A 72,089-nucleotide genomic window follows, 5' to 3' on the forward strand; every position below is an offset into this window, starting at 1 on the left:
CTTGATAACTATTAGTGCTGGAGACCGTAATCACATCTAGCCACGTGAAATCTATCTATCCATTTATCTATCTGGTGTGTGTATGTGTGTGTGTGTGTGTGTGTGTGTGTGTGTGTGTGTGTGTGTGTGTGTGTGTGCTAAATTCCGATATGGCCTAAACTCTAAATCTGGAGCTGAGGCCTTGACGAAGGTTAACCCATATGTAGTTGAATGATAGACAAACTGACTGTGGCATTAGGTATCTTAAGGTATTCCGTTGTACGTGGAACTTGACGCACATCAACGTATGAGCAACTGTGGTGTTCTCTACCTTTGCCCTGTACACTGGCCAGCCTTAGCTTCTGTTCACCGTCTACTCCCACTACTGTCTGAAGTCCTAGCCAAGGTTTTCCACAGAATAAAAACCACTGTTGTGTAGTTCGAAGCTTTGTTAGACCACACCATGAAAAAATCATGGCACTATTACTCGTACTGTCTAGAAAACATCAAACGACCAACAATAGTTTTCGTTGGTTTTGAACCCGCGGCCACCACTTGCTTTCTGGGATGAACTGTGACGCACGGCTGTACGTACACCCTCCCGCATCATCCAGTTTAATCTGCAGTAACTTGCCAAGCACCAGCCTCCCACGCCAGGAATACATCGGCTGAATTTAAGGCAACCCTCTCGTGACACAGTTTTCTTCAGTATTTCTACTCTTACCTCACCACATTCCTCTTACCAGCCGCTCTCCGTCCTAAGTCCATGCTAGCCTGATCCCGCCTAGCCAGCTGTTTCATTAAACCTAGTGCAGAGTAACATGATTTAGCCACTATTGTTCTGTCGCAGTTTTAGTGCATTCCAGTCACAGTAATTGGGTGAAGGGTTACACGAATATAAATCTATAGCCTATATATAAAAGACCCGTGTTGCTTGTCTGTTTCTTTGTCCTGCACCCAAACCAAGGGTCGCACACCCCAAACTCATATATATTCTGAATCAGGGTGACCCAAAGATGGTTTTAGACGGAGTAAAATTCAGGTCTGGGTCATTTGAGGTCACCGGTAGTGTTCTCCTTTTTGGCCCGGGCAATACCGGGTACTCCTGCAGCCCAATTTTTGGGATGGAGACTCACATGACCTCCAGTTCGGACATAGGCTATGTGAGGTTGACCTCCGAGGTCATTTGAGGTCACCAGTCGGAGGTCATTTGAGGTCACCAGTCGGAGGTCATTTGAGGTCACAAGTAATGGTAAACAAGTGAGCACAAATACTTGTTAGTTTGCGAAAACTGAAATAGAAAGTTCCGGGACCTCTTATAATCCCTCTTGCTGGCGTAGAAAATAAGATTGAACTAGAACAAATAGGATTAGAGTGTTCGCCATTTTGGCCCGGGCAGCGCCTGGTACTCCTGCTATAACATATATGTGGGGAGAGCCAAAATATGGTAGACAATGGCTACAGTACCATTGAAAAGTTCACTGATTCATTTTTGTAGCAACATCATCTACAGGTATATTAAATAATTTTAAGCAAACATACTTTGTCATAACCACTTTTAGCTCCAGTCTAAGCCATCCAAACCTTTCCCAACAAACCGACTTTAACTAAGTGTATCTTAACTAGATCTTTCTAGGGCTTAAAGAATCAGCATTGACATCATCTAATTTTTACACAATCAAACCCCTCTACCGTGATCAAACCCCCACCTAACTTAAACAAGTCTAATCTTTCTACATCAGATACTTGAAGTGTAGATGGTTAATGTATGAGACGTAATTTAGCCACGTAGCCTAATCACTCTAACCAAAACTTATTAACCATGCTAACTTAAACTTACCTGTTCCTGGTCCATCAGGTGTGAGAAGTGTGGGTGGCCAATGTGTGGACCGGAGTGCTGCACCGCGCCGGACCACCAGCCCGAGTGTGTGGTGGGCCAGGAGATCGGCTCGCCCATAGAGATCGTAAACTTCGACGAGACGAACCACTTCTACGAGGTCATCTTCACCATGAGGTGCGGAGGCGGGCAAGCGGCTTCTCTTGGCGTGTCTTCTTTCGTGTTTTGTCTGTGTTCTGTCGGCCTGTGTTCTGCTGATGAGTGCTGCTTTATTATATTGTCGGTGTTTTATTATACTGTCTGTGCCCTGTTGTGTTGTTTTGTCTGCATTCTGTTTTATTATTGCTTTATGCGTGTTCTGTTTTATTGTTACTTTATCCGTGTTCTGTTTTATTATTGTTTTATGCATGTTCTGTTTTATTGTTACTTTATCCGTGTTCTGTTTTATTGTTACTTTATCCGTGTTCTGTTTTATTATTGCTTTATGCGTGTTCTGTTTTATTATTGCTTTATGCATGTTCTGTTTTATTATCGCTTTATCCGTGTTCTGTTTTATTGTTGCTTTATCCGTGTTCTGTTTTATTATTGCTTTATGCGTGTTCTGTTTTATTATTGCTTTATGCGTGTTCTGTTTTATTATTGCTTTATGCGTGTTCTGTTTTATTATTGCTTTATGCGTGTTCTGTTTTATTATTGCTTTATGCGTGTTCTGTTTTATTATTGCTTTATCAGTTTTCTGTTGTGTTACCACCTCCGCCAACGAAGCTGCAGGAGGTTATGTATTCACCTATGTTTGTCTGTTTGTCCACACGATATCGCCAAGAGTTCTCAATGAATTTTAATGACATTTTGTGAAAGGGTGGGCCATGGGCCAAGAAAGAAATGACTAAATTTCGGGGCGGGTTCGGATCCTGATCCTACATATAATGTCTCCGAAAGTTCTCAATGAATTGCGATAAAGTTTTGTGTGGTCGAATGGGCCATGGGTTGGGGAACAATTAATTAGATTTGGGGGCGGATCCGGATCCTCTGTATTTCACACAATATCTCCACCGATCCTGATCCGGATCCTTTTCAATGGCAATGGCATTGGCAGAGGTATGCGCTCTCTGAGTGTTTTCTAGTTACCTATTTGTGCTCCGTTGGCTTATAACGCAATGCTGATGATGGTCGTGAGGGCGTATTGTTTTACTCAGCATGTGCGTTCCCGACCGTCAAAATAATTCAAACAGTTATGATCCAGTTTTAACCAGACTTGCTGGAAGGGTTGAGAACAATTGGTTAAAGGTCAAGGTCACATGGAAAGGCAAACTTAAACTGTTTTGATCCGATTTAAGTCACCGCTTGGAGGGGGGTTAGTGGTAGCGCAAGAACGGAGAGGTTCAGTTCTGAGAACAGTCAAAGCTTTAGGACACAGAGCAAGGTAAAAGTTAGATACAAGTGTGTGAATAAACAAAGCAACTAAGGCAGTTTTGATCTGATCTGAACCACACCTGGTGGAAGTGTCACGGGTCAGACGGGGTTTACGTCTTTGAGAATAAAAGGCCAAAATTAGTGTCAAGATACATGGTAGGGTTAACATGTTAACATAAATTGTCTTCAGCAGATTTAGACCAACCTTTGTGGAAGGGTTTAGGTAGACAAAGAATGAAGGGATATGACTTTGAAAACAATCAAATGTCAAGATCTGATTTTGAAAACACTCAATTGCCAAGATCTGATTTGGAAAACAGTCAATTGCCAAGGTCACATACAATGTAAGTTTATATAGTTATCTCCCACCTTTAGAAGGCGGAGCGATAATGTTTTTGCCTGCCTCTGTGTGTGTGTGTGTGTGTGTGTGTGTGTGTGTGTGTGTGTGTGTGTGTGTGTGTGTGTGTGTGTGTGTATCTGTTCCCATTATATCTCAAGAATGGCTTAAGCTATCAACGTGAAACCTTCAGAGTATCAAGATATGGCTAAAATCTTGGCCGAGTTCGAAAATGGGCGCTCGGGGCCAAGGTCAAGGTCACCAAAATGGCTGCCAAAGGTCAATTAGTTTTTATCGCCCGCTTTTAGCACCATTATATCTCATGAACGGCTTGAGCTATGAACATGAAACCTTCAGGGTATCAAGATGTAGCCTAGATCTTGGGCTTGGCCAACATCATATTCTGGCAGGCGATTAACATTCGGTTCCCGAATACTTTTCTTTCATTTTGATTTTATTTAGACCAAACTTGGTGGAATGGGTAAAGGCAACGCAAGGACGAAGGAATTCAATTTTGAGAACAATCATCGGTCAAGTTGACAGGACAAAGTCAAAATTCGACCCGTGTGTGTCTGTCTGTGAATAAAATAAATAAACCAATATTAATCTGATTTAAACCAAACTTGGTGGAAGGGTTGGGGGTTTGGTAAGTGACTGACTTATTGATCTTTATAACGATGGGGCAAAGGCCAGGGTCATATGGCAGGGTCAGATTGCACACTTTTTATTAGATTTAGACCAAACTTTGTAGAGAGGCTCATGGTAAAGCAAAGACAAAGCATTTGAGAAAAATCCATCAATGATCAGGGTCACAAGACAAGGTCAAAGTTTGGACCATATAACTCAGACAGTTTTGACTAAATCTGAATCAAGCTTGGCAGAAGGACTGAGGGTCAGTCAAGGATCAAGTGGTTGTTCAAAGCAATAGGTTAAAGGTCAAGGTCACAGGCCATGATCAGTTCAGTCAAACTTCTTGGTAGGGTTGAGGGCCAGGCAGGAAAGATGGAAGTCGATTTTGAGAACAATCGGTCATAAGTCAAGATCACGGGACACAGTCAAATGCCTGTCCCTTAGATCATTTGTAGGGCACTGGTGTTACACGCTGTGTTCTTTTTTATTCTGAATGTATTCTGTTGGCTTGTGTTCTGTATCATATTTTCTCTGTGCTCTGCAAAAAAACCTTTGTTTATCCACGCTTGTTCTAATGCTGTCCTCAACAAGGAGAAGGCTTACAAAAGATACCAAAGCCAACCCATTCCTGAATCTCATCTCTTTAATGTTTCTGCCCATAAGAACATAAGAACATAAGAAGAGAGGTTAACTGCAGTAGGCCTGTTGGCCCATGCTAGGCAGCTCCTAGAAGAGTAACTGAACTACTAGAATGAGATAAGGATAGCAAAGAAGAAGGCTCTCCCCCGCCCTCCAAACCCTCCAGTCGAAGCCGGCAGGAAAAAGTCAGAAAGAACACCACGCCGTATAGAAAAACTGGCGTGGACATTTTACAGGAAAGTGTGAAAGGAGAATAGAGACTATCATAGTGTAACCTGAAAAGAAATTTTTTTTTGAATTAGTATTGGTTATAAGATTTTCTTTATTCTATATCCACCCCTTATTTGTCATATGCTTATCTAGCCTATGCTTGAAACTCTCAATGGAAGAGGCAGCAACTACTTTACTAGGTAGCTTATTCCATTCGTCTACAACTCTATTACCAAACCAATTTCTACCAATTTCCTTTCTGAAACGGAATTTTTCTAGTTTGAAACCATTATTTCTAGTTCTATCCTGTATGCTCACTTTAAGTACCTTGCTAATATCTCCCTTATTTATACCATTCATCCACTTAAACACCTCAATTAAGTCTCCCCTTACTCTACGCCTCTCTAGCGAATGCAGACTTAGTCTCTTCAGTCTGTCTTCATATGACAGGTTCCGGACGTCGTGTATCATTTTAGTCATTCTTCTCTGTACATTTTCTAACGAATTAATATCCATTCTATAGTAAGGACACCAAAATTGTACTGCGTAGTCTAAATGTGGCCTTACTAATGCTAGATAAAGTTTCAGTATTACTTTAGATGATCTATTGCTCACGCTTCTCGAAATAAATCCTAGGACCCTATTTGCTTTATTTCTCGCATTAATACACTGTTGCCTTGGTTTAAGGTCGTTACTAATCATAACTCCTAGATCTCTCTCGCATTCCGATTTGCTAATTTCTTTGTTATCTAAGCTGTATTTAGTATCTCCACTGGTCTTGCCTACGTTAAGTACTTTACATTTTTCAACGTTAAATTCCATTTGCCAAGTTTTAGACCATTTGGACAATGTATCGAGGTCTTTTTGTAAGTTATGGCAATCGTCAGTCGAGTTAATGATACGCCCTATTTCTGTATCGTCGGCAAATTTGCTGATGCAGCTATTGACTCCTAGGTCTAGATCATTTATATATATATAATAAATAATAAGGGACCGAGTACTGAACCCTGTGGTACACCGCTAGTTACTAATCCCCAGTCCGACTTAGTTCCATTTATTAATACTCTCTGCTTTCGTCCTTTCAGCCAGGATTCTATCCATTTTAAGATATCGCCGTCTATACCGTGTGCTCGAACCTTTCTAACTAACCTTTCGTGTGGGACCCTATCAAAAGCTTTACTAAAGTCCAGATAAATAACATCGTAAGCTTTATCTCTATCTACTGCCTCATAGACCTCCGAGTAGAATGACAACAAGTTTGTGAGGCAGGATCGTCCTTGCCTGAATCCGTGCTGACTTTCGTTTATAAGATTAAATCTTTCTAAGTGTTCTCTAATCTTATTTGCCAAAATTGACTCTAACATTTTTCCTACTATTGACGTTAGACTGATCGGACGATAATTCGACGCAGCTGATTTATCACCCTTTTTAAAGATGGGCACTACGTTTGCGGTCTTCCACGCCTCTGGAACTTCTCCTGAACTTAAAGAGTCATTAAATAACGTTAAAAGTGGCTGACATAATTCTTCTTTGGTTTCTTTTATAATTTTTGCATATATATCGTCCGGACCTGGCGATTTTTGAGGTTTTAACTTATTAATTTCTTTCAATACGTCCTCCTTTTTTTTTTTTTTTCATTCATTGCCAGACGCCATGTATCCCAAACGGGGTGGCCAAGGGCTTAGAGTTAATTGTTTTACAGGAAGGGGCACTAATCCTCCACCAACCCCACTTGAGACATAGGGAGAAGTACCTCCTTACTAATGGTTATTTTACTAAGAATATTTTCCGTATTCTCATGGTAAATATTTGCTGCTTGAGAGACCAGGCTTAGATTTTCCTTGGTGAATACTGATATGAAATAATTATTTAGGATGGAGCACATTTCTTTATCTTCACTGGTAATGTCACCTGATTCTGTTCTGAGTGGTCCTATCGTGCGAAGTCTGCTCTTTGCTCTGCTAAAAGTAATTTCATTCATACTAAATGCTCTGAACTCTCCAACTCGAATTCTTCCTGCTCCTTCTGGCATCTTGCCAAAAACCTTTCTAACAACTTTATCTAATCATCCTTCCCTCCTTTTTTCTACCCTGATGGCTCTGTAGCTATTTTTCTCTGCTGATAAAGCAGAAATCTTTGCTCAGACTTTCTCCTCCAATTCCACCTTAGGTGATTCCGGTGCTGTTCCTACATCACTTCCCCTATATGACTTCCTCGTGGCTGACATTAAAATTTCTTCAATTGATGTATTTTCTGCCATGACTGACCTCAGTACTAAAAAGGCATATGGGCCTGATGGAGTCCCTCCTATTGTCCTCAAGAACTGTGCTTCTGTGCATACACCCTGCCTAGGTAAACTCTTTAGCCTTTGTCTGTCAACTTGCACCTTCCCATCTTGCTGGAACTTTGCTCTCATTCAACCTGTCCCAAAGAAGGGTGACCATTTCCAGCCCTCTAACTATCGCCCAATTGCTTTACCATCCTGTGCTTCAAAAGTTTTCCAGTCTATTCTTCACATGAAAATTCTAAAGCATCTTTCCTACCACAATCTTCTTTCTGTTCGTCTGTATGGGTTCCGTCAGGGACGCTCCACTGGCGATCGTCTAACCTTTCAGACTCCTGGTCCTCCTCCTTTCGGGACTTTGGCGAAATCTTTGCCATTACATTTGACATCTCAAAGGCTTTCTGTCGAGTCTGGCATATATCTTTAATTTCCAAATGCCCTCTTACGATTTCTTTCCTTCTATATGTGCCTTCATCTATAGCTTCCTATCTGGTCGTTCTACAGCTGTTGTAGACGGCCACTGTTATTCTAGAACAATCAACAGTGGTGTTCCTCAAAGCTGTATCCTATCACCAACTCTCTTCCTTTTATACATCAATGACATTCTAAGCTGTACATCTAACCCTATCCACTGATACACTGATGACTCAGCCTTTCACTTTTCCATTCGCTTTCTGCAGCGTCCATCTCAGCAGTTACTTCAATAAACAAGGGATGAGGCTATGGCACACCTAATGTCTGACTTGGCTCATATCTCTGATTGGGGAGAAAATAATCTTTTTGTTTTTAATGCATCAAAAACTCAGTTCTTACGTCTATCGACCCGACAAAATCTTCCACAGGAGCTCCCTCTAATTCTTAACAATATCCAGCTCAATCCTACATCATCGTTAAATATACTTGGGGTTTCATTCTCTCGGGATTTATCTTGGATAAAACATATTACCTCTCTTGTAAAAAATGCTTCTAAGAGATTAGGTGTGCTAAGCCGACTCTGCACCTTCTTTACCCCTGCATTCTAATATGTGGGGAAGCTCCCCACATACAGCTCTTCTCAACAAGGTGGAGTCAAAGGCTTTTCGTCTCATTAACTCTCCTTCTCTTACTGACTCCCTTCAACCTCTGTCTCTTCGCTGCACTGTTGCATCTTTCTGTCTTTTCTCTTACGACTTCAGTGGTCATTGCTTCTCTGAACTGTCTGCTTGCATCCCCCCACTACTACGGCGGTCACGTAGCAACCGTCTAGCAACAAATTCTCATCCCTTTTCTGTCCAGCTTTCTACTGCAAGAATTAGCATTTACTCCCAGTCCTTCATGCATGCAACAAGTCAACCCTGGAACTGTCTCTCTCTACCTGTATTTCCTACTTCCTATGATCTTCAGTCTTTCAAACGCAGTGTGTCCAGGTATCTTGAACGGATCTTGAATTTGGCTCTCTGTTATCTTGTTTTTTTTTTCTTGGCTGAAATAATCTGCAGGCCCCTTGCCTTTGTTTCCTTTTTCCTTGCATTTAAAAAAAAAAAATGCTCTGTTTTACTGTTTTATCTGTGTTATGTTTTCGGTGCTTTGTTAGTATTTTATCTGTTCTGTTGTCTTGTGTTCTGTGTCATTATAATTACTCTTACGTTCTGTTGACACTAAGTCTGCTGATATTATGTTTTCTGTGTTCTGATGACGTGTGCTGCGTTTTTATTATTTTATCTCTTTGGCTTTGATTTTAGTATGATTTCTGTTGGATTACTCTCTTATCTGAATTCTGTTGTCTTGTGATCAATTGTATTATTATATGTCTGTGGTTTGTTGGGACACTGTCATGTCTGCATTCTGTTAGTCTTACTTCTTGTGTTCTGAATTTGTTGTTTGTGTTCTTATTACACTTACTCCCGCAGCACAAAGGGGTTATGCGTTTGATTTAGTTTGTTTGTCTGTCTGTCTATTAGTAACCTGATGGAAATATTATTGCCTGGAATTACGCCAAATTTGGAATAATGACTGAGGATCGTATGCAGAACTCGTAATTAAATTTTGACAAAAAAAAAAAAAAAAGTTGTAGGTCAAGGGCAAGACCAGTTCATAGTTTTTCTTTGAGTTTGAGAATACTTGGTGGAAGGGTTAGGGGTCATGAAAGGATAAAGCGCTTAAATACTGGGAAGAGTCGATCATGGATAATCATATAGCAAGGTCAAATGTTCGGCCTTTTAAGTCATAATTTTATTTTCGATTTGGACCAATTTAGGGGAAGGATGTATGATCTGCGAAGGGTGAAATGATTCTGTTTTGAGAGCAATGGATCAAGGTCATGAGGCAAGGTTAACTTAAGCACTTTCGATCCAACTTGAACCATACTTGGCGGAAGGTTAAGATCAGGTACTGGTGTAGTATTTCGATTTTAAGGAGTCGGTCTATGGTAAAAAATCACACGGCAAAGGCAAGGAGTTGATACATGACCGATTGTAAGGCGTAGGTATTCACTCTTGTTATGTTGTATATATTCTGCTGTGTCACTAGTTTGTCTGTATTCTCTTGGAGTTTGATCTGCTTTGCTGCTTTTTTGTCCGTCTTCCGCAGAGTCAGTATTTTCTCGATGGTCTGCTGGCTTGATATTTTGTTTGTGTTTCGTTGTGTTGTTAGTTTGTCTGTGTTCCTTTGTGCTGTTATTTGGTCAGTATTTTGCTGTGTTGTTATTTTGCCAGTGTTCTCTTGTATTATTATTTTGTCTGTGCTTTGCTATGATGTTATTTTGTATGTGATCTGTTACATTATTATTTTTTGGGTGTTTTCTGTTGCCATGTGATCTGTTGTGTTAATATCAGGCTGTGTTCTGTTGGCTGGTGTGTCATGGTTTTGCATTTGCCTTCTGTTGTATAGATTTTTCTTTTCCCTCTTTTCTTTTTTGCTGATTTTAATATGCCTATAGATGTTCTTTGGCGTGTTCTGTGGCATCCTTTGTTCGTTTGCATTAATTATATTCTCTTAGGCAGGTGGGGACGCCTACCATCCACTCACTCGATACGGTGCCATCTTTATGTGACTGTACATCGAGTAATAAGCCAAACGATTTCCTGTAACCCATGAAACTAAATTTTAATAAGTTCGGTGATAACCATATGACTACGAAATGAGTCAGGTGGTCTAGGGGATTAGGGCCTTTTAACAGGGCCTCGCTCATATAAGTTTAAATCCGAAGGTTGGCTGGGGTTTGTTGTTTACATGATGTCACTCGGGGTGTCGACTGGACACTCTAATCTTAAACTCCTTGGTCTGGTGACGTCTTTTTTTAAATTTTATTATTGCCGTCTCCAGATGATTTAATTTACCTTACAATAAACCTTTCGAGCTGGGATGTCTAAATGTACGCCTTTTATCATAAGCTGAATAATAATTGTCTGGTGGTGGCACGATTAATATAGGAAATACTTCCTCTTCGTGAAAGGGTTAAATATCTTGAGCCAGGCCCTTAGGCTCCCGATGGAGTATAAAGGAATGAAACAATAGAATAGATCAGTTACTGTTGGTCTCTGTGTTCTGTTGCCTTATTTTGCCTGTGTTGTGGTGAGTCACTGGCTGTCGTGCATGTATTGTTGCTTGCTGTATTGCATGATTTTTCAGTTCGCTTTATTGCCTCAGTGTTGCCTCTCCTCTTTCATGATTTTTGGGTGTTCGGTTGTACTATTATTGCACCCGCGTTTCGTGGAGCGAAAGCGGGTATTAAGTTTCTGGCGGTGTGTGTGTGTGTGTGTGTGTGTGTTTTAACAATATATCTCTGACAGTTTTTAACCGATTTTAAACAAACTTGGAGGTGGAAGGATGCCTCATATACAAATAATTTTTTTTTAGAACAATTTTTTCAAAGATCAAGACCATTCGGCTAGGTCAAACACTGACCCAAGAAAATAAACTTAAACAGTTTTTATCCATTTTCTACCAAACTTTTGGAAATAAATGATTCGATTTTCAGAGCACTCAGTCAAAGGTTCAGGTCACAGGACAAGGTCAAAGCTCGACCCTTGGTTTAGCAAATATAAAGTTTTAATCCGATTTTAACCAAACTTTGTGGAAGGATTGAGGGTCGGACAATGATTGTTTTTAAAACAATAGATCAATGGTCAATTTCAATGGTCGTTAACTTAAAGTTTATAACCAATTGCACCAAAATTAAAGAAAGGGTTAAGGATCATGCAGGAAAAGAGATTAAGTTTTCAGAATAATCAGTCAAAGGTCAAGGACACACGCCTCGGTAAAATTTTGACCAGTGTGATCGTGTGTGAAGAAAATAATCAAAAGATGGACACGGGTGTTGCACCTTCTAAGTGGCTTTCCTTTTTTCTTCTTCTTCTTCTTCTTTTTGTTCATTTGGTTCTGTTTTCTGATGGCATTTTTGTAGTGCATGTGGCAGATCACATTCTTTAAGTCTTTGTGATGATTCATTATTTTCAGCCTCTTCTGGTACTGTACTTCCTTTAAGTTTGAGCTCTGTTATAATATATTCAGCTGCATTCCATGCATCAGTTAAGTATTTGCTTCATACATAATTTTCCTTTTGTGTTCTATAGTTGTTTTTACACTGATTATTAATGTAAAATATAATAAAACCACTAACGAACTTTGGCCCTTGTTCTCTCTGCTTTGCTGTTATACTCTACATATTGTCTGTAAGTAGTCTGTAAAATTATGTGCCTATTTATCTGATCGTTCCACATTCTCAAGAATATACTGCTGCATTTTTTTGCAGCCTTATGTATAACCTACCGTTGTGTGTGTGTGTGTGTGTGTGTGTGTGTGTGTGTGTGTGTGTGTGTGTGTTTTAAGCTCTTCCGGAACAACATGCCACTCGAGTATTTTGTTCTGCAGAATGCTAGACGACGATATTCAGTTTATGAATGGCTTTTCGGTCTCAAAGGGTCTTGAAGGCATGGTAGGGTACTGTTAATATAGAATATTCTATGATCATCGTACAGTAGGTCGACTCGACGAATCGTCCAATATAGTGATGTTACTTAACTGGTATAGCCTACACGTAACTTTGCTGTGATAAATATTGTTCCGGCACTGCAACACTTGCCTCTCACCTCCCCCTTCCCTGCCACAGGTGCCTGGCGTTAAAGAAGAAGTCAGCGAGGCGGTACGAGCAGCTCATGGCGCTAGAAAGTCACTATGAGGACCGCAAGGGCACCCATCTTTACCAGGAGAACCAGAAGCGAGTGGTCAACTTTCTGCGCAACTATTTCTTCCTGCAGGAGTTCCCCAGAGAGGACATCGACAGTTCTGAGAAGACCATCCATACAGTGACAGGCATCATCGACGTCAATGCAGTGGAGGTGCGGCTGGAGGCAGGTGAGGTGCTGGGGCTGTACCCAAACTTTGCCATGCTGGAGCACTCTTGCACACCCAACACCAAGCACACCTACACCAAGGATCGTCAGGTGGTGCTGCGAGCTGCTGTTGACATTCGCCGCGGTGAACATCTAAGCACCATGTACACACACGTGCTGTGGGGCACGGCGGCTCGGCGTGATCACCTCAAGCACAGCAAGTACTTTATGTGTACCTGTCCCCGCTGTTCAGATCCAACTGAGTTGGGCACACACTTCTCCGCCCTGAGGTGCGGCCGATGCACCTCGGGTTTCATGCTGTCTGCTGCGCCCCTGGACCAGCTGGCATCCTGGATCTGCACCTCCTGCAACGCGACACTGACGGCGGAGGAGGTAACTGAGGTCAACTTGAGACTGGGGGAGGAGGTAGAAGTGGCGTTAGCGTCACCAAGCGTGGCCGGGCTGGAGGAGCTGGTGCAACGCCGCGCCCGCACAACCGTCCATCCCAACCACTACCACTTGTTTGCGGCCAGACACACACTACTTCAGCTGTATGGCCGCGACCCCTCTGCCACTGGTCAGGACGCCATGAAGAAGAAAGAAAAGCTATGTCAGGACTTCCTGAAGGTGTGCACTGCCTTGGACCCTGGCATGGCCCGCCTGGCGCCATACGCTGGCGTGGCGCTGTATGAGTACCACCTAGCCGTGCTGGCACGAGCCCGACAGGATCCAGACGCTCCACATGTAGAAACAGCCGCCTTAAAGAAGGACGTGGAAACTGCGAAGGCGCTGCTACAGCAGTGCATCAGGGTGCTGCAGGACGAGCCAGACCACCAGCCTGAGGGGCAGCTGTGCAAAATGGCACAGCAGAACCTGGCTGAGTTGCGGCAGTGGGAGGCCACTCTTGCCTCACCCTAGCTCACTCTTTCACCCTGTTTCGTCCCTACAGTCCTCTACCCACCCTCACCTGCTCATACCACTGTTACTTGTCTTTCCTTCGCAGTTATTTTGCTAATGAAATTCTATACGTACATTTCAAGTTGTCACATCCAGTTGAATTACTTCATTGCTTGTTTCCTCACTGAAAAAGTCTTCACTGTATTGTATGCTCAGCCAAGTCTTTATCCCTCACCCCCTCTTGCCCCTTCCCTCGGCCTCTTCCTAGTGAACTACTGAAATGTAAATAAGTAACATAACATTAAATAAAGGTGTACTATGTGATAACAGTTTTTCTCTGTAATGTTAAGGACTATTATTCTCTCTTTAATTTCTCACAACTTTTGGCTGAGGTGCGTAAGTTTAAGTTAGTCTTGTGATTGTGTTGCTCAAGAACTCGTGTTGAGGGTTGTTTACGATTTGTTGAAGATTATTAATAAAATGAAATTGATATGACGCTTGGCTTTATGTATCCCCCCAAATAAAATTTATATTTTTTCATCAGTTTCATTACCATCATCATTCGTAATTACCATTCATGAAATCTTTCCATATGATGAAATTTTACTTGAGTTAATATTTTACCACACGGGCGCCTGTCTTCAAAATATTTATTGGAAGGGGCCTTCCACGGGATATATCTTGCTTCATAGGCTATCAAAGACACTGGACGTTTTAAAACTTTACTTGTGAAATACTGTACGTAAAGACTTGATCCTCACACACACCATCACTCACACGAAATTACCACCAAGAGCAAAACTTCTGCTCAACTCTCCTACCGCACATCTTGCTTTTGGTGTAATTTCAGACTCCTTACCGATATGTTAGGTTTGAATAATTTCGGTTAATTAAGTTAGGGCAGGTTGAGTTAGGTTAGAATAGGATAGATTGCATTAGGATAGGTTAGATTAGGTTTAGTAAGTTAGAACTGAGATAAGGATTTGGATTGACAGGCACTGAGGGACTTTGAAGTTTAGGCTCAGTGACAATCGTAGGTGGTTAAACTCTTGGGGGTCTGGGGCGTGAAACCCCCCAGTGTATGATAAACTAGGTTAAGTTAGGCTGAATTTAAGTTTCCTATACCTTTGAATGTCTGATGCACTAATGCGTCCCGTCGGCTAGATCGTCGGTAAAGAGGTGTCCAGCCGGTGAGATGGTAGGTAAATACGGTGCCGAGGGAGAACTGGCGGTTTCCTTAAATATCTCAAATAGGTATATTTTGTGGTATAAACCGAATATGTGTTGCATACTGTACTAGTGACTCCACTGAAGATCGTGAGACTGTATGAAGACAATTGGAATCGCTGCGCCCATGTGGTGAATATTTACGAATTACCTTATTTATTAAGCTAAGGAAAGATATCTTGTTCTCAAGGGGTTAATAAATGCTGTATATAATCCGCCTATTTCGAGAAATCCCAAGGTTAATACAATAATCTGAAGTTAGCAAGAGAGAAATAAAGAATGCGTCATGGGAGTGAAGTGGTCAGTAGCAACTTCAGGACAGAATATCAAGGAATGCAGGGCAACAGGTTACCCCACCACCACCAGGCCTCAGCCATGGGAATGTTGCGGCACAGCCAACCATGGGCACAGCCTGGGGGGTGTCCCGAGGGGCTCAGGTACCCCCCCCCCTCCTTTCTATAAAGATAAGCTGCACGGGAAAGCAGTTATTTTCTTATTTGTTTACATTCTGTTTAGTCATTCACGATTATTATTTGCGGGTCTGTGTTCCTCACTGCTTAGCACTAGATACATTTTTAATAAATGTACATACTTTTGCAAAATTTTACAAGCAGCTGTATCTCAAAAACAATGGCAAAAAAAAGAAAGAAAAATCCCTCCCCCCATAAGATCCTGGTTGCGCCCCTGCAGCCAACACACTGATAGGATTACATTGCTTAAAGTCAGCCATTGGATGGCTAAATACAGTTTGCAGTCAGGAGTCACATTGCCATAATTCTCTGAGGTCCGTATACTCGTCAGTTTCGAAGGCTTGCTGACACAACTTCTGTAGCGATATTCTTGTATATGCTACTTATATTCTTTACTGTAAAAATGGTTTTCAGATGTAATATGTAAGTGAATATTCATGTACCACAATGAGAATTACAAATGCACTGGTATGAAAAGGTGTCAGGGAGCTTCCTAAACCGGTGAGATAATAACCTTAGGTCTTCCAGTGAAACATCACATTACAACGTCTAGTGGTACGGTGGTCTAAGGACACCAGTTGGGGCCACGGTTAATCAATTATATTTGATGACACGAGGGGTGTAGGCCAGTCACCTAACACACGCCCTAAATGTTCTGAAATAGTGTAGCCTGTGTCTGAGTCCCTATGCCTGATGGGAAAGAGGGTAATATGGGGTTGGCTGTCACCAAAGTTATACAGCTCCCAGACCAACTTGGTTGTTTCGGAGAAATTTTTTTACATTGTTCTGTTGATGGTAATGCTATTTTTATGTTTCCATTTTCTTGTTTCTGGATCTTACCCATCTTACCCATCTTATGATGATGATGGCGATGATGATGATGTAACTGAAAATGATGATGACGGTAATGATTATGATGATAGGTCTGTAAGACTGAAACCCCGGCTGTACACGTAGCCGAGATGGGCTATGGCCATATAAACTGTAACTGATACTTTGTATGCAGCAAATCAAAACTGTCCTTTCGGTAAACGAATAAGAGAAATAGTTGCTTAGACCTGATGTATTGAAAGCCACTCTTGCTAATTATTCACCATCATCACTATCATCATTCCAACATTTACCCAGCCTAAGATTTAGGACGGGGTGAGGTTTGACACACACACACACACACACACACACACTTATATATATATATATATATATATATATATATATATATATATATATATATATATATATATATATATATATATATATATATATATATATATATATATATATATATATATATATATATATATATATATATATATATATATATATATATATATGACAGGGTGGATAAGCAAGGCTTATGGAAAGTATTAAGAATATATGGAGTAGACGAGAAGTTGCTGAATGCTGTGAAGAGTATGTATGAGGGTGCTAGGGCTGCAGTGCGCGTGAATAGTGAACTGAGTGAGTTTTTCTATTTGAAGGTTGGATTGAAGCAAGGATGTGTCATGTCTCCATGGTTGTTCAATCTGTATATGGATGGGGTTATAGAAGAGATACAAGGTAAGGCAGTGGATGTTGGAGAGGCCCTAGTGAGAGAGGGCAGTGTTTGGAAACTCCCTGTACTGTTGTTTGCAGATGATACTGTGTTGCTAAGTGAAGACGAAGGATAGCTGCAAGGCTTGGTGGATGAGTCTGGGAGAGTACGTAAGAAATGGAATCTAAAGATGAATGTAGAGAAGGGTAAAGTTATGGTTTTTGAGAGAGGTGAAGTCAGTGAATGTACAGTGAGGTTGGATGATGAGGAAATGGAAAATATGAGTGCTTTTAAGTACTTGGGGAGTGTGATGAGTAAGGATGGAAGTTTAGAGGGTGAAGTACTTGAAAGGGTACAACAAGGAAGAAAGGTTGCTGGTTCCTTGAAAGCAGTGATAAGAAACAGGGAAGTGAGCATGGAAGTGAAAAAGTTACTACATGACAGTATTGTGATACCATCTCTAACGTATGGAAGTGAAGCTTGGACGTTGTTGGAAGGACACAAGTCAAGAGTGAGAGCAGTGGAAATGAGTTATTTGGGAGGAACCTGTGGAGTCACATGGAGAGACAGGCTGACGAATGAGGATGTGAGGGATCGTTGTGGTTTGGATGTGAATGTGATAGGAAGAGCTGGGAGAAACACATTGAACTGGTTTGGCCATGTGGAGAGGATTGAGAGTGAGAGACTAACGAGGAGAGTGTATGTGAGTGAGGTGAAGGGGGGTGGAGGGAGGGAAAGGCCAAGGATGAGATGGAGGGATGGAATGGAGAGGTATATGAGAGAGGTGGGGGGGGGGTTAGCTGGGAGCAGGGCAGTGAAATGGCAGAGGACAGGGCGACATGGAGGTGATTTGTTTGTGGGCACCCGTTACGGGATTAAGGCGTCTGGCAAAATATATATATATATATATATATATATATATATATATATATATATATATATATATATATATAGCTATATATATATCTATATATATCTATATCTATCTATATATATATATATATATATATATATATATATATATATATATATATATATATATATATATATATATATATAAAACACATTCTTCCTACTTTTAGACGATTCTTTTCAGTTTAGGATAAACATTTTGAATTGGACGGGTTCGATATATTCTTCATTAAACCTTTAGCTCCCAAATATTTCCGCCAAAGTTGAGTAACATTGTCTGATAATAGCAGGAATGAAATATAAGTGAAATCCTCGGGCTGATGCTGTAACAACGATAAGAACGGTTACAGCTTCTGTAGTTCAGTACATTTAAAGGTAAATGATTAGTGAACTTCCCATGACTGCAGTACATGACTGAAAAACTTCCAGTCACCTTTTGGGTATTGAATGTAAGCAAGGCCGTCACGCTGAGTGGGACGTTGTAACCAGTACATCACCAGGCAGGTATATTCCAGGTAAGGAGAGAACACGACTCAGTCTTCTAACTGTTAACTCCTTCACTGCAAGAGGTATTCGCTGACATAAATAAAATTATCTGCAGATGTCAAACATAAAGAAATAAGACGTCATGATATTTTCTTTTTTATGCAAGGAAGAAGGAACCAAAGGCAAGAAGCCAGCATTATTGGTACCCTAAGGAAAAAAAAAAAAAAAAAGCGCCAAATTCAAGACAGTTAATTTCGAGATGCCTGAACACATTGCGTTTAAAATACTGGAGGTCATAATGTTGAAGGAAATACAGACAAAGGAAGACAGTTCCGGACCTAACCTGTTGCATACAAAAAGGACTGGGAGTATCGGTTTACTTTTGCATTATAGAGTTGGAGAGACAAGGGGTGAAAGTTTTTTTTATGCAAGGAAGAAGAAACCAAAGACCAGAGCCAGCAAGACTGTCTCCTCCAAGAAAAAACATAAGCAAGACAACAGAGAGCCGAAGCAGGAAAAAACGGCCCCAGTTGAAAACGGCCCTCACCAAAACGGTCCCACTCAACCCCACCCTATGACCAAAACGGCCCCACCCTATGGCCAAAACAGCCCCACTCTATGGCCTAAATTTACACTGGCATACTGTACAGTATTGTGAGCAAAAATACAATTTTATCTCACAGATATGATTTGGTATTTTTTTTCTTATAACATTATTGCCAACATGTTAGGTTAGTTTAGGTTAGGATAGGTTTTGGTTTAAGTGGCAACACTACAGTATGCACAAAATACTAATACAAGGAGAGGTCATAGGGTGGGGCCGTTTTGGTGAAGGCCGTTTTCAACTGGGGCCGTTTTCTCTCGAAACCCAGAGAGCCAAATTCAAGATCCGTTCACTTTGAGATGCCTGGACACACTGCGTTTGAAAAACTGGAGGTCATAGGCAGCAGGAAATACAGACAGAGGGAGACAGTTCCAGAGGTGACAGGTTGCATACATGAAGGACTGGAATTAACGATTAACTGTTGCAACTGAGGGCTGGGCAGAAAAAGGATGAGAGTTTGCAACCAGACGGGTGCTATGCACGCACCGTAATGAAAGGGGAATGCAAGAAAACAATTCTGAAGAGCAATGACCATTGAAGTAAGAATAGAAAAGAGGCAGAGATGCAACAGTGTGGCGATGAGACAGAGGCTGAAGAGGATCATTGAGAGAAGATTTAGTCAGACGAAGAACCTTTGATTCCATCTTGTTGAGAAGAGCTGTATGTGGGAAGACAACCCCCCCCCCCGACACACGTGAGGGCTGTTCTTTACACAGGGGCGAATAAAACCCGTGTGTAAAGTCAACAGTTGTGCAGCGGGCAAAGAAAGCACGAAACCGGCTAACCACACCTAAAGTCTTGGATGCAGGTTTTGCAAGAGAGGTAATGAGATTTTTCCATGATAAATCCCAAGGGAATGAATCCCATGTATGGTCAGCGATGAAACAGGCTTGAGTTGGATGTTGTTAAATGTTATAGGGTACTCCTGTGGAAGAGTTTTTGATGCATTAAAAACAACAAGGCTACTTTTACCACAATCAGAATCACGTGACAGATCGGAAATCATGTGTGTCGTAGCTTCATCCCGTTTGTTGACGTAATTGTTGTGATGTACACTATGACAGGATGGAAAGGCGGAGGGAGGAGTCATCAACGGATGAGTGGACACAGTTAGGTGTACTGCTTAAAAGATCATTGGTAAATAGAAGGAAGAGAGTTGGTGATAGGACAGAGCCCTGAGGAGAAGAACGGTGGCCGTCCACAGCAGCAGCTACAGAACGACCAAAAAGGAGGCTGGAGATGAAGGCACAGATAGAAGGATAGAAACCGTACAAGGGGGGATTTGGAGATTAATGGTTTGTGACAGACTCAATTGAAAGCCCTTGTGATGTCAAGTGCAATGGAAAACTTTTCGCTAAAAGTCTCGGAAGGAGGATGACCAGAAGTCGGCAAGAAAGTGAGGATCGCCAGTGGAGCGTCGCTGGCGGAACATATACTGGATATCGGTAAGAAAGTTATGATAGGAAAGATTTTTTTTTGTTAAGAATATATATAAAAACTTCAGAAATACAGGATGTTAAAGCAATTGGGCGGCAGTTAGAAGGCCGGGAATGGTCATCCTTTTTCGAGATAGGCTGAATGATAGCTAACTTTCAAGAAGGAAAAATACAAGTTCACGGATAAAGGCAAAAGGGTTAACCTAGGCAGGGTGTAAGCACTGAAGCACAGTTCCTGAGAACAACAGGAGGGACTCCATCAGGTTTATACATCTTGTTAGCTGAAGGAGTTGATCCCTAGACTTGGGAAGTGTCTTTTATATTTTCTTGCCACCACCACACAATTTTCTTCAGCCTGGAGGACTAAATGAAAGTTGTATGTAATCGAACAAATGTATCCTAAGACTCAAGAAAGTTGTCTGGGATAGCAAGAAAAAATAAACACCACAACGTCTTCGGGATGAAGGTATTAGCTGGGATTATCTTTTAACCCCCCCCCCACCACCACCACAGGCTTTCCAAAAGTCTGTGAATCCATTGACGTTTTTTTACATTTTATTCAAGAAACCTCAAGACGATTATAGTGAGTTTAAGACAGAATTTTCGAACTGGAAGGGTTAGCTTAGCCTTGACAACCCTCAACAGCAAGAGAAACCTTTCCTAAGATCAATAAATTCATATGGCAGCAGCAGGAGTAAGTATCAAATCACGTCAGCCGCAGCCAAGGGGTTAAGCCCAATATAACAGCCTGGCGGTGGCAAGATTAAAATAACACAAACGTCATCGCGCTAAACCGGATCATTATTCTCTCTTCCTATTCTTGAGTCTCAGGCGGCCGTGTCTTGTCTTCAGTTGTTATCTGTTTTAAGCTTTGCCCTATATACTCAGTTTCCATACCCAATTTTTGCTGTCACAATCGTCCCCTGGAGAAAGACTACTGGGGGTCTTGTTGTAGGGGAAGATTCAGCAAAAAATGATCTCCTGCCATATTGAGCCTCGTGTATACAGTATATTTTAGTTTTCTTGTGCCTTTCTCTTAATTTCCCCTGACACCATTTACATCGTTCTTTCTCTTCCATTCCTTCCCACTCTTCTCTTATTTTTCTCCTCTCTCTCTCTCTCAAATATTCCCTCCCCTCCTATCTCCTGTACCCTCCTGCCTGGCCTCCCTCCCTGCTTTCATGCCCTCGCCCCTCACCCTCTCACATACCACTGTCTATTAATACCCAAACTAGCGTGGCTTGATTCTCTCTCTCTCTCTCTCTCCTTCTTCTTTTTCTTCTTCCTCTTCTTCTTTTTCTTCCTCTTCTATTTCTTATTTTTTCTTTTTGTTACTCATTTTCCTTCCATCACCTTCCCCCTTGACGAATCACCTTCAGATTCATTATTATTATCGATGAAAAATATAATATTCCAGAGTATTAACGAGAATTAAAAAGTAATAATTAGGTTGGAAATCAAAATATTACACCGTCGTCGTAATCCAACAATCCACCTATTGAACACTACGTAAGAGCCACGTCACGTACAGCCAGGCCGGTATGACAACTACATCAAGGAGGGGCAGGGAGTTAGGTGCCAGACGTACGAATCCTGATGCTTTCCTGGTGCTGTATTTATAAACTCCCCAATACTTAAGTGGTGCATAAGACAGCTATGTCTGTTTTCACGTATACCGCTACCAAACACTTAACAATCAAATCAGCGTGAATATAAAAGTGAAAACACGAAAAATAATGCTGTTTGTGATAATCATTAATTACTACGGAAACTTGTATATTGCAAAAATGGGTCAGTAGCTTTTGCAGTTAAGACCCCTGGCCTGAGGTGCACAGTATCACGTACAATAATGTTGCCTCTGCACCAAAGATGTAGGTTTGCAGGAAGCACACCAGACATGGGAAGGATATCGGCAGTCTTATTTTTTTGTTCATTCTGTGGAAAGAAAGCTTAGTGACTACACGGAACTAAGCATAAGGTAGTTTGTAAATGTACAGTACGTGCTATGCGTGAGAGAAGGGAAGAGGACTGGAGGAAAGGAGGAGGGAGGGGAGGGGATGGTATGAAAGGGTGAGGAAAGGACGAGAGGCGGGAGGGGAGGGTGAGATGAGAGGAAATGTTGGGGAAGGGAGGGCGTACAGGGAGTGCAAGCAAGGCAAACATCACCAGATCTGTTGGTTCTTTCGTGTGTGTTTGGTATAGGGAAAGTTATAACTAATAAAACTAATCTACCAGCTAAAGACAAGGGTGAGGAAGGGAAGGAATGACGGGTGTGGGCTGGTAGGGGAGGGGTGGGTGAGGTAGGGGAGGTGAGAGGGAAGAGGAGGGTGAGGGAAGGTAGGCAGGGGAGATGGACGGAGCAGCGGATGAGGAAGGGGAGGAGAAGGGGAGGAGAGGACGAGGAAGAGAAAAGAGCGGTGAGGGAGGGGAGAGCAAGGTAATGGGGGGGAGGGAGAGGGATATAATGGAGGAGGAGGGAAGGAGGCGGGTGTGGGAGGGAAAGGGAGGGGTGGATGAGGAAGTAGAGGAAGGGGGAAGGGAGTGGAGGTGAGGGGAGGGAAGGGGTTGGGAAGGTAGGGCCGCATTTGGCTTCCTTCCGACGGTGGCACTAGTGTTGGGTGCCACGTGTGTTTACCTGGTGGTCCGCTGGTGGGTGCTGAGCGGCACCTACACTCGTTCGAACACAAATTGAACTTTATCGTGAACAAAAAGAAGGTGACATAACAACTCCACGCCACTGCCAGGACACACACACACACGCCGGAAGGTGAGACATTACGCAAACCTTGAGCTTGTGGCTTCAGATTAAATAGTAAATTAATATTATAATACGAAAGGAAATTGTCCTGTCTGGCAAAAACGCCAGATAGTGGATAAATATCCCAACACCTCAATCTCTGCACTGACTCCACTGTTCCTAATTTGAAACTTAAATACACGAAATCTAATCTGGGATTCCAATATTTCTTAACTCTCAAATGTCAGGTGACGACGTATCTACTTACTATGGGTAGCGCCAGACGTTTTTATTCGCCACTGGCACCTCCCGAGGTCAGAGAGTTAAATATATGGCAATGATGTTTACTTACGGCTGAACGCAATTATTTTTTTATGAGCCTTTGACATACACAATTGTGCCATATGCTGACTGTGAGCAATGGGAATGTTACCCCACTATATTACCTATTTTTGTGACTGATTCATACTGACAAGTGGATAAAATGCTTGGAAAGGAAACATGCAAGAAACAGTTTCAGTTCCTTCTTTCTGTAACGTTTCAGACCACAAGGGTGCCATCCTTAAACCTTAATGTCTGTCCTGTGTTCCACTCAATTCCATTTTATTAGTTTTCTCACAGCATCACTATTCAGCGTTGCCCCTATAGGGTCCTCCTCCCTTCCCTTTCCCCCTGCAGCTTCCCCTTTCTCCCAGCCTCCCATACCCTCTCGTGCTCGAGCAAGGTGTGGTAATCCCTCTTCTCCCCCACACCATACCTCCTCCTGTTGTCTCCCATCCGTACAACACTCACCCCGCCCTCACTTCTCACACATCTCTATACTATCTTCTTCCCCCCCTCACCATTCACCCCCTCCCTCCCACACCGCTCACCTGCCCTCCTCCCTCCCTCCATCACTCCATCATCACTCACGCCCTCCCTTCTTCACCACTCACCTACCTCACTCTCGTGCTCTACTTGCATGAAGGGTGGAGGGACTGCAGTCACAGGTTTGAAGTTTCACTCCTGTTATTTACAGTGAACAGACAAGTTTGCATTTTGATAAAAGACACTGAACTGCCTCCTGTGCATTATGGTCCAGCGCTCAGCATCATCATCCCATCCTACTTCCCAGTTGAGAAATGAGATGAGGTACAACTCTGAAACAAGGAAATAGAAAGCATAGAAGTAAGAGAACTAGCAAACAGCACGCCTAGTCAAATGAACAACACAATCACTCATGCATCAGCCAAACCCTCGAATCCTGCTTCCACCTTTCACGCAAAATATCTGCACTGTTATAATGCATTTTATACGCACCTGTAAGATAGATTTTCTCCGCTGACGGCCATTTTGAAAAAGGGTTACAGCCTGTGTCGTGTGCGCCTTCATAGATACTACACTTATCACTCTTTTTCTCGTGTTAAGTTCTTACTTCTTAGCTTCCTTAACTTCCATACCTCTCTCTCTCTCTCTCTCTCTCTCTCTCTCTCTCACACACACACACACACACACACACACACACACACACACACACACACACACACACACACACACACACACACACCTCATCGCTCCCTCCTCTTCCTGACTTACCACAGTTATTCCTTCCACCTTTAAACACTCTGCTTTGTGGTTCATCGATAGACTTCTGTAATCGATATCTTTCACGAGCTCTTTGTATCTTATCCTGTTCATTTTACGCAACTCACACACACATTCCTTAGCAGTTCCATTTCCACTGCATTCATTGTTGACTATTCACACTGACGCCACACCCAAGTCTCACACCCGTGCTATAATGTGGGTACTATTACACCTTAATGCAACACTTTTAGCTGTTTTCAAACCGTCTCCATAGCACCGCCTATTTTTCATCCTTGGGCCGCTCTGCTCTCCAACTCCATCAAACGTTTACCTCTCTCTTGTGTTACCATATACAGGTATAGGTACTTAAAACCTTCCACCAGTCCAAGTCTCTCTATTCATCAGCACATTACAGTCACTTTCTCTCTAAATAAACATAATTTTGTTCTCATTATCAGACCAAGCCGATCACAGACATTCATAGCACTGAACCAGTCAGCAGAGATCCTGTTCATTATAATCAAGCGTCACAGCCCACCGTTACATCAATAAAATTCCCTTCTAAAGCAATCACAACATTGCACGACGTTGATTTTCAAACTTAGGGTCAAATCACTGTCGTAACTAAGAGTTCTCTTTGCAGGAAAGACATGCATATCCTTTCTATGTGTTTTTGTTTGACTTGAGGAAACAAGTCTTAGTTACGAAAGAAAATTATCGTAAGTTATATTGTGAATCAGCCTTGAAAGATAAAGTATCAGCTGGTCACAGTGCAGGCGATGGCCGTTACTCCTTCACTGTGATGACGCCTTAAAAAAAAAATATATATATATATATATACATATATATATATATATATATATATATATATATATATATATATATATATATATATATATATATATATATATATATATATATATATTAGCACCAATCAGGCAGTCCCTTAAATGGTATAGTCTGGTTGTTGGCAGAATTAATGACTGTAATAGAGGTATACAACCAGAAAGGAAATGAGAATTATATATTGAATAAAGGCAGTAAAAAGCTTAACATCAATGACAGTTGATTCACTGTTCGTAGACAAACTGGAGAAAGAAACACCGATGTGGGACTTCAGTGTGTAATGGATTTTCTCCTCATGGTGTCCTCAGAATAGAATTATTGCTGAATAAATACCACATTTCATGTACAGTCGCCAAACGTTCCACCTGGGCCACCTAGCCGCGAGAGGTGGGTAACGGGTGCTGGCATCGGTGTATATGTTTGTTCGTGTGTACATGCTCGACGGAAGTTCGGATCTTCAGCTCTCTTCGTCCGTAGTGAACCTCCGGCAGAGTTCATCCCAATATTCGGTCAACAATTTTTAGCCAATAGAATTTCAAAGGAACTTCTTGAAAGTATTGGATAATGCGAATATTGAAAACAATTAGCAGAATAATCTAAAAGACCGGATCTTTATACATATTGCATATTTATAAACGTATTCATTTTCATTATTACATGATAAACCCATGGCTAAAAATTGTACTGAATACTGGGGGGAAGAACCGTCGTGTGATCGGCTCTTACGGTAGAATAGTAGATACCGGTGTCTAACTGTTCGTTTTACATTGCGCCAGTCCTGGGTCGGTCTTGATTAAACCTATTGAAATACCATTCTTGATCCGAGACATGATCACGTAAGTTAGGTCAACTCATTGGGCGGATATTAATTTACACTAAGTGGGCGAGATAGGAACTGTAGATGTCGGAGGTTGAAACTCGTTCGTTGAGCCGAGGCAGAATACTGCCTCGAGTCAGATAGTCACGAGTCGACGGGAGCTAAAGCGCCTAGGTTCGTGCGATTAAAAAAAAAAAAAAAAAAAAAAAAAAAAATCAGTGTTTCAGCTTGTAATGATAATTTCATGTTCGTTATGTTGCATTTACCAGTCACTTAAGTAATATCACATGCAATGGTGATATAAATGTCCCAATAATTCATGAATCAATAGCAGTTGTGCTTAAAATGACTGGAAGCTTTTGCATACTGTGATGGAGAGGTGGTGTCTTCATCTTGCTGTAATGTGAGATAATGTTGTTCGGTGAATAATCGATGAGCGTGTAAATGTGTGACCTCACACATAAGCGGCACCGCTCACAATCAATATTCCTTGTAATGTGTAATTCAGTCATTCGTTAGATGAATGCACTAGGTGTGCTGTTATGACCACAGTCATATGAAATATGATACGGTAAGTCATTAACATAGCTGATATAATAGCCACATCGACAGCAGTATACATAAACTATGCCTGTTGAAGTGACAGTATTTTAACCTCCTACCTCTTCGTGGTGCTCTTCAGAACACACAAAAACCTGAAGTACTACCAACGAGGAAATAAGCAACCGTTAACAGTGTCTGAACATCATCCTAATGTTTATTGGTCAGTGTCATTCATGATGTGAATATGGCAGGTAATCTTACTTGTAACTGGACGTAGATGTTAGGTAAATGCATTCCTCTTCAACCTATACTGATAATGGTATCAAGTGATAATCCTATGAAATGGAATTACTGATAAAAGGAGAGAGTGAGACGGAGAAAGGTTAGCAGCGATTACAGTATACAGTGTTATGGTAACAATGTAAAAACAACATAGAAAATAAAATGTTTAGGATTGTTAAGAATACAAATATTTAGTAGAATGCTAATGGATCTCAAAAACTAGTTCGGCAATGATTATCACTGACGGTATGAACAACGTAACCCCCCCCCCCCCGTCCTGCGCCTGCCCTGGCCTTCACTATGCCAAGCTGCCCCCTTAAGCAGCTCTCCCATCGGCTTGACCAGTTGCAGGAAACCGGTTGCATGGAATTGTTGCGTGCCACAGGTTGCACGGACCAAGGCCAAGTAAGTATAGTATGATAAATATTATTGTATTATATATAATAGTATATATTTATATCATAATATTATTATATATTACCTTATTATAGAATTAATATAGTCATATTTATTTGGCCTTGGTCAGCGCGACCTGTGGCACACAACAAGTTTCCGTGCGACCAGTTTCATGCAACTGGCTGAGCCGATGGGAGAGCCGCCTTACTCCTGAGACATTTTTCTCCCCACCCAACTCCGTACCCAGCCATCTATGGGATGAACTCTGACTCTGACGGAGGTTCACTACAGACGAAGAGAGTTGACGATCCGAACTTCCGTCGAGCATGTACACACGAACAAACATATACACTGTTGCCAGCACCCGTTACCCACCTCTCGCGGCTAGGTGGCCCAGGTGGAACATTTGGCGACTGTACATATAGCAGAAGGCAGTGGCGGTGTGAGGGGGATGAGGTATTGCTATTTATACAGGAAATGTGGTGTATATTCAGCAATTGTATTCTAAGGAAGCCATAAGGCGAAAAGTCAGTACACACTAAGTCCCACATTTGTGTTTCTTTCATCAATGCATTGTCTAAAAATTTTCTTTGTATCACTCATGATGTTCCCTGAGCATTATTTGGAGCGTGTGTTTTGTATCATTTCTATTGAGATTCTTGTATCATCTATAGTATGTGTTTCCATATGAGAGGGAATTCCCTGCTGGGAGGAAATTTGTATATTCCAGGGGATGGGAAGGGGAAGGGAATAAACGTATAAAGCCCAAATGACCCAAGTGATCTTGATGATGCGATGTTGATTGTATATCTGATATATTTTATAGTCAAATGCTTTTTGCGTTTAAGTTTGTGGCTTTAAAAATAAGATAACGATTTTGGTCCCCAAATTAGTATCACGTTACAGAGAAGTATAAAATATCTAAAATATTCCCCAAACTTTGCAGAAATCTCAGTCATACCGCTGCATTTCTTGCCTTATATTTTAAAAAATACCGTTAGATGGAGGCGAAAAACTGTAGAATCTAGAGTTGTATATATCAGCTCCCAAAGGGGGAATTTATCCCTTTCGATGTGGAGGGGGGGATCATCAATGATTCTCTGGCAAAAGTTAGGAATGGCCAGGAAAGGTTGTGAATCTGTTGCTATGAGCAAAGTTATCTTGATTGGTTCGGGTTAGGTCTATACCATACCATATCATACAACACTACCATTGGTCAGATTAAACATATTCCTGGCCATGACCAGATGTGCGGCAAGAACCCCAGAGCAAAAAGCCAATGTTAATCACGTCAAAGTAGATCAGTATGTCGACAGTGGAGGCAACCAGACCAACAGGTGTGCCATTGTGCAGAGACGCATTCAGGGCCACGATACAAGTAACCTATGTTCATCAATAGGTATTGGTTTCCCCACTACTTTTGGATACAGATCAGCCCCAAATACATCCGTCATGAATATAATGTGCTTGGAGATATTTTTAACATGTGCAGATACATGCCTAGGAGCACATTTTAATACCAAGATGTATTAACTTGAAACCCATGTTTTATGTGTGATGTATCAGTTCTCTTTTCAGGTACTTAACTGATTTTATATTCATAGTGCGCCTTTTGTGCTATTTACTCTGTGTCTTCATTCTGTTCCCGGTTTTCCTGTAGAAGAGATGGGCGTGGGTGGCGGTGGCGGGGTGGAGGGCGGTGTGAGTGAGGGTGTGGGTAGGTGTGGGTGGTGTGAGGGCCCCGCTGAGACCAAGTGTACTGGTTGCCGCGCCGTGTACTACTGCAGCAAGGAGTGTCAGAAGAAGGGATGGCCAGGGCACAAGGACAACTGCAGACCCTTCACCGTGAGTCACTTGGTACACGTAGTTTTGTGGGTTTAGGAGGCTCTCTGACTCCTCATTCATAGAGATTTGTTTTTCACATTTTGTGCATCTCGGGTTTAGGGTTCGTTTTGCACACTCTGTATCTGTAACTGTATCTTAGGCTTGGGAAACTCTGACACCTCTTCCTTAGCAATTAATTTTGCATACTGCACTTCTGGCATGTTACTTTTACTTCATATCGACACTTAGTTCGTATGAAAAAAAAACATACAACGGAATTATCATGCCATATTCTGAGGTCAAGTGGTAAGAAAAAGGTGTTTTCGAGCCTCCTAAGCTCACGAGAATACAAACCCTGGTGTGTCAGTCACTTGCGTTAGGTTTGTTGTTTGATCACCTACACATCCCTCAGGAGAGTGTGATGCGGTGCTGGGTATGGGGTGAGTGTGAACTGTGAACATTGGTTCTGGAGCACAAATCATCCGTGCCTTGTCTGAGTTTCTGGTTCTTTAATGATGCGCAGAATATTTCTGATTGTTAGCGACGGAAGGACAATTTGCATTGCACTAATCATTCATTATAAGCTTAACAGCACAACGAATAACTCTGTAAAAATCGGGACTGAATAGATATTAATAGTACCTGCCATTAGTCTTTGCATAGAACCTTATAGCAAATGAATATTGCAGCTTTTAGTTTTGTAGATAAGCAAGACCAAAGTGTCAAAATTTTGGTTGATATTTTCTTGTCGGTAATAACAGTGGTAATATCCATCCTTCTCTTTATGCAGTGTTGTGTCAGGGAGGCTTTTCCAGTTCTTCACCAGGACACATTCAAGGAGCGATATTCTCGTGAGGTTAGGAAGTTCTATAGTACAATCGCCAGCCTTGGTATTAGGCTCTACCCACCAATTACCTCTGTCTCCGACTGAAGGGAAGTCGTGGCCTTGGTTGTTGTGCCCAGCGAATACCTATCGTTGGTAATTCGAAGTTTGTCTATACTGCTCGAGTAAAAGTGTCATCGCGAACTGTTGTCAGTGTAGCCTAGTACGGCTTCGAAATAGTTCCTATCTTGACACTGGCCGCTGGGTCAGGTCTGGTTTCGGTGTGAACTGCGGCAACGACTTCCTACCAGTCAGTGGCAGGGAAACAGGGTGATCAGAAACTATGGCTCACTAGTGTATCGCTTCCCTAAGAGCTGATTTCTGCCTGTGTCACTTTATTATTCTTTTGTTATTAATCTGTTCCATGACCATTCTGATAAAACATTTGTAAAAAACGCACAACGTCATTAGGGAAGAACTCGTAGAAAGACTCTTACACCACCAGAAGACGACCTTATAGCAAATCTGATGAGACTACCAACTTGACCAAACTCTACAATCATTCCCCCCATTGCTGATCCCTTCTTGTTGTGGTAAAGTCATGGAGGGAGGGACAGAGGGAAGGTAGGAAGGAGAGATACAAGTAACAGACAGTGAGCAGAAGACAGCGGTATTGGACTATGGTACTGTATAGATTTGATTGCTTGATAATTGCTGCAGGCTGGTATAACCTTGTGAGCTGCATCCATCCCACAAACTCAGTGACAGCGAATTATTTGGCACAGTACACATGTCTGTCCTTTTGCATGTTAGTAATATCATCATACACTACTTTAATAATATAGAAGATTATTTTAATGTACTGTATGCAGAAATTCACAGATAAGAAAGAAGTGTTAGAAAGTCTCCTTAATCGAGAAGAATATGGGAGTGGTGTGCTAACTTACTGTCTCCCTCCACCACCACCACGGCACAGATAACCAAGTGTCCTGAGGCGGGTCGGGTGCTGGTGGCGTCGCGTGACCTGGACGTGGACGACCTCGTGCTGACGGATGCGCCGCTGGTGCTGGGGCCAAGGCAGGACACGGAGCCTCTGTGTCTGGGATGCTACAGGAGACTCTCTGGCGACTACAGGTTCGGTCTACTTTTGTGCTGCTGCTGACAGTATGGAAACTGTATATTATACTAACCAGTATAGGCTTTATTACGCTGTATATGAGGCAAATGAACGAAAATGTTAAGAATCACGTATAAAAAACTTGGCTGAGATTCACCAACAAACTTAGGATGAACTCCCTATCGTAATTTTGCCTTGGTTTTACAAGAAGAACAAGAGGTATGAAAAGCCTCTGCCTCTCCTGTCCTTGTCCTTCCTGCAAAAGTTAGTATAACCTGCAATAATTTTCGTGTCGTAACGAAGATTTTGTTTTTGTGGGAGTAAGAGACGTGGGAGGACTATTCATTTCCCTCCCCTCGTTCTCCTGACACAATTAAGCATAGGTACGAGAGAAAGCTAATTAATGAATGTCTTTTAAGAATTACAGCAGTATATCTGTTTCTGTTACGGGATCCTGTGACTTTCCATGATACAGTATTAATGATTATCTGGAAGTGGTGAAGGACTGTGGTGACGTGGTGTGATTGGCGTGCAGGTGTTCGCGGTGCCGGTGGCCACTGTGTGGCGCCAAGTGCGAAGTGTCCCCCGACCACCAGCCAGAGTGTGAGGTGGCCAGGGCGGCGGGTGTCACTGTACCAATGGACGCACCTGCAGCTAACCCATACTACCAGGTCGTCATGGCGCTCAGGTCAGTGCCCGCATGGTGGAGACAGTTGAATCACCACCACCATCACCATCTTTATCATTACCATCATTATCACTGTCAACATTAATCATTATCGTTACTATCAGTATCATAATCACAATCTTCATTTTCATTATTATTATCATCATCATCATCATCATCATCACCATACAATCATCACCATCAACAGCAGCCCTAATTCTTGTGTAATGCTTGGGGTGAGGTAGGCTCCAGACACAAATAGAAGGCACAAACGAAGGGAAGCTGTCAAACAGCGTGCCCAGAGAAATGTACCACACAGTAACTTGTACATCATTCAAGTTCTGAAATCTTGGTTTCATCCCACAGGCAAAATCCATTTGCAAGTAGTTAATGCATATTTTACTTCTAGTTGAGCTTCACACACATTTGATGCCACACAACTGAAAATCTTCATAATACTTGTTTTATTCCAGTTTCCCTGCAATGCCAATGACTGTGCAGGTGGACGGGGCCCGTGGTCTGACTCTTCTCCCTACTTAATCTTAAATGACATGACAAAAAAATGAGAAAAAGGGGAAACTTTTTTTTTTTTTTGTCCGACTCTGGGCATAGGCTTCACAGCCTGCTATCAAGGTCCAGCAGTCCTCCTACATACCATACACCTCTACATGTCACCACTTCGGCGCTAACACCCACCGTCCATATTGAATACATGCTAGGGCTGTCTCATACAGGACTGGTGTATTGGTATTGGTATTAGCGGGGGTATTTTTACGACATGTCGGCGGGTGATATATAATCACGTGAGAGTGGCATATTGGAATGTAGGTAGTTCGAAGGGTAGGGCGGGGGAAGTGGTCGAGGCAGTGAGTAGAAGGTGAGAGGATGTTAGGCTGGGTACAGGAGGTTAGAGGTAGGGGAGGAGCAGACAGAATGATGGCCGGGAGGATTATCGTTCCCAGATATTTCGGCAGGGAAGTGCAGAGGGACCTGCTGGTATGGGTGTGCTGGTTAAGGAAAAATGGGTGGAATATGTCATACATGTAATGAAAGTGAATGAAAGGATTATAGTGACAAATTTTGTTCGGCTGGCTCACATTTTCATTTATATCGGCGTATGTTCCACAGGCTGGCTTGGATGATATAGAAAAAGATAGTCTGGGATGACTTAATCCTTGTGGTAAGTGGTATGGGGGGATGATGAAACTGAAGTTTTGGAAGGGGCCTTAAATAATCATGTAGGTGAAGCAGCTCAAGGATACGAAGGGGTACATGGGGAATGCGCATATGGTACGAGAAATGACGAAGGGGAAAGGATACTCTAGTTTGGGGAGGCAATGAACATGACTGTGTAACACGTATTATAGGAAAAGAGAGAGTAGGTTGATTACACAAGAATCTGGGGGAAATAACAGCCAGATAGACTATTTCCTTTTTGTGTGTGTGTGTGTGTCCGACTCTGGGCATAGGCTTCACAGTCTGTTCCCAAGGCCCAGTAGTCCTCCTACATACCATACACCTCTGCATGTCTCCACTTCGGTGCTAACACCCACCATCCACATTGAATACATGCTAGGGCTGTCTCATACAGGACTGGTGTATTGGTATTAGCGGGGGTATTTTTACAACATGTCGGTGGGTCTTCTGGCAGATCAGTAAAGTCTGCTTTTATGAAATTCAAATCCTTCAACTGTTCCCTGCCCCAGCGGGGATTTGAACCTGGGTCCGTTAGGACTGCAGGCCACCTCTCTACCGATTGAGCTAATCAGGAGGGCCGATAGGAGGTTGGTGAGGGATGTTAAAGTTATAGGGAGAGAAGAGTGTGTGCAACAGCACAAATTATTGATATGTGACTTGGTGCCTAAGGACCGGTGCACCTGGGAGGAAAACATGGAAGTTGAAAACCAAGCAGTAAGGGATGCCCTCTATAGCGAGATGAGTAGAGTGGTGGCTGAAAAAGGAGCTGTTGACAGAATTGTTAATGAACAGCACAGAGCTCTCGAGAACACTCTACTGAGTGTTACTGATTCAGTGTGCGGAGGGACGAAGGGCCCTCCAAGACATAAAGTAACATGATGGTGGGATAAAGGTGTAGAAGCTGCAGTTCAGGAGACAAGAAGGCTTTTCCAGGAATGGAAAAGGGATGGTGACAAAGAAGAGTACTCGGTTGCCAAACGTAGGGCTAGAAAAGAGGTTTACAGGGTAAAATCTGAGTCTCAGAGACTTTAACTGGATAACCCAAACTGTGTTGAAAGGAAGAATATGGCATTTGAGGTGACAAATCATATGAAGAGGGAAAACACGAATATCATAGGTAGGCAGTTTGTGAAGAATGATGAAAGAAAGGTAGTGGTGAACAGCAAGGATATTAAAGACGCCTGGAGAGAGCATTATAACCGGTTTCATTGGAACAGGGATTTTTTGGTTTGGAGTCAGTGGATGTGGAACAAGTATTTGGCCCTTGGCCTTTGATTGATGTCGCTACTGTGAGCAGGGCAATAGGAGGGATGCAGATGGGGAAGGCAGCAAGTGTGTTTGGGTTGATTGCTGGAATGTTGAAGGTCTCAGGAGATATAGGAGTGGGGTTAGTCACTGACTTGATAATGACAATTATGTATGAGTGTGCTGTCCCAGATGATTGGCTGAAGAGTGTGACTGTTTACAAGGGGAAGGGTGATGCCCTGGAAAGTGGAAATTATAGAGGCATAAAACCTTTCGACCAGTTAATGAAGGTAATGGAGAGAGTTCTAGAAGGTATGATTAGAGAAAGAGTGAATATTGATGAGATGCAGTTTGGGTTCATGCCAAACAAAGGGACCACTGTTGCCATATCCATTGTTCGACAGCTTCAGGAAAAATATATAGGAAAGGAAAGTGGTCTGTACTTTGTTTTTGTTAATTTGGAGAAGGCGTTTGAAAGAGTCCCTAGGAAGATGGTGAAGTTAGCAAAGAGAAAGCTTGGGATGGAGGAGTGGCTGGTTAGAATGGTTATGACTATGTATGTGGGTGGTAGCACCCAGGTAAGAGTGAATGGAGATTTGAGTGATGAGTTTTTCGTGAATATTGGTGTGCATCATAGGCCAGTCTGGAACTCCGTACTGTTTATCATGCTGCCTGAAGCCCTCTCACGTGAATTCAGAAATGGACTCTCGTTGGAGATGTTGAGTGCTGATAATTTGGTGCTGATTGCAGAGAATGAGAGAGAATAAGGGAGAAGGAGGAAAAATTAAGGAAGTAAGGAGATAGTATGGGGAAGAAAGGCTTGAGTGTATCATCATCATCATCATCATCCGGACCTCCTTTCCCACTCTAAGGCAGGGTGAGGAGTAGCAACGTCCAGACAGCCCAAGTTTGCCAAGTCCAATGGGCTACGCTTCTATTCACTCATCATTCAAGCCCCCGGAATCCTGGCTCTACCTGATACGCCAAAACTCTTTCACCACATTCTGTAGCTTCACACAATCGTATCTGACAGAGTCAGTCCGAACGCGGTCACATTCAAAGGGCTTGAGGGTAAATGATAATAAAACAAAGGTGATGGTATCTAGGGTTGGTGGCGGTGTTGTCAAAGAAGAGGGAGAGTGACCATGAGCGGTTTGCCACAAGGGCGTGGAAAGTAATTCCATCTTTCGCAGAGCCTGTGATAAGTGGGTGCATACGAGATGTGGTGGTATTAGAGGTAGACTGCGAGATACTGCTGATTTCATGCCTGCTTTATTTCGGGGACAGCTGGTGGAGACTGTCAGACGTGAAAGGCTTGTTCCTGCTGGTGGGTCTCTCGAGTGTGTGGAAGAGTTTTGTTACTTGGGAAACATGTTATGTGCTAAAGGTGTGGCTAGAGTGAGGAGTGGTTGGAGGAAGTTCAGGGAGCTGTTACCTCTCCCCGACCTCTCCTGACATTGAGAGGGCTCTCCCTCGTGCTAAGGGATCTTTGTGTGTGGCATGTGTTAGTAATGTAATGCTGTATGGTAGTGAGACCCGGGCAGTAAAGGAGGAGGATATTCTCAGGCTCAAACGTACGGAAATGACAATGATTACGTTTGCTCCTCTAGAAGTGACTGGAGGCTTTTCGATCATGTAATGACTTTGTGTTAAGTAGGCTGCTCATATGCCTTTAAATGTACTAGACTATGGTAGCCTCGCCTCGGACTCCTACATCCTACACCTCGAATGGTAAAATGGGAGTTGCTGTGACTTTTTTTCTTTAATCTTCTTAGATACTTTCTTCACTGTTTGCCTGCCTGCAAGTATTTGATCCACACTTCCCCTACCATTCTGTTCTGTGTTCACCAGATCTTCTGATTTCTGTCTTTCCTTAAATAAAAAATATTCTGTATGTCTTACCCCAACACTCAGCAAATTTGTTCTATGAAATTTGTGCATTCATTTCAGTCACCCTTGTTATACAGAGGTACTTGCACAGCCTTCTACTCCACTTGCACAGCACAACCCCTCATCCAGGCTTTTTGACATAAGCACCACGAACAGTTAATCTCTCTCTCCCTCTCTCTCTCTCTCTCTCTCTCTCTCCGAAAGTACCTGGTTAGTTTATGGTGTGAACTGCAGCTCTCCTCAGATGCCTCGTGACTACCAAGAAAGATCCCAAGAGATGGCGGTCGTGGTGTGACAGGGTGAACGCAAGGTATATGGCGGCAGTGGCTGCGTCAGGAGGCCCCCAGCAACACTGCCTGGAGCACTACCACACCCTCACCATCCTGAGGGACACCTTCCAAGTACACAAGTTCACAGAGGCGTCAGAGGCAGCAATATACTCGGTGGGTCGTCATCACAGCTTCTTTTTCTTTTCTGTTGAGTTCGGCCTGGATTTCCAGGCCTGGTCTTTGTAATTGCGTTGACGAGTGCACACACACACACACACACACACACACACACACACACACACACACACACACACACACACACACACACACACACACACACACACACACACACACACACACACACACACACACACACACACACACACACACAAACAAACACAAAGTCATTTACACTACTGCACCGAGCTTTATTGCTGCTGAGTAACCCCGATCTGTGTTGCCGAGCAAACCCATCAACTTGCCTACTTAAGGCAAGCAACCGCCCCTGCAGGGCTGTTCCGTGCAGTGAACCGTTATGTTTCCTTACGGTAGACAACGCCTCGCTACAGCGAGGTAGAGGGAGAAGTGAGGAAGCTTGGTTCCTGGATGGACGCTGCATTTGTGTCTCCGCGCAGTTAACAGGGACACCACAATATTGTAGCCTATATGGTGGCAACCCAGCGTTGTAAATAGTCTCCTGGGTTAAAGGAGTTGTTTGATGTCAGCCAGGATAAAGTGCAAAGTAAATCCTTGGGTCGAAGGAGTTAAAGACACTTACAGGAGTCAGTCAGAGAATTTCAGGGAGGACATACACCCCACTTTTATTTTTAAATGGAAAAAAGTATGGAAAGGTGAAGTTAGACCCCAAGAGACGCCTACGCACAGAGGTCATGCCTGTAGCCCAGGCTTTTGAGTCTGCGCAGAATTATTTACCTACTGTCCTAGGATACAAGGCCACTTCACCAGAGTTACATCTTGTAGATGGTACCCTGGGTGGGTGGATACCTGACTCTAGTAGCGCCAACAGCCCGCACCAGGATTCCAACCCTGGCGCTAACGCTCAGGCAGCTTCGTAGCTGGAAACAGTAGGAACAGTAACTATTGCTTAAAAGAAGTAAGGCATACAGATATTAGTTACTTATTTTTTCACATAATATTGTTACGGTGTTAATAACAACTTTTTCAATGACGTGTGACATGACATTTTCTTGCCATCCATCTGCTGCCCATGGTTGCCACAATAATTAATACTGGCTTGGTTCTGTGCAGGTGTTGGGTGTGGTGCAGGTGAACCAGGTGCCTACTAAGCTGCCCTACAACGAGGTGACGGCGATCTACCCCACGGCTTCGCTACTCACACATTCATGTATGCCAAATACCAAACTGGTCTTCCAGGTCAGTTGACATCATTCTTTTATGTCTGATAATCTAGAAATGTTTTTTAATTACTCTTCTGGAGCACCTGATGCCCAGTAGTTCAGTTCGCTTATTGGAGTAAGGATCAGCTGCTGTGCCCGGCAATTAAAACCTTAAGATTAAAACCTTAAGATTAAAGCCTCAGGAGTTTTTTCATCACATAATACCGCTAGCGGCGTGGATCAGTCCCCCGTCTTTATAGTCCGTATTCTCGTTGGGGAAGGAAGCTCGCTAATAACTCCCCACAACCAATTAATTTTGCTCATCACACCTTGTTACCCTTTTCCGTGTTATATACGAGTAAATCCTTCTAATATCACAATAATCAGCATAAATAGTGTAGAAATGGCTATTAAGCAGCCATAACAAAAATAAATCGCTGAGGAAGAGGTACCAGAGAGATTCCTTAACGAACGAGAATACGGGCCTAAATGCCTTTGACTAAGATAGCTCAGTCTCAGCCCCTACACGATGCATGGGTACTTTGGCAATGGCCAGTGCGAGGCTTCTGGTAGAGGGGGAGGGGGGGACAAGGGGGGCAGCTGCCTCTCTAAATTTTTAATGGGAGACGTACGGGGTTTTTGTTCCCATTCATCTCATTGTGAGATCACTCATTACGGATATGCTATGCAGCACTAACATCTGTTCAGTCAAGTACCTGTTTATGTATAACCCTGATATATATATATATATATATATATATATATATATATATATATATATATATATATATATATATATATATATATAATTTCAAGCTGTTTAAGTGTGTCTGTCTGTGCTTTTGTCTGTTTCTTTCACGTGAACGGTAATAGACATCGACCTAATTCTTCTTGAATTAGGTAAAGGTAAGTCCAGGGAACGTTAGAAAAATGCAAAAAAATATTTTGGCTATTGCGCGCGACGCGACGGCGCGAAATTATTGGAAATCGAGACACGCGAAAATTTCTTTCAGTGCGTTTGTTCGCTTCTTTCGTGGGAAAGGTAATATAAATTGACTGAATTCTTTTTGGATTAGATTGGGGTAAGTCCAGTGAGTGTCAAAAAAATACCAAAAAAATATTTTGGCAATAGTACTTGATGCGATGGCGTGATATTTTCGGAAATAGCAAAATGTGAAAATATGCGAAAATCATTTTTCAACTTTTTGGTCAGAAATTGTCACAGTGGGTTGAATGACGATATGGAAATGAAGATATAATGGTATTTGCAAACATCTTTTCATGGGAAAAGGCTATTAGTTAGTCCTGCAAATCTTGTGGCAACCGACACGTGTTCCCTACATGACAGCAAGTGGGTTGGTGGAGGGTTAGTGCCCCTCCCCGGAAAACAACTAACTAAAAATACGAACAAGAAGCCTCGGACCAGGATGGACCAAAAGATGATGGTTAAAGACCATACAAAGGACATGATACAGATGGCGACCTGGAATGTAAGGGGTGCAAATGATGAGCTGAAAGAGAGAGAGATTGTCCAGGTGCTTGAGGGTGCAAAAGTGGTAAGGTAAGAGTGTGAGAGAATGGGAGTATGGATGGGGTAAATGTGCGGGAGTTGGTGAGAATGAGAGGGCAAAAGAAGGAGTGTGTATTGTTGTGAGTAACAGATGGAAGGAGAATATAAGAGAGTATGGATCAGCTGGTTCAAGGATTGTGTGGGTAAGACTGAAAGCTTGAGTGCAAATGAGGGCGAGTGTGTGCGTGTATGCACCAACGCAAGATCATGCAAGCAGAGTGAGAGAAGAGTTCTGAACAAATGTGGAAGTGTGCATGGAAAAGTTTGAAAGGAATCAGTGAGTGTTTTTGACTGGTGATATGAATGGTTAAGTAGGGAATGTGAAGGTGGATGGAATTGTTGGTGAGTGGGGTATGCCTGCTGAGATAGATGAGAATGGTAGTGCTTTAGTAGACATGTGTGCTGGTAGGAGGTTGGTGATAGCCAATACCTTCTTCAGGCACAAAATGATCCACAGGTATACTTGGCAAGTGATGAGAAGGGTGGATGGTGTACTGAATGAAAGGAAGGCAATGATTGATTGTGTGTGTGTGTGTGGATGAAAGGATGCGAAGATGTGTAATGGATGCAAGAGCATATAGAAGTTGGGGGAGTGGACTTTTTGACCACAACTTGGTGGTGGTCAGAATCAAGGACTCAAGATCCAAGTAAAATGGAGAAATAGAAAGGAAGGACGGGAGGAAGGAGTAAATGTAAGGAGAGTGGAGAGGTTACAAGAGGATGAGAAAAAGGCAGAATATAAGAGAGAAGTGGAGGAACGACTGGGTAAATATGAATTGGAGCAGATGGGGGACGTGGAAGGTGTGTGCAAGATAATCACAGAGGAAATATGTGCAGCATGTGGGGTGGTGTGTGGGGTGAAAAGAAGACGAAAGGGGGTGCAGGGAACAGCGTGGTGGAATGAAGAGATGAGACAGGCTGTGGCACAAAAGAAGAAAGCATATAATGAATGGATGAGAAATAGGGGAGTGGAAGAAGTTGAGAGACGGAAGAGAGTGTTATATGTAGAAAGGAAGAGAGAGGTGAAAAGATTAGTAAGAGAGAGTAAGAGAAGAGTGGATGAGGAATTTTGAAGGAATCTGAGTGTCAAGTGGAGGGAATATAGGAAAATGTTCTGGAAAGAGGTGAAGAGAGTCATACAGGGTGGCAATGAAGTTAGTAGGGGAGTGAAAGATAAAAATGGTAGATTACTAGTTGAGAAGAGAGAAAAAGAGAGCGATGGAGAGAACACTTTAATGAAGTGTTGAACATAGAGAATGAAAGTAATGCGATTATAAGTGGCTGGATAATGGCTGGGAGAAGGAGGGAGATGAGAAGAGAGGAAGAAATCAGTAGGTTGGAAGTTGTGGAAGCAATGAAGAAAGTCATAATGGGGAAAGCCCCAGGAATTGATGGAGTGTATGGTGAAATGCTGAAGCATGGGGGAGAAATAGTAGTAGAACGGATATGGAAGATGTGCAGATTGGCCCGGGAGGAAGGTAGAGTCTCGGATGATTGGAAGTCAGGTATAATTATTCCCTGGTACAAAGGGAAAGGGGAAAAAGAAGTGTGTGCTAATCATAGAGGCATTTGTTTTCTTAGAGTAATAGGAAAAGTATACGGTAGGATACTTATTGACAGAGATATGGAAATACCAGAGGAATTAGTTGGAAAAGAACAGAGAGGTTAGGAAGGGAAGAGGTTGTGTAGATCACATATTCCTTCTCGGATCTTTAGTGGAAAAGTGTCTAGAGAAGTGAAAGAAGTTGTATTCGGCCTTCATGGATTTGGAGAAAGCATATGACGGGATGGATAGACAAGGATTGTGGAAAGTATTAAGAATATATGGAGTAGATGGGATGTTGTTGAATGCTGTGAAGAGTATGTATGATGGTGCTTAGGTTACAGTGCGTGTGGATAGTGAACTGAGTTTTTCTATTTGAAGGTTGGGTTGAAACAGGGATGTGTCATGTCTCCATGGTTGTTCAATCTGTATATGAATGGGGTTATAAAAGAGATACAAGGTTGTGTAGTGGATGTTGGAATGGCCCTAATGAGAGAGGGCAGTGTTTGGAAACTCCCTGTACTGTTGTTTGCAGATGGTACTGTGTTGTTAAGTGAAGACGAAGGGGAGCTGAAAGGCTTGGTGGATGAGTTTGGGAGAGTGTGTAAGAAAAGGAATCTAAAGGTGAATGTAGGGAAGAGTAAAGTTATGGTCTTCGAGAGAAGTGAAGTCTGTGAATGTACAGTTAGAATGAATGATGAGGAAATGGAAACTGTGAGTATGTTTAAGTACTTGGGTAGTGTGATGAGTAAGGATGGAAGTTTGGAGGGTGAAGTGCTTGAAAGGGTACAACAAGGAAGAAAGGTTGCTGGTTCCTTGAATGCAGTGATAAGAAACAGGGAAGTGAGCATGGAAGTGAAAAAGTTATTACATGACAGTATTATGATACCAACTCTGACGCATGGAAGTGAAGCTTGAACGTTGTTGGAGGACACAAGTCAAGAGTGAGAGCAGTGGAAATGAGTTATTTGAGAGGAGCCTGTGGAGTCACATGGAGAGACAAACTGACAAATGAGAATGTGAAGGAGCGTTGTGGTGTGGATGTGCATGTGATAGGAAGCGTTAGGAGAAACACACTGAGGTGGTTTGGCCATGTGGAGAGGATGGAGAGTGAGAGACTGACGAGGAGAGTGTATGTGAGTGAGGTGGAGGGGGAGAGAGGGAGGGGAAGGCCAAGGATGAGATGGAGGGATGGAGTGGAGAGGTATTTGAGAGAGGTGGTGTGAATTGGAGCAGGGCAGTGATATGGCGGGTGACAGGGTAACGTGGAGGCGATTTGTTTGTGGTCATCCCGTATAAGGGATTAAGGCAATATATATATATATATATATATATATATATATATATATATATATATATATATATATATATATATATATATATATATATATATATATATATATAAACTTGAAATCAATGACGCCCGGCCAGGCCCGGCAGCAAAGTTGCCAAACGATAATGCTAAGAATTAGAGGAGGTGGCTGAATCGGTAGAAAGGCGGCCTGGAGTCCTGATGGACCCAGGTTCGAATCCTGGCTGGGGCAGGGAACAGTCTAAGGATCTGAATTTCACAAAAAGCAGACTTTCCTGATCTACCAGAAGACCCCGTCGACATGTAAAAATACCCCCGCTAATACCAATACACCAGTCCTGTATGAGACAGCCCTAGCATGTATTCAATATGGACGGTGGGTGTTAGCGCCGAAGTGGTGACATGTGGAGGTGTAGGAGGACTACTGGGCCTTGGGATAGGCTACTGCTTCCGAGATATAGGTCTTGAAGCCTTTGACCAGAGTCGGAGAAAAAAAAAAAAACGGGCTTTTTGAGCCAGATCTAGCCTTTTTTCTGATTTAGCGCCATGACTTCGTGTTTTGCGCCTTGCCGCGTTTTTAGCGTTTATCTATTTATTTTATCATTATTATTATTATTTTTTTTTACGAATCTAGCACCATATTTGGTGCTTTGATCACTGAGTATGAAAGGTTACTATTAAAGAAATGTTAATATTAATGAAAAGTGCAAAAGTTTGGAGCAGAGAACTCTGCCCGTTTATACGTTTAGCTCCGATCCAGTCCAAACGGGTGCCTGTTTAGTGGCTTTGGGCGTGGCTAGGTGGATAGGCGGTGATTGACGCAGTACTGTCTGGTTCACGTTTAGCTCTATTAACCGTAGAGAAACCCCTTGTTCGGTGTTCTGTGATGATCGAAGATTGTCGACACCTTGCAGTATGAGAGAGAAAAATATACTCACCCATTTAGGAAGAAGTTGCTATGAGTCCCCACATACAAAAAATGGCTGAAAACTGAGGGAGATGGTACGAAGTGTTCCCTTTGGGAACTTAGTCCCAGGGGGTGGCCACATGACAGATGACAGAAGAACCTCCTGTTATCCTTGCTTAAACATGTGCTCTTCACATACTAATCTCTGCATCCAGCTCCCATTTCACCATTTGCATGTATTCTTTCACTTGGTCCTACCAACATATTGGAGGTATCCTTCTTAACTTGCATCTACAATTTTTACTGTCCATATGCTGTAGCCTAGACACCTTATAGGTATAATAAAATAGAGAAATGGAATTCCCTCGAGCTAGACCCTGTATTGGATCATATAGCCCCGCTAGGTTACAGGAGAGTGTTACCACTGCCAGCACGGCAGTCCCGGGCTTATAGGTATAAAGAGACTTAATAACTCCATTTTGGGCTCCCCGGAGATCAGGCATCGCTTCACGATGCCAAACGTCGCTAGAGTAACAAATAATTATCTTAATAGTTTACATTCCTTGGGCATTCTTAGTCTCTGAAATCTTCATATTGACTACAAAAATATACTTATATAAACTACTTGGTGTTTTGATATATCAAAATGGAATGTGCAATTCTTATTTTCACCATTACATGGCGAAAACGAAATTTACTTTATTTGTCTAAAAAGGATGTAGAATTTATATTACATAATTTGAAACAGTTGTACATTTAGGTTGAAAATCCGTCGTAAATAATGTTATTTTTGTTTTCATCAGATTTGTAGTAATTCAACAAAGCCGAGATACGATGAGAGAAAGGTCTAAGATGAACCGCGGGTGAGAGACATATCATGACGTTCATTTCATCAGCCAATCAGAAACACGCAGCCTTGTCGCGTCCCTTATTATCTATAGGGTCTACTGTAGCCTGTTTGCAAGTTTACACACACACACACACACACACACACACACACACACACACACATATATATATATATATATATATATATATATATATATATATATATATATATATTACGATGTGTACTTTAGCCCACTCTGGCTATAATACTGTCCCCCCCCCCCACCCTTCATGCTGGAATGCTTCCGGCACTACTGGGCTAGTGCATCTGTCTTCGAGTGCGCTTGTTTGTGTTTCGTTTGTGCAGAAGACGGCTCAGAATGATTGCTTCTCGACTACATGATCAGTTTCTGCCAAGTCCCGACCTCCCAGAAAATACGAACCTCAAAAGCTGATGCTACACCCAGGCCCCCATGTATACTGATGGGTCGACAAAGACAAGCGGGCAAAACATTTTATCCAAGAGTTTGACCGGTAGGAGAATCAAATTCTGGTTCATCCGGTTGTGATCTGGGCGTTCTGACCACTGCACCATCTGTGGTGGGTGGCTCGTAGGGACACGATTTATTATTATTATTATTATTATTACTATTATTATTATTACTGTTACTATGATGATGATGATTATTATTATTATTACTGTTAATTTTTCTTGGTCTGTCTTCAGGTATAGGCTCCACAATAATTTCAGATGTCTATTAGTTCTCGTAAACGTAACAGATGGCCTCACACACCTTTGCATATCATGACTTGGTCACTGATGTTCACCGTCCATACGTGATCTACAGTAGGTTTGTTTCATGTGTAGTGGCATTTGTGTGGCAATTTTTATGGCATGTTGGTTGGAGTTGTGGAAGATTTCTATCGCCTATTGTTGCAAACCTCATGATCCCAGCCTGCCCCTGCCCTGGCCTGGGATCGATCATATTGTCATCCGATCGGCTGACCAACTCTTTACCACGTGACCACTGCTTCCGATAATGCTAAGTATTAACCACACTGAATGTCTGGACGTGATAAATTTACATTGTTGGAATACTGATAGATTAAGTGCATGTTGCTGTGTGTGGGCAGCAATGCTTGTGCCGGAAACACGTGTTGTCATAACTGTTGCAACGTTACGACGACAGGCTAATCCTAAATTATATATAATCGTGTTCTGGTAACAAGAAAAAAAATATGATAGATATCCATCGTCTTCAGAGGGTTGGTGGAGGCTGGTTTTAATCCTTCGACCACAAGATGCCGCTGCTAAGCTGAATAAAAGCGTCTAGTACTAACAAGAAGAGATTAGGTATAGTCTTTGTTGTTCTCATAAAGTCGAGGCGTGCAATAGGAGCAGCAACCACACAGTGAACAAAGAATATTGTATGTCTACTCTTCCATTCAGGTGAACTTATGTCACTGTTGTGCTAAAGATATCATTACACCCACGCCCGCGATGAATGTGTGTGTGTGTGTGGAGGGGGTTATGGGTGTTAAAAATGATTAAAGCAGCTTTTATGCGATTTTCATCAACCTGATGGAAGGGGCTGGCAGTCAGCCATGGGGTTAAACTACTGGTATGTTTTTGAGAACAATAAGTCAATGGTTAAGATTACATGGCAGGGTAGTCTTAAACACTTTTCATCAGATTTAGACCAAACATTGTAGAAGGCTTTAGGATAAGGCAAGGATAATGGGATTTGATATTGAGAACAATCAGTCAAAGGTGAAGGTCACATGGAAAGGCCAAGCAGCAAAGTCAAGGGAGGGGTAACTCGGACAGTTTGTATCTGATTTGGATCCAGTTTAGTGGAAGTATTAAGGGCTAAGCAAAGACGAGGTAATTTGATTTTAAGGGCAATTGGCAAAAGCTCAAGGTCACAGGACAAAGCCAGAATCGGCCTTAGACCAATTGGTGGCGAAGGTGTTGCTCTCTGTGTGTTCCTTCTTGTTGTATATCGTTGTTTTGCTGACGGTGTAAACGGCTGTAATATTAGTGGGGTGCTTTAAGTAAAGAAAATTAAGGCAGGGAAGAGTATACACAGAAAAGATTATAGGCAGAGATGATTTCTTAGCATCCTTTCATCAGCGACTTACAGTATTTTGGAAAATAGACTTTAACATTGTCTTGAATATTTATTTATCCATCTATCTATAATCGACGTACTTTGTACAAATAACGTACAAGAGGATACTGAGGTGTAATTTGTAGAGTAAACCGCTGAGTAAGATGTGTTACAAAGTCTCCACAGATATTTAGAATCTGACCCTAAGAACAAAATTGTGATTACTGAGAGGATTAAATGGGCAACAAAATATCTACGTAATGCACAGAGCTGTGTAGTATGGTGAGGTGGACTGAAAAATACAAACAAATGGTGACGTGCTTCCGTTATATGAGGAACTGTATACAAGGCATCCCATAAGATTTTTTAGTAACTTGAGGTTATTATAGGGTTAATTTTGAGAGAGAAATGCTTCATTAACACCGGTTCATTTCCCACGCGTTACGGAGCTACAATAACACTGATGGCTTTATGAGTGCAAATGGTCCCCATAATAATTCACTCATACGGTTATCAGTTATTATGGCGCCATGCCGGTTGAAAATAGGATCTATGTTGATGTATGATTTCTGAACATTCAAAACTAGCCTAGAACAACTTCCTAAAGGTTCTGAATAAATCCCACAGGCCACCCTGTATATCCTGAGACTGTATGTGAGAAATACAGAATGTGCTGTTCAGTGAAAGAAGTGACATGCGCATGTGTCTGGATGTAGACAGGACACTAGCGGTAAAAAATAAATAAATTAATAAAGAAGTAAAAGCTAATCTCACTTTTACTCCCATCAAAGTGTAGGTCCCCCAAGGCTCAGTTACCTCAGTAGAGTTCATTTAAGAGCATTACATGGTCGAAAACCCTCAGTCACCTTTGGGGCACTCAAACCACCACTTCAGGCGGCGCGGGAGGGTCTCGCAAACGCTACACTAAAACTAGAAGAAAAATCTAAAATGATTGTTAAGATGAAAGGATGGAAAATGCAAAAATGAGGTGAGAAAAAACATCGAAAAGGGCACTTGAGATGGGAGGAGATTCAGAGGTCAGAGCTCTATACACGTTACTACGGTTCCAAAGCTGCAGGCGTTTGTGAGTAACGTAGTGTGGAATGTGGTAACGGATATAGGATTTTCAGTCTCCTTCCGTTCCAAATGTGTGTGTGTGTGTGTGTGTGTGTGATGATTCTGCCCTTTATCCATCCCTACATCATAACAACCATTTTAGAAACTTTTTTAGTTTATGATATGTAGTTCATGATCTGTGTTGGGTGTACGGATACGACCTAGGAACCAAAGCACAGTCGTCCCACTGGATGCATGCAGGGTCGTCTAAGCCAATAAAAGCGTGACAGGTCCACAGCAAGGTGAAATGCATGTTGACAGTTTTTTTTTTTTTTCGGCTATCGTGGTGTCGTGCATCATGATTACGCACCAGGTCAAACTGTCAACAGACAGGTTCTCTGTTTGTTGACACAAAAGATGGCTGTCACACTATTTAACAGGCAGATGTCCATATGTAACATTTGCCGGTCAGTCATTGAACACCAGAAACTTCACAAACGGCGTCTCTCAAGGATCTGTTTTGTCACTAACCCTCTTTAACCCATACATGCACAACCTACTCACACCCCAAACCCAACAAATACACATAGCCTCCCATGCAGACGATATAACACTAACATGTACACACCAAAACGCAAACACAGTCGCACACATCCAACCTTATCTCAACACACTACACGAATGGTTCATCACAAACTCAACATAGCCCCAGCCAAATCTACAGTGACTCTTCTCACAAACTGGGCAGCAGAACATAGTCACATTCCACACTTCATCATAAACAACACCCCCCTAGCGCGCGCACACACACACACACACACACACACACACACACACACACACACACACACACACACACACACACACACACACACACACTTACAATACATCAATGTCATTTAAACAACACAGCTCAAAAATTAAAAATAAACACCAAGACAACGCCCTAAGGTCACTTGCCCGTACAACATTCGGACACACGCACAAAAAAAAAAAAAAAAAAAAAAAACACACCACAGTAAACAAACAATATATACGTTCAGTGATGAACTATGTAGGCCCTGCTTGGGCTTCTAGCCTCAATGAAACTCACTACAACACTCTACAGAACATACAGAACAAGGCCCTAAAAATAATTATAGGCTGCACAGTTACTACACCTATAGACTACCTTCACTAAGAAACCAAAGTCCTCCAAGTCAAGGATCATCTAGACATGAGAGGCACGCAAATTCTTGCCTCAGCCTCCACAAACCCACACCATCCACTAAACTACATGGCAGCACATCCACACACCGAGGAACATCAAAACAACACCCAACACACGATATCATCCACAAATACTGTCATCTTTCCTCCCCTCGCCTGCTTCAAACCAGCTTCCAGAAGCAAATCCATGCTCAGATCACTCACCGCTCCATTCAGTAACTCAAAGACAACACACAGGTGCATGTAAGGCCTCCTGATATCCACCCTTCTGAATCCTACCTCCCTCATGAGGACAGGGTCCACCTGGCCAGGCTGAGATGTGGGTATCATCCAGGCCTCTTGGGTTATCTGAAAAGGCTGGATGACTCAGTCGCTGATGCCTGTTCAGGATGCAGCACAGCACCTCATACTATTAAGCACATTATGGAACACTGCATTACACGCAATCACCCGCGGCAACAACACGACATACACTCCTTGAGAGCTCTGTAGGAAAGCCTGGTCTCGGCCGTGGCCTTCTTTAGGGACTCGAGGCTGTTCGGCCAGACTGCCTAGGGAACAACAACAACAACATCAACTACTACTACTACTGTCAACAAACATTTCTACCTCGATGTTATCCGTCACCTTCATGACGCAGTTTTGCGGAAGAGACCAGACCTTTTGAAAGCGGCAAGTTGGTAGCTGCACCATGACAATGTCCCTGCCCTTTCTTCTCAACTGCTTCAGGAATTTTCTTCCTAGCACAACATCCCACAACTCCGACAGGCTCCCTACTCATCAAACATGGCTCCGTGCGACTTTTGGTTATTCCTCAAGCTCAGACTCAACTGAAGGGTTCCCAACTTGAGACGAGAGAAGAGATCATGACGAATGCGATAAAACACCTGCAGGAGATACCGAAAACCGACTTTAAAAAATGTTTCAGGCAGTGGAAAGAACGCTGGGCTACGTGTGTCATGTCAGAAGGGGCCAACTTGACGGGGATTAGTGTCCTAGCTCAACAGGTTAGCTACATAATTTTTTTTAGAGCCTAAGGTCGGTCACTTTCTGAACAGACCTCGTAAGTGTGAGGGAGAAAATAGATCCAAGGGGGAAACAGGTCCCTGGGGGAAAAGATGTCGACGGGAAATATAGATGCCTGGAAAGAAATAGGTCCTAGGGGGAAAATAGGTCTGAAGAGGAAATAGGTCCAAAGGTAAAATAGTTTTATGGGAAAAATATGTTCATAGGGAAAATAGGTCCATGAGAAAAATAGGTCCAAGGGAGGAAAGTCGTCAATGCAGGAACAGATTCCTGGCAGGAAATAAATAGGTGGGGCGCTGGCAAGGACAGGTGTAGCTGGAGAAGTGCTTGCAGTAAATAATATGTATTGGGAAGCTTCCATAAAAATATAATAAACCAGAAAAGAAAAATTATATTCTAAAATAACTGCTAACATGTAGGGATGAAATACATAAACAAGAGGTGTTAAAAACACAGAAACTAGAGATCAGTTGGAATGGGAAGAGAGTCAGAGTTCCATAACCATTATTACACAGCTACAAACGCTTTGTGAATGCAGTGATATTTAAGGAATAATTAGACAAGTGCTAAGAATACACTTAAAAGGGAAAACTGAAAAGAATGACGACAATCAAAACATCGGTGACAGCAAAGGCTCCTGGAAATATCTTCACTTACTAAAGTGCCGGTTTGGTAATTTCAGTTTTGACTGACAGCCCGTCACTAGTGACAAGGACTTGGGGAAAAATTACTGCTTGTAATTAAGCAACCGCAATTTATTTGTAGTGGCGTTTTAGTGAATTCTTTAACTAGTTTTCTTGACTAGTTGTATATGATTAATGGAGGAATTCAATTACCGTACTATTGTAACATAATCCCACACCAGTCTACTGTCCCGCTTTTCTATAATTTACCATATGATTCAACCATTATGCTTTTCTATAATTCCTCCATCTCATATCACCACACTGTTTTTTCCTGCATTTTTCCTGTAGGGTATCAGTCCTTTATACATTCAGTCTACCTCCACGCAACAGGACGGCAAACTGCACGTGCGGGCGTCTGACCCCATCAAGCGGGGTGAGACCATCACCGCCATTTACACGGACATCCTGTGGGGCACCAGGGCCAGACGTGACCACCTGCGCCAGTCCCGCCTCCTCACCTGTTCCTGCCGACGCTGTGCCGACCCTACAGAGCTTGGTACCTACTTCTCAGCGCTAGTGTGTCGCCGCTGTGGCCAGGTGGTCCTTCCCACAGTGCCCCTCGACGACCAGGAACCATGGACCTGTAGTGGCTGCTCTCACCAGGTCAGTTGTGGGGCGAGAGGGAGTGGCGGGCAACTGGTTTGATATGGTTGCGATTCATTGCTTTCGGAAATAACAGCACATCTTTCTAAGCGATATACTTTGCGTATTACATAATATTGGGTCACCTGGTTGGTTGTGGGTCGAGAGAAAATGATAACGAAGAGGTATTACAGGGCATGGTTTCTCGTTGGTTTTAAAGCTTTCATATCATTTCTAGCTAAGCGACTTTTTTTTTTTTTTTTTTTTGAAGTACATATCACCATAATAACTAGTTCTTTATTTATTTCTTTTTCATATTGACATAGTTTGCATTACTATTGTACAAAAGGATACAAGATGATGTAAGACAAAATAAATTGCTCAGGAAGAAGTACAACGAAAGCTCCAAAGCCACCGAAAATACAACCAGTATAATCATTGTAACTAGGACATCAGTAAGGAGTATTTAGTCTAGTGAATTCAAACTCATTCTGATATTTAATTTTCTTTCCTTGATCAGTGAATCGAGAACACTTAGTACATAATGAAGGACTGTTATACTGCAAACACGTGAACTTCTTTACAGGTCTGTGACTGCCTCATGAATTATTAAACCCATCAGTCCTAGCATGTCTTTACTATTTTTTTTTTTGCTGTTACCAGATGATTTTCTTCAACTTCGGATATCATTCTAGCAGTGGTGAAGACAATGGACGATCTATCTAACTATCTATCTGTCTCTCCATTCCCGTTCAAAAAAAAAAAAAAAACTTTCCTGAGCTAAATAAAATGTCTAAAGAAAGTGAGAACAAAATAACAATGATGTACTTGCGCTCTAGGATAAAGGTGCCGGATATGTAATATGTACTATATATATATATATATATATATATATATATTTTATATATATATATATATATATATATATATATTTTTTTTCATACATTTATATAGGAGGCACGAGCCATGGAATCCCCTGTAGATATATAGGGCTCCACCGAATATGACGAATAAGGTGGCACAAAAATTACATCTCACCAGAAACTATGTGGCAGGGAGGTGAGATTATTTACCACAATCCTCCCAACCAAAAACGAATTTTATTGCAACAGATTTGCCAGGCGTTCCTGCTGGATCATCGTCTACTAAAGATCCAACCTCACTGCCTCCTGTGCTTACGGGCAGTGTGCCACCGAAAATGAGTTGGCTGTCTAGGCAAATTAGAGATGGGACATTAAACTGAAATCCATGAAGATCTATACATACAGTGTAATAAACCTCGCAGAATATTACAAACTTGACACTTTAATGACTGAATTAGAAAACATTAGTTGAGATACTGTAGGTTTGAGTGAGACCCACAGAAAAGAAGAAAAAGCAATTCAGCTCCAAGACAGCAACCACCTATTTTACTACAAGGAAGGGCACAACGAAAGAGTTAGTGGTGTAAGATTTCTAATTGACAGAAATCTTGCAGACAACATTATTAATTCATCAGTGTATCTGACAGAGCAGCATGGATTGTAATTAGACTATACAAAAAATATACCCTGAAAGGAATACAGGTATATGCACCGACTGCTCTAAGCTCAGATGAAGAAATAGAAACATTCTATAATGACATCTCCCAGATTATGGAAGAAGAAAAGACCACACATACTGTACTATACTCATGGGAGAATTCAATGCAAAAGTTGGCAAATCAAATTATGAAGATGCATCAATGAGAAAATTCGGAGTGGGAGAAAGGAATAAACTGGGGAAATGGTGGTAAATTTTGCTGCAATGTATAATATGAGAATAATGAACACATTCTCTCACAAACAGACAGGGAGAAAATGGAACTGGAGAAGTCCAAAGGGAGAAACAAAGAATGAAACTGGCTTCATTATAGCAGACACGAATAACACGGTCATAAATGTCACAGTTATCAACAAAGTAAAGGAAGTGACCATAGAATGGTGGGTTACACAGCCAGATTCAATTTCAGGAATGAAAGAAAGAAGATGATTAACAACAAAAAGGTGCCCAATAAAAGTAAGTGAAAACAAAGCATTCTTTCAGTTAAATAAAAAGAACAGATTTCAGGCTCTAAGTAATGCCGAGGGTGATGTTGATGAGTTGAATGACAGACTAACAAAAGTGGTAGGGGAATCAGCGGAAGTAGTAGGGATACCTAATACTGTACAACCAAAACCAACAAGTATTCAGGAAAGACACTCGAGCTCATGAAAAGAAGAAAGGAAATGGAAGTAAAAAAAAAAAAATGAAATCGAACGAGCGGAATTAAATAAGCTTATCAACAAAAGAGAGAGACGAGAGAGAGAGAGAGAAAAAAAAAAGAGAATCATGCATCAGCCCCAGGAAACCATCAAAAAAGGAAAAATTCATGAAACGGTTCCGACGTAAAATGGCACTAGGAAAAAAAAATATATAACTGATTAAAAAACAGTGAAGTCATTAAATGTAGAGATAAGAAGGTGATGAGAGTTGAAAAATTCTACAAATAACTGTATGCATCAAAGACAGCAGCTAACTTTTCAGTTGACACAAGTGAAATACCCGAGATAACACCAGACGAAGTAAGCATTTCTCTTAAAAATATGAAAAGAGGGAAGGCTCCAGGAGAAGATGGAATAGTAACAGATTTACTGTCGGATGCAGGAGTAGAAGTACAAAACAGGCTCGCCCACTTATATACTCAGTGTATAAAAAAGACGAAAATTCCCAAATCATGGTGTCATGGAATAATTATTTTGTTCTAACAAAAAAAAAGAAAAAAAAGAAAAAAAAAAGAAAAAAAAAAGACGGTTAAAGGCAGCAGTTCCCTGTTTATATATGTTTCCAGCAGTTTTACAATGTTCTCAATCACTCCTTGTTCTCGCAATGACTTTATAATTGCTTTGTGCTACACTGAGTCGATAGCCTTTTCATAATCAACAAAACCTAAGCACAGTGGTTTATTATATTCTGTAGTACTCTCAATTAGGTGATTCGTTGTGTGTAAATGATCAGTACTCGAATACCCGCTTTGGAATCCTGCCTGTTCACGAGGTTGGTTTTCTTCCAAATTAGTTGTTATTCTATTCGTAAGGACTTTAATGAAGAGTTTGTAAATGACTGATAATAGGCTAATGGGTAGATAGTTACTAAGATCCTTTTAAATTATACAAAGACTCGGAAAAAATTAAGACTGGGATGGGTGTGCGTCAGAGAGAAACAGTATCACAAAAGTTATCTACAGCATGCATAGAAAGCCATTTCAGAAAGCTATACTGGGAAAACAAAGGAACAAATATAGATGGTGAAAAGCTAAACCATTTAGGATTTGCAAATGACATTGTCCTAATCTCAGAAACAGCAGTGACATTGCAAGAAATGTTAAATAACCTGAACAGAGAAAGTCTCAAAGTAGGACTAAAGATGAGCTGGAGTAAAACTAATGTTTAATCCAAATACATCAAAGGGCATCATCAGAATAAGCAAAGAAATTCTTGAAGAACTCGAGGAGTACAATTGCTTGGGGCAAATACTAAAATTAACAAAAGACCATGATAGCGAAATAAAAAGACGAATTACAATTGGATGGAAAGCTTTCGGTAAGCATAGACATTATGAAAATTAGCTTGCCAGTTTGTATGAAACGAAAACTCGAAAAGTATTAAACTAATGTATAATTCCAGCCATGACATATGGTTGTGAGACCTGGAAGCTGACAAAATCAATGGAAAATAAACTAATCCATTCTCAATGAACAGTGGAAAGGTCAACGTTGGGAATATCTTCAAAAGACAGAAAAAGATGAACTTGGGTGAGAAAGCAGACTAAAGTCAAGGACATTACAGAAGTTATTAAAGAACAAAAATGAAGGTGGGCAGGTCATGCAGCAAGAATAAAAGATAACCGATGGAGCAAGAGGCTGTTTGACTAGACTCCAAGAGATAGTAAGCGCTGCAGAAAAAGGTCAGACAGGAGGTGGAGAGATGAGACAGGGAAGGTTGCAGGGAAAACATGGCAGAGATTGGCTCAGTCAAGGAATCAGTGGAGATGGTTGGGGGAGACCTTTGTTCAGCAGTGGACTTGCAATGGCTAAAGATGATGAGGATGATGAGATATATACATACATACATATATTTTTTATCGGTATAACTTTAGAAGTAACCAACGTTACCAATTTTCATTATATTACGTCCCTGAACTATTCTAACTAAGACTTACCTTTTAAGCCTACTTTGAGTTGGGGGAGCAAATTTTGTAGGGGTAGTCATATAGTGGCTTAGGTTAAGCTATCGCTCAGTAGCGGATGAATGTCGCGCCATATTGGCTGATGCAGGCGTGTGCACTCGGTCTATGTCAGGCCCTAGGTTAGCCCTAGGTTAAGTTAGGTTAAGTTAGGTTAGGTTAGGTTAGTTTAATGCAAAATAGTGTGTTTTTAATTAATTTTGATCTTGATTTTGGGGGATAAACCCACTTTTGGAAATCTTACTTAAAATTCCAAAAGAGTGATTTTCCCCCAAAATGAAGGTCAGAACTAAATACAACAGTATTTTGCATTGGAAAACATAAAAATAATAATAAAAGAAAACGTTGGTTACTTCTAAAAATTTATCTTTATATCTATCTATCTATCTATTTACATAAGAATGGGTCAGTTAGACATAAAATTAACAGCTTAATTATCGCCGTTCATGCATATATAAGGTTATCTAGTGGTTAAAATGTCCCCAGTGATGGTGTTCCATAGGTCTGATTCTCAAGAGCTGCCAGGAGGTTTTAGGTAGTGCAATGACATCAAAGGAAGAAGGTTGGCCATTTATCTATAAATGGACCACAGTAACCTCGCCTCGGAAGGGGTAAGTGGGACTCACATTCTTTTCATTTATTCAGACTGACTGGCATATACCTAGGGATGTATTTAAGAGGTATGTGATGACCACAGATGAGTGTGGACGAGGTGATGCGGACCAGCTTGGCACTCGGGGCGGCTGTGGAGGTAGCCTTGGCCTCCCCCTCCATCCCCACCCTGGAGGCGCTACAAAAGGAGTGGCTCACCCGCGTCCACCCTAACCACTACCACCTACATGCCGTCAAGCACTCCCTCCTCCAGCTCTATGGCAGGTCCAAGGAGAAGGCTGAAGACAACGAACGAGACGAGGCACACTGGCAAGAAATCGCTAAAAAAGAAAAGGCGTGCAAAGAATTCCTCACTGTGTGCTCACGGCTTGATCCTTCAACGGCACAGACAATACCCTTCGTGGGACTCACTTTCTACGAATACCATAAGACGATCTTACAGAACGCCCAGCGGCACTTCGCCCAGAATAAACTGACTACACAGCAGCTGAAGAAGAGAATGTTATTGTCTAAGGCACTACTGAAGAAGACGATGGAGATCTTCAAGAATGAGGCCGAGGACACGCCAGAGGAACAGCTGTACAAGACATGTGAGGAGGAGGTCATCAGGATAGGCAAGTGGATGTTGGCAGTGGGGCTGGTGTGAGGACAGAGGCACATAGGGAAGCGTTACAGGTTGTAACAGCCACAGGTTCGTCATATGAGACCGTCCATCCGTGTGGAGTGGGTGTCCAGTGGTGCAGGGGCTTTGTGATGCATTCCTTCGTCATGGTGATGCAGGGATGCCTTGAGATACCAGGCCACGGGAGGGATTCACAAGCAGTTTACCATCGGTTCCCTGTCGAAACTTAGGTTATTTTTGCAGGAAGAATTAGAGGCACGAGAAAATTCTGGACGCTCCTCCTTTTTCTTCCTGCAGAAAACATGTAACCTACCAAAGTTTTCCTCTCGTAGCCCGGAATTATTTTTGCAGGATGAGTAGGAGACATGAGAAAATTTGCACTCTACTTTCCTTGTCCTTCCTCAAAAAAAAAAAAAAAAAAAAAAAAAAAAAAAAAAAAAATCAGAGTTACGAGAGGGAGTTGACTTCAAGTTTGTTGTGAATCTGTCCCGTAACACATGAAGCAATGTTCATGTGATGCTTTTGCCTCTGACCGTTGGGCATTGCATGACTGGCTTATAAATGTAGACAAACAGAAGAATAGGCACGACAGAAATAATCTGAAGGTAATGGTAGGGTGAGGGTTGTGGGACACATGAATGTGCTGTGTGAATGTGGGTGGTGTTAGAGAACCCGCTGTCTTACCAACATTTATGCTTTATATATTGTACATAGGCCATATATTTAGGTATGCATAAATGGGTCCATTGTGGAAGACAGCGTCAGTGAGTGAAATATACTTTGTTGGTAACAGTGCTCCTTACACGTAGTAGCCCATTAACAGCATTTATGAAGGGAATGGGAACAGGAATTTTATTAAAAAGTGACATGAACACTTTTTGAATAACGCTATATTAGAGAAGTATTAGGTACTGTCCACCAAGAATGGGTTATAACAGACAAAAAGACTTCCCAGGTGAATGATTGTCACTTAAATTAGCATAAGAAAACCTAGAAAGACAGTATCTCAGCAATGGGATTGTCTGCTGGTGTTTACATAATTTAAGCTGGGGAGAGTCTGGAAAAAAAAAATATTGCTCATACAAAAAAACAACGATTTATAATGAAATACCCTCCTTATTTGTCGAGCATGTGCAGAAATAAAATTACTTTTGTTCTCCATGCACTATTTTGATTAAGCACCATTTTCTGTGTGAATGTTTCATAAAGAATTGTTCATTTCTAGGGGTAACTAATTCAACACACACACACACACACACACACACACACACACACACACACACACATATATATATATATATATATATATATATATATATATATATATATATATCAGGGTCTTGCACAGGATTTCTTAAAGGGGGGTTTCAAAAAAGACTATCATAACAGTTTCTTCAAGAAGTGACAAAGGAAACACAAAACAGTAATGTGCCTCGTTTTTAATGTTCACATTAGGTTGTCAGGTGAAGATTGGCAACTTCTGGGAGTTTGTTAACGTTCTTATTCGTTCTTTCTTATATTTTGTAGAACTTCTAAACTCCTTTCTATTATTATTCTATCTCATATGTTCTTAACAGGATTTAATTAATTTAATGAGTTGTGTTTTAAGTATTATTTTCATTTGAACTTTTCATTCTTCTCCAATGGGGGGGTTTAACCCTCAAACCCCCCACCATATGCACAGCTCTTATACTGTGTGTGTGTGTATGTGTGTGTGTCTATCTTATCTATCTATCTGTCTATCAATCAATCAATCTATCTATCTATCTATCTATTTATATAAGGCTTGGAGTAATTGTGATTCAATTGAAATGTGAGTAATTACACAATTTGGGGGTAATTAATTATTTTTATTTACCAGTAAGTTTAATTGTAACAGTTTTAAAGTCATAAAGTAATTGTGTTTGCAATTGTAATTGTTTAGTAGCATGATAATTACAATTACATCATACAAATGTTACTTTGATACATATACTGAAAACTGAGAGAGAGAGAGAGAGAGAGAGAGAGAGAGAGAGAGAGAGAGAGAGAGAGAGAGAGAGAATACTCTAAACATGTTATATGAGACGTGACACGTCCAATACCTGTATCTGTAGACTGTACAAGACTACCGTGTGTATTGACTATCTACCACGTATGTGGTAGAACAGGTTTGTAAATGTAAACATTTTTAAAGGATTAATAATTTTAATCGTAAATTATACGGGGTATTTACTCTTACCTTGTAACCTCTGCATCATTCTTAAATTCATATGATTTGTTTCGTGTTTGCACTAGAAATTGTGGCTACATCAATTTAATTTCAAATGAGGTAAAATTTAAGAAATTACTGTATATATACATACATACATACAGTATATATATATATATATATATATATATATATATATATATATATATATATATATATATATATATTTTTAAAGGATTAATAATTTTAATCGTAAATTATACGGGGTATTTACTCTTACCTTGTAACCTCTGCATCATTCTTAAATTCATATGATTTGTTTCGTGTTTGCACTAGAAATTGTGGCTACATCAATTTAATTTCAAATATATATATATATATATATATATATATATATATATATATATATATATATATATATATATATATATATATTTCCAATAATCAGAGATTAGTTCATCTTATTCCTTGGAAAAAGGACGAATTAAACACAATCTTTGTTGTAACTGTAACTGATTTGGAAATATTAAAACTGAGTACTTGTAAGTGTACTTGTAATTAGCATATTTTTCGTCCTTGCAACTGTAACTGCAACTGTCATCGAGTAAAAGGACAAGTAATTTTAACTGTAACTGTAATCGACCCAAACCAATGCAATTACTCCAAGCCTGATTATGTCTATCTATCTATCTGTCTATATATATTCCCATTTACTTCCTTAATTATAAGAATTGCAATGTTATGAGAGTTGTTTTTATCCTTCAGTGTCACAGGAGATTCGTAACAGAAAAAAATATTACTGTATTTTTACTTAACAAAGCCTATGTTGCCAGTGGAGTGAGAGAGAGAGAGAGAGAGAGAGAGAGATATGTTGCCAGTGGAGTGAGAGAGAGAGAGAGAGAGAGAGAGAGAGAGAGAGAGAGAGAGAGAGAGAGAGAGAGAGAGAATGCCACTATGACTCAAGAGCAAAAATGTTACAGGAAACGATTATTTTGTGAGGAAGCTGCAAGACGGCTCGAGAGAAGACACCCATAGAGGAGGGGGAGGGGGCACACAGAGGGAGGGAGCAGCATAACAAGACAGGGAGGGGGAGGCAGGCAACGGAAAGAAGAAGGAGGGGACGAGGGGAGAGTAGCAGAGCGTAACTGGGTGGGGAGGAGAGGGTTGAGGAGAACAATGCATGGCGATAGGAAAGGAAGAGAAGGAAAGAGTGAAGAGAAAAAAAAATTGAGGGAGAGAGAAAGGGAGGAGACGGAAGGAAAGGAAAGGGACACGAGGTATTAATAGAGAGGAAACGTGCCAGGCATTGTACCAGGCAGAGAGAGAGAGAGAGAGAGAGAGAGAGAGAGGAGGGGGTAGGACGTGAGGGGATAGGGGGGGGGGAGGAAGGAGCAGGATATGCTGAGTGGACGGAGGGAGTGAGGGTAGCTAGAGAAAGGTAGAGGGTACTGATTACAGGTAAAACCAAACAACAACAGACCTATCGCTACGTGGTGGTTATTTAAGGCTGGGTTATGGCTATGGGTCTCATCACACCTACCATCCAATGATGTAATATTCAGTTATATCTTGCTGGCTGCAGACAATATCATTCAGCTCAAGAGCCTTTCACTCAGGTGTCCTTCCTACCCTGAATGACGTCTTTGGTGGTAACCTAAGTAAAATGAAAATACATCATCGCAGTTAAGAGACTACAGGTTCAAACCAAGAGGAAAAGATGAGAAGTATAACGAAGCAATATATATATATATATATATATATATATATATATATATATATATATATATATATTTATCTATATATATATATATACGGTATATATATATCATCATCATCACCAGCCATTGAGGTCCACTGCAGGACCGGCCTATCCCTACCGAAACAGGGACGATACAGCCAATGTATCTCTACCCAGTGGCTTAGGCTGTCTGGCAGAGACTGTATGTAGGGTGAGAAGTGCTTGTGAGTGTGATTATAGTGTTGTAGTGTCTTTGGATGTGTGTGTAGTCTGTGAACCAAGTGTAATTGGCCCGCCTTAAGCCGACTGGGTGCAAGCATACTAGTAGGCGACACTGGTTCAACCACAGCACCCCTTATGTCTGCCAAAGTAGTCAGTTGCACCACAGAGTCTATCTATCTACAGTATCTATCTATCTCTATGTATGTATATATATATATATATATATATATATATATATATATATATATATATATATATATGGACAATCGAATAAAACAGTTTAGACTGCACAAAGAAGGCACATTCATATATGCAACACCCGAGCCCAACAGCTGGTCCGTGGGATGAACATTTAACTTTGCCCTGGGGCCCTGGAATCAAATTAATTCCAGACTGGCTCTAAACCCTAAAGTTTCGTCTAAATAGAATCGTAGCTGTTCATGTTAACCTTGCATGTGATCTTGATTTGTAACCCACTTTTATAAGTAAGAATAGGTCAAACTCTTGGCTGGTCTCTCGATCCTTCCACCAAGTTTGGTCCAGTTCGGATCAAAAGTACTTTAGCTATCTTATTCACACACACACACACACACACACACACACACACACACACACACACACACACACACACACACACACACTGGTTGAACTCTGACCATACCCAATGACCTTGGCTTGCCATCGATTGTTCTCATACTCGAATCCCGTCGTTCTTGTCTAACCCTCACCTTCCACCAAGTTTGTTCTACATAGCATAACAACTGCTATGCTCACCTGGCTGAGTCAAACTTTGATCTAGCCCTGTGGTCTTGATCTACTAGTATGACCATTATTGTAAAAAATAGGCTAACTCCTTGGTTGATCCACAGCACTTTCTTCAAGTTTGATCCAGATCATATCAAATCGGTATTAGCGGTTTTGTTCACATACTCGTACACACAAGAGTCGAACGTCGGCCTTGCCCTGGTTTGACCGATTGTCCTTTAACTCGAATCCATTAGTTCTTGCTTGGCCCCCCAAACCCTCCACCAACTTGAGTCTAAGCGGGCTAAAAACTGCTGAAGTTGACCTTGCTGGGTCAAACTTAGTTCTATCCATGTGACCTTGATCTCTGACCTATTGTTCTCATAACAGTAGGTCAGTCCACCAAGTTTGGTTAGAATCGGAAGAAAAATAAGGCTTGAATTATTTTGCTCTCTCCCTCTTCCCCTCCCCCCCCCTCACACACACACACACACACACACACACACACACACACACACACACACACACTGAGCAAAGTAATATCCAGTTCGCCCTCTTAGAGTGCGCGGGTTTAATTATCAGAATCAGGGAAGGGAAGAGCCATTGGCGTCTGCAACTCGGTGCGGCATGGCTTATATTATTCTTGCGTCCTTCTGGCGGTTTTATTCAGCTGTGGGAGAGGCATCAGACTGTGACGAGTTAATGCAGACAGATACTAACCCCGTCACTGCAAGTAGTTCTCCACAGTTTAACAAAATCGTCTGTAGGCAGTGACTAAAACAAAAATACGTGACGGGACTGAGAGTGTTACAATACGGTACTGCGGTATAGTTACATTTTCGGTGACCTGTATAGGTGGGCAATAAAAATAAAATACCGGTACTACCAATGTTGAGCATGTTTACCCAGGGTAATAATATAATTGCCCAAACAGCTGCGATATATTAGTTCGTATGCTGATTCTCTGTCAGGCCGAATTATTTAACTCGTTTAAGGATCTGTTTAGGAATAAACACTTCACGTGATTAGAAGCGTCTGACAATTGCTAGGTAGGTTATAATTATTGCCACAAATACATTATGACTGGAGTAGTGAGAAATACATATCAGCTCCCACAATACCGGCACCTTCGAGAACATCGTATACTTGAATCAGAACCGCTGAAAAATCTTATCTAGTTTAATGGCTTTCCTTTTGTTTGTTCCTTGGCTTCAGTCTTTGCTGGTATCTACTGAATTTCTCTGTATCCTTTTGTGCAACATGATTACATGTGAACACACTGTTCAAGGTGCGGGTGCATCGTATCAAGGGAATGTACACTATGATAGCGTTATTTTCCTATTGAATACCAAACGAAGCTAAATATCTTACTGGCTTGTCCAACATGGGTCACCTTCAGCCAGATAAACGTGTGCGGCGGTACTCAGATACCAAAAAGAGATAATTGAGATAGCCTAATAAAAGTTTGTCTGGCGACAACTTCAAGAGAATTTTAGAGTTAATTAGAACCAGGTGAGGGTTAATAGTGAGAGTATTAACACTCTCAGGCTCCTATGATTCCATCTGAGCTGCATGAAATCAACTGGCAGGTCCAGGACTAGTAGTACTGGTAGCAGTAGAGCAACCCCGATCTGTCTGACAGAGCAGACCCATCAACCACAGGTAAGCAATCGCCCCTGCTGGACTGTCCCGTGCAGTGAACGGATGTTTCCTTGTTGTGGACAGCACCTCGCTACAGTGAGTGGCAGAGAAGAGTGTGGATATTTGGTTCCTGGATGGACGCCGCATTTGTCTCTCATCCAGTTAACAGGAGCACCTTTGTAGGCTCCACGTCAGCCCGTTATTTGGTGCCACCCAGCCTTGCAAATGCTTTCCTGGGCTACAGGAAACCATCAGACTTGTCATTCAGTGTATAGTCACCTAAGAAAGCGGTAAGCAGCACTACATCAAGTCAGTGGGTGAGTCGCTACCACCTACCACCTACCGGCCTGGGGTACCAGAGTCAACTGGCTGAATGACGTGCTGCTCTACCGAGGGTGAATCGCACTTGTACACTGGTGGCTGGCTTTCACCTAGTTCCATTACTCACTTCATTAGTTTTTTTTTCTTGGTTTTTATTGGCAAGTTGAATATCCTTCATTCTGACTTCTATTTTTTTTTTTCACTTCTAATTCTCTACATTTGTAGGGAAAGTATGAAGTGAAGACAATGAAAGAACGGGGAGAGAAAGGGATAGCAGTGGCTGGGAGTGATGAAAATGAGAGAGAGAGAGAGAGAGAGAGAGAGAGAGAGAGAGAGAGAGAGAGAGAGAGAGAGAGAGAGAGCCAGCATGTTCGAGAATGAGACGTCACTAAGGTGCAGATGCCAGAAACATGACTAGAGCTGTGTCCGTTAACAAACACAAACAGCCAGACAGACAGAACAGATAGACAGACAGGTAGATATCAATACGTCAAATGAAAGAAACAGACAGATCCGGAAGCAGTCATAAAAATACACATACATACTCACAAGCCCGCGCGTGCAAATGGACGGGTCAGAATACAACGGGTACAGTGTTCAGCCTTGGTGTTTAAGTCCAGGGTGGGTGCTGGTGTGTGTGTGTGTGTGTGTGTGTGTGAGAGAGAGAGAGAGAGAGAGAGAGAGAGAGAGAGAGAGAGAGAGAGAGAGAGAGTCTGGTTGCTCAACATTTCTATCCTATGTGGAGGTACAGATGCATAGACTGTTGATAATAACTGTAATAATAATTGTGCTTTCAGTGACTGTGAACGTGGAGTGTTTATAATGACGGCTCATTAGTGACACAGGTAGTGTCGCTGCTGTCTAAAGTGGACGGATAAACAGAAAAAGAAAAAAAAAAAAACTTGAAGCTGAAGCTGTTTGCTAATGATCAGAATGTACCTTTTGGTTTTGTGCAGTATCAGTGGTCCGACCCCGCCTTGTACATATTTTCTAGATATGCCGTAATCATTGAATAATTCCGGTTTTTGTGTATTTCTTATGCTATAATAATTTCCTATTGGCTTATTGATTGCCAAATTAATACTTAAATAGTAAATCTTAATTAAATTCTGAAAATAGATCCATCATCCAATCCTACGTTGCCCTATGAGGAGCGTAGGAGCCCAGGGCTAGGCAAACTGGTCCTGACATATAAGATGAGAGTGACCAGACTCTCTCATCCCTGAGTGGCATTACGTGAGCAATAACCCCAATCATCCCTTGGATATAAACCTTCACCGGCTCAATCCGATTGGAGCGCAGCAATTACCACTGAATCACCAGACTCCATAATTTGGTTATATGGTTGCCACCCAGCGTAGTAAATGATTTCCTGGTGTACAGGAAACCATTCGGCTTGTCACTCAGTGTAGAGTCACCCACAGGCAAAAGGAACATGAAAGAATGAAGTAAAGAAAGACAAAAGAGGGAGTGTAAAGTCACCCATAGGCAGAAGAACGAGGAAAGAATGAAGGAAAGAAAGACAAAAGAGGAAGGAAGGAAGAAAGGAGGAGAGGAAAGGACGGACACCCGAGAGCAGCACTACATCGAGTGAGTGGATGGTGAGCGTCCTCACCTACCACTATATATATATATATATATATATATATATATATATATATATATATATATATATATATATATATATATATATATATATATATATATATATCAAAATATTCGTTGGAGAATATGGTAAAAAATCCGAAAACGCATTTCCATCAAGATTTCAGGCAATAAGTAATAATAATTCCATAAATGTGTTTGTGTTTAGTCCAGCAATCACTTGGTTACCTCACCTGCCTTCCTGCTGTGCCACCATGTGGATAATTTCACTCAGCAATGGCGTCTCTACACTTTTTCCATATTAATTTGAGATACACAGATAAACAGGTATATATATATATATATATATATATATATATATATATATATATATATATATATATATATATATATATATATATATATACAGTAGAGAGAGAGAGAGAGAGGGAGAAGTAAAACATGACACCACCTGATCCACCAACCTCACCAGTTTTCCCAGTGTGTGTGTGTGTGTGTGTGTGTGTGTGTGTGTGTGTGTGTGTGTGTACATACATATGATTGTTTTCTTATCTACGTGTATGTGTAAGTAAATTAGTAAATTGCCTTCATGTTTGTTTATGTGTGTTTGTATGCTTGTGTGTACGGGAGTTTACTGCTGTGTGATATTTTGTTGGACGAGTGGTGTGTGTGTGTGTGTGTGTGTGTGTGTGTGTGTGTGCTGTATGAGTTCGATTGTGTGCATCTGTATTCTATACTGAATGTGCGTGTGTGTGACCTGTTTAATCACGCGAGAGAGAGAGAGAGAGAGAGAGAGAGAGAGAGAGAGAGAGAGAGAGAGAGAGAGAGAGAGTGTAAGGTGATTTTTAATTGTTCGATGTACACTTGAGAGATGCCAAGGTTGTCTCCTCCCCCCACCTCTCTCTCTCTCTCTCTCCTACCACAGCTACTACTTATCCCCCTCTGTCTATATCTCTGTCTCTGTCTGTCCGTCTGTCTCTCGTTTTTTTCTCTGTCACTTCATTCATTATCCATTTTTCCTGCCTCTTCCCCTTCTTTCTGTCTCGCTTGTACACGTGGCGAGAAAAAACAAGAGAAAGTGAAGCAACGAAAGACAAAACTCGCCAAATGAGTAAAATAAACAACAGAAAACAAAGACAAAACAGCCAGAGAATAAGAAACAGGTTTGGAGGAGGAGGAGGAGGAGGAGGAGGAGAGAAAGTGGAAAGTGGAAAAAGAAGAAGAGGAAATGAGAGAGAGAGAGAGAGAGAGAGAGAGTTGTGGGAGAACAGGTTTGAGTAACATGATGGACGGCATAGAGGAAAGTATGAAATGAAAATAAGAGGCAGACACAGGAATGGTGAAAGAGAAACCTGAGAAACGGAAAACGGAGACGCATTTTTTTTTATTTATTCTTACTACCTTTGCACGATTATAGTCACTTTAGGAGAGAATTCTAATGGTGAATGGGGCTATTGAAAGCCGTATCCTGACAGCTCGAAAATTTTCTCGTAAGTCAAATAAAATCTAAAGGAAGCAACGTTAAAATGAATAATACGTCATCGGAGTAAGTTAAAGATGAGAAACAGCAGAAGCAGAAATAAAACAAGTATAAAGGCGAAGTGAGCTGCTACGTACAACGGAGGGAGTAATAATGACGCAGGACAAGGAGTGTACAAAGAAATGGCAGCGAACCAAGTAAACAGCAACTGGTCCCTTGGCCTCTGTTTGTTATGAAGTAGGGTACATCTGTTTTGTGAATCTAAGAGCAGAATAGTGGAGTTGGAAGGGAGAGAATATCAGTGAAGAACAGAGATCATGAAACGAGGCAAAGCTGAAATATATATCGTGAAAACAAAAATATGAGAAGAAATGGAAAAAAAAAAAAGGTATCAAATAGAAGCGGTGAGACAAAATAGAGAATACAGTGGAGGTGAGGAGGGATGAAAGCTAAGATAGGGAAGGTGTATTAACATGGAAAGGCAAGAGGAAGAATACAGCGGAAGCAGAATGGTGAGAAAAATTATAGATGAGAATTGAAAAAGAGGAAGTGCATTAATTAGAATAAATGGATGGAAGTAGAAGAGAAAGAAAAAAAGGAAGGAGAGATGAGAATGAGAAAAGAACATGAAAAGACATGAGAGAAGGAGTATGAAGAAAGGAGGAAAGGAGAAAGAAGAACAAGAAGTAAGAAGCGGCAGAAAGCAGAAAAAAGTAATAGGAGATATATGATAAGGGTGGTGAAAGGAAAGATTGAAAAATAAACAATAAGAAGCAAAATATTGTTAAAAGATGAGAGGAAAGAATGAGAAATAAACACAGAAGCAGAGAGAGGAAAATAATGTGCATAGATAGCTAGGCAGATGGGATAAGAGGAGTAATAAGAACACGCAATAAACAAGAAGAGGCAAAATGAGAATATGAGGCAATGATAAACATTGCGCGCGCAGGTTCCCCTCTCACACGTGCCCGCTTCTCAACCTGCCAGTGCCTATTCTCAGCCCAGAGTGTGTGACCAGATCGCGGACTCCCCGGTGCATACATACCCTCACTACCACCACTCATCTCTCACGGTGTAATGACCACGGTATAAAAGTTACCCTACTCGTCATTTTATGTTCTCTGAAATGCCAGTGAATTGATCGCTGGCAGTGTGTGTGACGTAGGAAGCTCAAGTGTTGAAAAGCAAGTGTGCTCTTGAGGTTATTTGATATTCATTGTTACTCCCCTAGAGACGAAGGGAAAGGATTTCGACATAGATATTGCAGACAAACTACGTCAGAAAAATGGAACAATAGCAAAACAGTTGAAAAATAACCTCCACATCACAGAAGTATGCCAGAGAGCCAGGGCAGCTGTGAGGTGTGCAGCAAACCGGCGCGGCAGTTCTGCTCGTCGTGCCGTGCTGTTTTCTACTGCTGCAGGGAGTGCCAGAAGCAGGACTGGAAGACTCACAAGGCCAGATGTAAACCTTACGTCGTCCAGGTCCATCCCACCTACGGAAGGTTGGTGAAATGGTTGCAGGAACCCACTTTGTTTACAAATTATCTTTCAGAAAAACAATGATACGAGTTCCACTTATACAGTGCAAAGAAGCGCTGCCAGGATTTTGTTACGGGGGTGGGGTGGGGTGGGGCTGAATTTTGGTTGTCAGTTCTTGACATAAAGCAAATTACAAAGTGCTGTAATAATATATAGGCTAGATGAATAAAAAATGTGCCTTGTGTTAAATACTAATGGAAGCAACCAGGAAACCGTCACTTGTACTTGAATAGAATAAACAACGATTTATATAAATGACTAAATAACTACCTTCCCGTTCAGCATGTTTTGTTTGGGTGCGGGGAGGGCCGAGTCCTTCGCCACTCCTCCCCCTTCCGGCTGCGTCAGTGATTGTTATATACGAGGCGTCAAGATGAGTTTTTGTCAATGGAAACTGCAATCGGGATGCATTATAATATTAATGGCTAGCAGGGGTACCTGTCATTGCCCGGACCAAAAAGGCGAACTCTCTAATCCTATTTGTTCTGGTACAATCTTTAAACTCCAGAAGGACCATATAGGCCTACCTCTTATGTTTTTGAAGAGGTCAGCTTTCGCAGACTAACGCACAGTATTTGTGCGCACTTGTTTACTATTACCAGTGACCTCAAATGACCTCCGACTGGTGACCTAAAATGGCCTCGGTCAAGTTCACTTAGCTTATGTCCGAACTGGAGGTCATGTGAGTGTCCATGCCAAAAATTGGGCTGGTGGGTCCAGTCGTTCGAGCGTGTATTATGGGTGACCTCAGATGACCTTCGACCGGTGACCTCAAATGACCGCGGTCAACCTCACATAGCCTGTATCCGAACTGGAGGTCATGTGAGTCGCCATGCCAATAATTGGGCTGCAGGGGTGCCCGGCGTTGCCCAGGCCAAAAAGGCGAACACTCTACCGGTGACCTCAGATGACCCGGATGTGAGTTTTGACCCCCATAAAACCATCCTTGGGTCACCCTGATTCAGAATATATATATAGGTCTGGGGTCTTTGGCCCTTGGTTTGGGCGTGACTGAAGGATAAACAAACGACGGAGCCCTTTTACATATATAGATTGCACACACACACACACACACACACACACACACACACACACACACAGGACAACACGAGCATTGCTCAATTCCTGTATACTACAAATAGGTAAATACACACACACACACACACACACACACACACACACACACACACACATATATATATATATATATATATATATATATATATATATATATATATATAGATATATATATATATATATATATATATATATAAGCTGCATTGTTTGTTTATCCTTCAATCACGCCCTAACCAAGGGCCAGAGACCCCCATATATATACTGAGTCAGGGTGACCCAAGGATGGTTTTAAGTGGGTCAAAATTCAGATCTGGGTCATTTGAGGTCACCGGTAGTGTGTTCGCCTTTTTGGCCCGGGCAACGCCGGGCACTCCTGCAGCCCAATTTTTGGCATGAAGACCCACATGACCTCCAGTTCGGACATAGGCCATGTGAGATTGACCTCTGAGGTCATTTGAGGTCACTGGTCGGAGGTCATTTGAGGTCACAGGTAATACACGCTCGAACGACTGAACACAGCAGTCCATTTTTTGCCATGGAGACTCATATGACCTCCAGTTCAGACATAGGCTATGTGAGGTTGGCCTCCGAGGTCATTTGAGGTCACTGGTCGAGGTCATTTGAGGTCACCAGTAATAGTAAACTAGTGCACACAAATACTGTGCGTTAGTCTGAAAGAGCTGAAATACAAAGTTTCTGGACCACTTATAATCCCTCTTCAAAAGCATAAGTGGTACATGGTCTTTCTGGAGTAGAAAGACTGAACTAGAACAAATAGGATTAGAGTGTTTGCCTTTTTGGCCCAGCAACGCTGGGTACTCCTGCTAGTATGAGTATATATATATATATATATATATATATATATATATATATATATATATATATATATATATTTAAATATGTATGTTTATGCAAGATGCTACCCAACAGCTCCAGTAATTTGAATACTGTAGGAAAATAAGTTACCTTACCTGCTAGTTCTCACTGTCGCCTTCGAAGTAGTCCCCTTGGGCATGTATACAGTGGTCCCAGCGTTTTTTCCACCAGTCCATGCATCTCTGGAAGGCTTCAGGCGTGATGGTCTTAAGCACCTCCTGCGATTCTGTCTGGATCTCCTCAATCGAGAGTCAAATCGACGCCCTTTCAGTCTTAATTTCAGCTTGGGAAACAAGAAAAAGTCACAGGGGGCAAGGTCAGGCGAATAGGGTGGGTGAAGAATGACTACCGTGTTAGTGGAAGCCAGGAACTGCCGGACAGCAATTATTGATGTGTGGGTGGGGGCCCTGTCATGATGCAGGACCCAGTCCTTGTTCTTCCACGGTTCTGGACATTAGCAGTGGATGTTCTCCCTCAGACTCTGCAAAATTTCACAGCAAAACTTTTCACTGACAGATTGACGTGGGACGAATTCCTTGTGAACAATCCCTTGGATATAGAAGAAAACGATCAACATCAGCTTGACATTGCTGAGAACTTGAAGCGTTTTCTGTGGCCTCGGTGAATTGGGAGACTTCCATCGCGATTACTGCTGCTTTGTCTCCGGGTCATAACCATAAACCCATGATTCATCACCAGTTATGACCTTGGAGATGAAAGTGGCGTCATCTCTCAACTGATTCTTGAGCTCCCTGCAAACTGCAATGCGATGTGCCTTCTGCTCGTCACTTAGCAGTCTTGGCAAAAATTTTGCAGCGATGCATCTCATGCCCAACATGTCCAACAAAATGCATTGCATGCTCACGTACGACAGTCCAACGATATCACAAGCATCATGGATAGTTCGTCTACAATTTACAAGGATAGCCTGACGAACATTTCCGACGTTTTCTGGTGTCGTTGCCATTGACGGACGTCCAGAACGGTCATCGTCCTCGACGGACGTTCGTCCTTCCTTGTACCACTTGTACCCGAAAATATTCTGCTTTTGGAAATGGTATTGTCTCCAAAGGCTTGCTGAAGCAACCGGTAAGTTTCTGCAGCCGTCTTGTTGATCTTGAAGTAGAACTTGATGCAGGTTCTTTGTTCCTTGAGGTTCGCCATTTCAAAACCGCCAAAACACTTACACATTACGTTACACTAGTAAGCGTATAGCCCAACAACACGTCTGCTCACAGACGCGGCCGGGTCACACTGACGTGCAAGGGGTGCTGCTGACTTCTCCCAGCGGCAGAAGACAAAACTGCAAATGGTTGGCACCCTCTCTTCAAATTACTGGAACTTTTGGGTAGCACCTCGTGTGTGTGTGTGTGTGTATATATATATATATATATATATATATATACACACACACACACACATACAAGGTGTCCCGGGGACGTATTTTTTACTCTTCCGGTACACTTACTGTAGGTCTGATGCACATTAGCACTCCACTCTCGCTCCGCTGTTATGCGGAATGCACGCTACCGCTCTGCTCTAGCTCTGCTCCCATGTTGTAACTAAGAGAACCCATGGCATACAAGTCGCTCTTGGCTTTCACTAATTTTATAAATAATTCATATGAAAGTGAGTGGATATTGTTACATTTCAACAAAGTTCTACAAATAACTGTATGGACTTAGCTTATTTAATAATAACTGTTATTCTAAATCCACAACAATAATATTTTCTTTAAATAATCTTACCGTCATCATAATCCCACATGGTTGGTTTCATTGGGCTCATCGCAAAGGAAAATATGTAAGGGAAGGATGGAGAGACAGCCTCCCACCTCTGATCGGGGTGAGACTGAACCAAGACCAGGGTTGCCAGATTCTTGTGACCAAAAGTAGCACAATCAAACCTCAAAAGTAGCTGATCGCAACAAATAGTAGCCCAATAAAAAAACAAAATATATTGTACGAATGCTGCTTTATAATAATTTAGAAACAAAATGTATTAATACTTCAACGTACCACTAATGTGTTGTTCCTCTTGTCCTCTTGGTGTCTTCTTCCTGATAAGTAAAATAACAGCACTTTCTGGACCCTTCTTGTATGAACTAAAATAATTACCGTAATCTTTAAATTAATGTACTCCTTTTTGGATTATCTGAACTAAAAAGATTTTTTTTTTTTTTTCATATCACTGTATTTACAAATTTATGTTGTCCAATAGGTTTTCCTCTTCTTTATCCAATTCATCATTTCTAGCCTATAGACTAAAAATAGTTTAGCATGGACTTTGTAGGTTCAAATGATGTGCAGCAGGTTCCATTAAGTTCAAGGCTTGTTTTTATTCTTAAAATTGATGTTAAGAGCTCTAACCCCATTTTGTTCCTCAACTTAGTTTTAACTGATGTCTGTCTATCTATCTATTGCCAGACGCCATAATCCCTTAAGGGGTGGCCATTTGACTCTTGAGTTATTCGTTTTACTGGGAGGGGCACTAACCCTCCACCAACCCACTTGTTGACACATAGGGAGCACGTATGGTTTGGTTATATGGTTACCACCCAACG

At 41.7% G+C, this 72,089-nt stretch overlaps 3 protein-coding genes across 6 annotated transcripts in view; all 3 read left to right on the plus strand.

Annotated features, from left to right (window-relative positions):
• The window catches only part of LOC145399055 (uncharacterized), a 45,585-nt gene extending 31,552 nt beyond the window's left edge, over positions 1-14,033 (plus strand). For all 3 annotated transcript variants that reach the window (XM_080271793.1, XM_080271792.1, XM_080271795.1), the window contains 2 exons: positions 1,838-1,993; positions 12,419-14,033. In XM_080271793.1, the coding sequence (XP_080127919.1) occupies positions 1,838-1,993; positions 12,419-13,559 (1,297 nt within the window). In that variant the 3' untranslated portion in view covers positions 13,560-14,033. The remainder of the gene's footprint in view (positions 1-1,837; positions 1,994-12,418) is intronic.
• Positions 14,034-22,821: 8,788 nt separating this feature from the next.
• On the plus strand, positions 22,822-57,249 carry LOC145399058 (SET domain-containing protein SmydA-8-like). 2 transcript variants are annotated; one of them, XM_080271800.1, is made up of 8 exons: positions 22,822-22,974; positions 29,055-29,239; positions 31,018-31,175; positions 31,694-31,846; positions 36,402-36,600; positions 37,696-37,821; positions 50,363-50,635; positions 55,554-57,249. In XM_080271800.1, exons 2-8 carry the CDS (start codon positions 29,060-29,062, stop codon positions 56,112-56,114), a joined length of 1,650 nt encoding a protein of 549 aa, XP_080127926.1. In that variant the 5' UTR covers positions 22,822-22,974; positions 29,055-29,059; the 3' UTR covers positions 56,115-57,249. The 2 variants fall into 2 exon arrangements, with proteins under 2 accessions (XP_080127926.1, XP_080127927.1); XM_080271801.1 differs by lacking the exon at positions 22,822-22,974 and having other exon boundaries at positions 29,108-29,239; positions 36,392-36,600.
• A 9,798-nt stretch (positions 57,250-67,047) lies between these two features.
• The window catches only part of LOC145399059 (SET domain-containing protein SmydA-8-like), a 59,354-nt gene continuing 54,312 nt past the window's right edge, over positions 67,048-72,089 (plus strand). Inside the window, exon 1 of the mRNA XM_080271802.1 lies at positions 67,048-67,536. Coding sequence (XP_080127928.1) covers positions 67,367-67,536 — 170 coding nt within the window. The 5' untranslated portion in view covers positions 67,048-67,366. The remainder of the gene's footprint in view (positions 67,537-72,089) is intronic.

The sequence above is a fragment of the Coenobita brevimanus genome, chromosome 47, assembly GCF_032717465.1.
Source record: "Coenobita brevimanus isolate Jiangsu-jjx chromosome 47, ASM3271746v2, whole genome shotgun sequence".
In the NCBI taxonomy this organism is placed as follows: domain Eukaryota; kingdom Metazoa; phylum Arthropoda; class Malacostraca; order Decapoda; family Coenobitidae; genus Coenobita; species Coenobita brevimanus.

Excerpts from the sequence above, each read along its gene's own strand:
- LOC145399058 (XM_080271800.1), top strand. The coding sequence starts at position 29,060 with ATGGGCGTGGGTGGCGGTGGCGGGGTGGAGGGCGGTGTGAGTGAGGGT. Across the intron at positions 31,847-36,401 it reads CAGGTCGTCATGGCGCTCAG|ATGCCTCGTGACTACCAAGA; the intron begins GTCAGTGCCCGC and ends AGCTCTCCTCAG. Across the intron at positions 36,601-37,695 it reads CAGAGGCAGCAATATACTCG|GTGTTGGGTGTGGTGCAGGT; the intron begins GTGGGTCGTCAT and ends GGTTCTGTGCAG.